This window comes from Hyperolius riggenbachi, chromosome 3 (assembly GCF_040937935.1).
Source record: "Hyperolius riggenbachi isolate aHypRig1 chromosome 3, aHypRig1.pri, whole genome shotgun sequence".
Classification (NCBI taxonomy): Eukaryota; Metazoa; Chordata; class Amphibia; order Anura; family Hyperoliidae; genus Hyperolius; species Hyperolius riggenbachi.
Window position 1 is genome coordinate 327,921,253 of NC_090648.1, and position 72,089 is coordinate 327,993,341.

The 72,089-nt window shown below is 43.0% G+C and overlaps 1 protein-coding gene across 1 annotated transcript; it reads right to left on the reverse strand.

The window, feature by feature from the left end:
• Positions 1 to 8,420: 8,420 nt before the first annotated feature.
• NTS (neurotensin) lies at positions 8,421 to 59,383 on the reverse strand. Its single transcript, XM_068272781.1, has 4 exons — positions 59,144 to 59,383; positions 55,668 to 55,729; positions 20,450 to 20,674; positions 8,421 to 8,701 (listed from the first exon to the last, which is right to left on the reverse strand). Exons 1-4 carry the CDS (start codon positions 59,214 to 59,216, stop codon positions 8,552 to 8,554), a joined length of 510 nt encoding a protein of 169 aa, XP_068128882.1. The 5' UTR covers positions 59,217 to 59,383; the 3' UTR covers positions 8,421 to 8,551.
• Between the last annotated feature and the right edge of the window lie 12,706 nt (positions 59,384 to 72,089).

A 72,089-nucleotide genomic window follows, 5' to 3' on the forward strand; every position in this document is an offset into this window, starting at 1 on the left:
TTTGGGCCATCTCTATTTCTGATAAGCCAAGGCAGAGTCTTTGGAGGCACCATCCTCTGATCACAGAGCTCTGAGGGCATGCCTGTGGCCCCCAGGTGCCCCACCCTTGCCTGGCCATATGCAGAATGGAACAAGTTTCACTCCCTTGTCAGAATCGCAGCAGCAGATACCTCTTTGGCCCTGTCTTTTGCACAGTGTCTCTTCTCTAAGACTCCCTCTAGTGGCATCTCTCATTATATTATTATTATTATTATTATTATTATTATTATTATTATTTATTTATATAGCGCCAACATCTTCTGTAGCGCTGTACATAGTACAAACAAATAATGGGGAGCAAATATACATAAGAAATATAAGACACTGTACCGTCATGACATTGAATAGAGTAAACACAGATACATACATAGTTGATATGTGGTTGGTACATGTACATATGTTAAAATAACAGCAGTATGAGAAACACTAGGAGGAGGTCCCTGCCCTTGCAGGCTTACAATCTAGAGGGTAGTGGGGAGGAAACAAAAGGGAAGGAAACACAAGGATTAGTGGGTGAGCCAGTGTGCCTTCAGTGCTGCCTATAGCAAATTATAGGCTTGTCTGAACAGGTGTGTTTTCAGAGTACGTTTGAAAGTTTTCAGACTTGAGGCATGACGAACCGGCTGAGGGAGAGAGTTCCAAAGGAGAGGCACAGCCCGTGAGAAGTCTTGGATGCGAGAGTGAGATGAGGTGACTAGGCTGGAGGACAAAAGGGTCTCCTGTGAGGAACAGAGGCTCCAGGCGGGGAGGTATCTGGAGATTAAAGAGGAAATGTATGGAGGCGATAGCTTGTATAGAGCTTTGTATGCAAGTGTGAGAAGTTTAAACTGGATCCTTTGGGCAACTGGTAGCCAATGGAGGGATTGGCAGAGAGGGGCTGCCTCAGAGGATCTAGAAGAGAGGTGGATGAGACGGGCCGCAGAGTTTAGTAGGGATTGGAGAGGTGCCAGTCTGCTTTTTGGTAGACCACAGAGTAGGGTGTTGCAGTAGTCCAGGCGGGAGATGATTAGGGCATGTACAAGCATTTTAGTTGCTTCTTGTGAAAGGAAGGGACGGATTCTGGAAATATTTTTGAGATGGAAGTAGCAGGAGGTAGTTAAAGTGTTAATATGTGGTTTAAAGGAGAGCTCAGAGTCCAGAGTTACCCCTAGGCAACGAGCTTTGGGGGTTGATGCTATTGGGGTGTTATCTACATTGATTGTGACAATGGGAGGTGGAACAGAGAGCGAAGGTGGAAATATCACAATCTCCGTTTTGCTCATATTGAGTTTAAGGAAGCGGGATGACATAAATGTAGATACAGCGGATAGACATTCGGGAACTTTTGATAGTAGTGTGGAGAGGTCTGGGGCAGAACAATAAATTTGGGTGTCATCAGCATAGAGGTGATATTGAAACCCAAAAGAGCTTATTATCTGTCCCAGGCCATGGGTGTAAATGGAAAAGAGGAGGGGTCCAAGGACGGACCCTTGTGGTACTCCCACAGACAGTGGGCATGGAGAGGAGTTGGTATTGGCATAGGAGACCATGAAAGAATGTCCAGACAGGTAGGAGTTGAGCCAGGAGTGTGCTAGGCCCTTGATTCCCAGTGTTGAGAGGGTCTGGAGAAGTAGGGTATGATCAACAGTGTCGAAGGCAGAGGACAGATCTAGGAGTATTAGTACCGAAAATCTGCCTTTGGCTTTAGCAGCTAGGAAGTCATTGGCAACCTTAGTAAGAACGGTTTCCGTAGAGTGTTGAGGGCGGAAGCCAGACTGGAAGGGGTCCAACAGGGAATTAGCAGAGAGAAAGTTAGACAACTCTGAGTAAATGTGGCGTTCCAGCAGTTTGGAGGCAAAGGGAAGGAGAGAGACTGGGCGGTAATTAGAAAGGGCCGTAGAGTCTAAAGAGGGTTTTTTGATTAGTGAGGTTATGATAGCTTGTTTAAATGAAGAAGGGAAAGTGCCAGTTGAGATGGAAAGGTTAAACAGTGTTGTTAAAGCAGGAATGAGGGGGGAGGAGACCTGGGGGATAAGATGAGAGGTAATAGGTGTGGCCATCTTTGTGGGTGGAGGTTGAGGACCACTGGGAGAGGTCATAGGATGAGGTGAGTGAGAGGAATTTTGTTGTAGTGGAACAGTTAGTGTCTATGGGGATGTTAAAGTCCCCAATGATGATGGAAGGAATGTCAGTGGATAGAAAGTGGAGAAGCCATGTTGAAAAGTGGTCAATGAAGGTGGAGGCTGGTCCAGGAGGCCGGTAGATGACAGCAACCTGGAAGTGGTGAGGGGAGTAGATGCAGACAGCATGAGCCTCAAAAGAAGAGAAAGCCAGAGAAGGTGCAGGTGCAAGCAGTGTAAAGGAGCAGTGTTCGGAAAGAAGAATTCCCACCCCACCCCCATGTTTGTTACCCGATCTAGGTGTGTGGCTAAACTTGAGGCCACCGTATGAAAGGGCAGCTGGAGACACAGTATCAGATGGGGTTAGCCATGTCTCAGTGAGCCCCAGGAAGGTGAAAGCATTAGTGATGAACAGATCATGGATGTGGGCTAGTTTATTGACTACAGAGCGTGCATTCCAGAGGGCCCCAAATATGGGAGGGGGAGAGCTGGGAAGGCAAGGAATGGTGATCAGGTTACATTGGTTAATGTGCGTGGAGGAGTGAGGACGGTCAGTGCGGGATGTGGTATTCACCAGAGTGCAGTGCGGTCTGGGAGAGGGTCCTGGATTGGGTGATATGTCCCCAGCAGCCAGTAGAAGTAGTAGGCAGAGATAAGAGAGGTGAGGATGTGATTTGTATGTGACAGAGGGCTGTTTAAGAGATGTGGAGGAAGGTATGTGTGATTTGAGAAATAAGAATAGTTCATGAGTAGAGAGAAGAGAAGATGGTAGGAGAGAGGGAGCAATGTAGATGTTATTGCTGGCAGTGGGAGGAGTGAGTGATGTAGGTATTTTAAGTAGTGGGGCTGACAGGATAATGGCTGTAAAGTGGATAGTAAACATTTTGCAATTTGGTGTGTGTAAAATTAGATAAAGGAAGTGTCAGAGTTAAAGAGTGCAGGGTAGTTTGTGTGAATTTATCAGGTGTATGTGGATGGTTGAAATGAGGATAGTTCAGGGATTGATAAACATGAGCTGATGGTGGAAGTCAGGGAAGCCAAAGAGAAGAGATCATGCCAGTGTTAGATCAGCAGATGAGCAGCCATGGAGAGTTTTGTGTTTGTTCTCATCTGTTCTCTTCTGGTTCAATTCTGGGCTAATTCGGTGTATCTTATACACCCTTAAAGATATGCCCTTTAAGATTATGCCCTGCTGACCAAAACGGTCTGCTGACCTTAGAGGTCTACTAATATAGGCCCTAACTGAGTTTGTAGTTAAAAGGCAGACTGCTATCAGGTGAGAATTGGCTGGCCAATTTGTCTCACAGGGGCAGGGCTAGTCAAGCATATGCAAAGGCTCTATTGAATAGCTAAGAAGTAGCAGGAAGTGGCTTACGTTAATTATGCATACCATTTGAGAAAAAGATTAGCAATGCAGGATTCAGAGCAGTTCAATCAGTCAGGAAATATTGCATAGAGTCAAATGCATACCATTTGAGAAAAAGATTAGCAATGCAGGATTCAGAGCAGTTCAATCAGTCAGGAAATATTGCATAGAGTCAAATGCATACCATTTGAGAAAAAGATTAGCAATGCAGGATTCAGTTACATGAGCCGAGGCAGTCATGGAGTGAAAATGCTGTGTGACAGGTTGAAGAGGCTACAGTGCTGACAGGTGATTAAAGCATGCTCCACTCCATTCTGCATAAGAGGGAAGGCTTCCCTTATATTGGAGGCACATTGGGATAATTATACTGGGAGGCTGCATAATACTGGGGGCATATTGGGCTATCTATACTGAAGAGCTGCCTAATACTGGGGGTAAATTGGGCTATCTATACTGAGGGGCTGCCTAATAATGGAGACACAACAGGCTACCTATATTGGGGGCTGCCTTATACTGGGGGCGCATCTGGCTTTCTATACTGGGAAGCTACCTAATACTGGAGGCACATAGGGCTATCTATATTGGGGGGACTGCTTAATACTGGGGGGGTTGCCTAATACTGGGGGACACAGCAAGTATCTATACTGAGAGGGCTGCCTATTACTGGGGGCATATCAGGCTATCTATACTGGGGACACACTTTTGGAGTCTTCACCCCTAGTGCTGGAGAACCCAGTCCTGGCCCTGCTAATATGCCCATTGCTGCTGCACGGCAGCTTCTGGTGGACTGTTTGAACAACAAACCAGTAGTTGGCTTCCTAGCTACAGGTTGGCTGTTGAAACTACTCATTAGAAACAATATATTGAAGGGTTTTGTGGGGGCTCAACTGTGGGGCAATAATACAGCTAATACTACTAGTACTGTAAACCAATACTGCCTTAGAAATGTATTTACAAATGAGGAAGACGAAGCATGGGAAAAGTTTTTCAAAATGGGAGGATTAAAAGCGACTTCCTTCAAGGTGTCCTCCATATGCTTTGATTTACTATTGAAACAGAGGCAGACAATAAGTTAGTAGAGTTAGTCATGCAAAGACAAATACGTTGGTATAGCTAGTCATGCAAAGACAAATAACTACATGCTAGATAAACCGTATTCCCTAATCAAGAGCTGCTGTCTGGAATGTACAGGAAGTACTCTTGTCAGACTGGTAAAGGGATCTTTCACCCCAATCACTGTATTCCATCACCATAACTAGAGATGATCTTAAAATTTTTACAGAGCTAATTTGGCCAGATCAATTATATTGACATTTCATTAAATTAACAAGAAAATTTAAAATAATGTTATCAATTTGCATCAAAGTCTGGGGCCATTCTGGTTAATTGAACAGTCCATGACATGAATATGGAACTGTCATTAAAATTGCCAGGATAGTTTGGGGTAAATATAAAAACATGTTCCAAAGGTTTTCTTGTTCACAAAAAAAAGTTTGCTATTCCACCAACTAGAGATGTCCCTAAGGGTTCGCCGGTGAACGGTTCCCTACGAACTTCGGGGGTTGGCGATCGCAGAGAACCGCAAACTTTACCGGAAGTTCGGTTCACCCCCATAATGCATCATGAGGGACAACTTTGACCCTCTACATAACAGTCAGCATGCACGTTGTTTGTAGCCAATCAGGCTACACTCCCTCCTGGAGGCCCACCCCTCCCTTGTAAAAGGCAGGCAATGTCAGGCTTTTCACTTACTGGTGTGCCTGCAGTGATTAGAGAAGGGAAAGCTGCTGTAGACTCTCATAGGGAAAGATTAGTTAGTCTCTTATAGGCTTTTTAGCTTGCTCCTTGCTGATTCTTATTGCTAAAAAAAGCACCCCTCAACAGCTCTTTTGAGAGCTAATCTTGTTCTTGTGATCTATTTTTTGTGTGTGTGTGTCCCACTGACACTTGTGTTGCATAGACAGCCTTGGAAATTCCTACTGTGTGTGCCACTTCCAGACCCAGCACATTCAGTGACTACCTGTGTATGTGCCAGGTGCACATTGTAATACCCATCACTGCATATACCTACCTACCTGTGGTTCACAGTGCACCCACCTACCTACGTGAGCTGAGCGCATGCAGTATTACTGGGCCTGTCCGGTACCTCTCTGTGTGTGGCAGGTGCACAATGTAATACCCACTGCATATACCTACCTGTTGTTCACAGTGCACCCACCCACCTACGTGAGCGCACGCAATGTGATATACCACTCCGTGCATATTGGTTAACTGCACCTGTGTGCCTGCACATTGTATTAGTCAAGTTAGTGCATACCTTTCACTTCATCCCCCCCTGATATGGACAAAACGGACAAAACAGGTAGAGGCAGAGGTAGAGGCAGACCCAGAGGAAGGCCACCCGGCAGGTCTGTGCGAGGTCATGTTGAAGTGATTTTGTGCGACCCTGGAACAAAGTACAGTGCTCAAAAGAAGGCACGTCCCATCAACTCCCAAGATTTTCAGGACGTGGTTGACTATTTAACACAGAACACCTCATCTTCCGCAGCCACCAGCGCTACTACAAGCACCACAGCCGCTGCATTTGACACTTTGCAGGAGTTAATTAGTGAGGAATTAAATGATTCACAGCCATTATTGTTACAACCAGATGAAGGCGCTAAGCAAGTTTCACCACCTCATATGTCTGAGTTAGGCGGCGACACTATGGACGTAACGTGTGAGGAGGAGGATGATGAAGTATCTGCTGTTGGTACAGTTTTGGAGGTGTCTGAGGCAAGCGAAGCTGGCCAGGATGATTATGATAATACGGATTAGGGATGATCGGAAAGAGCTAATTCCGTTCCGTCACTATAACATTTCCACGGAATTTTGCTAATTTCCATGGAATTCCGCATTCCAGGGGAAAAATTGAAGTAACCGCAAATGAAACCTTGTTTATGCTAAATGGTAGCCAATGGAACCTAGTCCACGAACCTAAAATTGGAGGTTCGGGCCATCTCTACCACCAACCAAGTGACAACAACTAACATGATTTAAATGCCATGCGGTAAAGCATTTTAGGCTAACTAGCATCCCTATGCTTTAACCACCACCCGACCCCACATCAGCTTGTGAAATTTTAAGGCAGCCACCTCGATCCCCTCTTCCTGAATGCTTTGAGACCACATGGCTTTGAGACCACACGGGATAACCTGACAAGGGACAGTTTCAAAACCTATTCTCTCCTCTCACTCCCTTGTAAAGCACTCTTGGCCCAACATTTATGTAGAAGACCCTCTTCCCCACCTCTGTATGACGCAACACGATAGTAGTGGTAATTGTATGAGGGTGTTAGGATCCCCAGTTCTGCCTGTCATTGCATTGATGGGCTGACTCTGCATTTGTTTCAGTCTGCACATTACTGCAATGGAATTGTATGCAAGTCTGTGAGGAGTCTCAGTTCTGCCTGTCATTGCAGTGATGGGCTGACTGTCCATTTGTTTTTGTCTGCACATTGCTGCAATGGAATTGCATGTGTGTGTGCAAGGATTCCCAGTTCTGTTTCTCACTGCAGTTATGGGCTGTCTTTGCATTTGGCTCAGTCCTGCTGCAGTGAGATTACATGGGAGTGTCTGAACACCTGCAAGGTGAGGGCCTTGTTAGCGGAGTACTTAAGATCCAGACTTCCCAGCAGCCTTTGCTGTCGCATTGTTTGTCCTCCCTGCTTGTGCAGCATCAGTTCTTGTTCCTGTCTTGCCTGAATCCTTGGAATTATAATCTGTGTGTTTGCTCTTGTCCTGTATGCTGTATTCTGGATGAATATCTACATACCTGCTGGTGGACTTGAACGTATTAATACTGCCTGGGTAAATACTCCTGCAAAGCTGCTTCATGAACATAATGTTGCATGCTTGTTCCTGAACTGTCTGGAATCTACTCTGAATGTTTTCATGTACATACCTTCACTGTAAATAAAACATCACTTTGCATCAAATCCTGGGTGTCTGCATCTTTGGGAGTTCATCTGCACGAAGCTAAGCCTCGCCAGACGGAATGCCTGCTGGTGAGCATGACAGAGGGGGCTTGAGATGTTTTTTCTCATCTCCAAAGGGAATGAGTATAGAGGTTAATTAATGCTCCTTAACCATTCCCACAAAGGGTTAGGAGTTAAAATGACGCACAACACCTCAAAGAAACCTTTAATGTATAAAATTATACAAGAAAACATTTTTTCTCCAAGGTCCTCAACCCATCTGGTCCTTTGTGAAGTCTTCATTTGGGATCTTCTATAATCAGCAGCAAGGAGCTGCTCTCAGTATGCATGTACGGGAGAAAATAAGTATGGTCATGCCAGTCTTCAGTGCAGCTAATGCTTTATATACATAAGCAGAAATAATGCTGCTAGATGTGATCCCTGTGAACATTAGGATGCAAACAATGTCACATAACGAGAGTCTGTGCTGGTGGGTGCAGAGGGGTATGCAGCCTATGACCGTTTCACAGGCTTCTGCTTCTTCTAGGGCTAAATGGTGCCAATTTCCCTCCTGGCATTTCTAGGGCTGAAAACTGACAACATTTTGACAGGTACTTTCGATCTCCCTGATAATTTTAAAGACAGCAAAACAGGTTGACTAAATTGGTAAATCAGTTAAGATGCTATGCACATTGAGCATTCTGTGAGATTTGATGTTAGTTCTATTACCTGTTATTGAATCAAATTTTGGCAAATTGACCATCTCTGATAGTAACACCTTTAGACCCACCCTGTATCCAGGTGACTAGTATGAAAAGTTATCATCCAGGAAAGATTTTGCTTCTTACTGTAGGGATTACCATCATGCAGATAAATGGTATTTATTTTAAATGTAAAAGTCCATATAATTCTTTATGTATATTAGAAAATCACATTTAAGAGCAACATGAATAAAAACACATTTACTGTATATTAAGGACAATCATGTTTCAATATATTTATGACACAAATATAGCTTTAATTGTAAGGAAAATAACCATAAATCACATTTACTTATAAATTTAACACATATCAATGAGCTATATCAATTTATTAGTAATAAGTGCCTCTTTTCAGTATGTAGGGTCTTCTCGCTTTGCTTATATGTGCCTGTCGTTTAAAAATATAAGGGCTTTTCCTCTTTACAATGTCTTCATTTTCACTGTTTGAGCTGCTGGAATCCAGTAAATCTTGCTGAAGTAGCTGAAAAAAATGAGGATTGAGTTAGTTTGTTGTTGTCTGTTTTTAGAACATAAAGAACTCATCTGCAACAGTTCTAGTGATGTGTTGTAATTTTTTTTTATATCACATATACATTGTCACCAAAGCCAAGAATATAGACAGCATTCATTTCAAGTCTTGAGAGTGCTATATGCTATTCAAAGCTGTTGCTTTTAAAGGACAACTCAAGTGAGAGGGATATGGAGGCTGCCATATTTATTTCCTTTCAAACAATACCCAGGGCTGATTGTAGACTTTTTGCTGCCTGAGGCAAACTTTTGAGGATGCAGCCCCGACAATAGGTAGTAACAATGCCCCAGTATAAGTAGCCTGGAGGGGGTAGCAGCCAGGAAGGGAAGCAGCGGGCACATTGGTGGGGGGGTCAGAACCCCCCCTCCCTCACCTGGGGCTCCCCTGACCGCACTCCCTCTCCAGCTTTTTGCCCAGTGTTTTAGAAGCCAAGTCAGAAGCAAGCGGGGAGGAAAGCAATTACTCACCTTCCTTCTTCTGCTCCAGCATTGCGTTCCACCTCTGCGTTACTTCCTGCAATGTCGCCCACTAAACTACAGTGGGCGGCAGGCCCGCCATCAGGGGGGGACATCCGTGACTCCCGTCACGGGCCCGGGGCCTGCAGGGGGGCCCCATCCCCGCCGCGGCGCTGCGGGTGCCGCCCGGCCGCCGCTCAACCCCTCTGGCCGCTGCTCCCTCCCTCCATCCCTATAGCCGCCGCCGCCGCCGCCTCCGCCGCGTCAGACCTCGATCAGGCGGCGACAATAGTGCGGGCGCTAGGACCCAGCGCCCGCACTGATATGCGGAAGTGACATCACTTCCGCATATAGAGCGGGTGCGTCCGGTGCCCGCTCTTACTGGTCGGGTCGCCGCTGATCTTGAGGTCTGACGCTGGGCTGCTGGCTGCAAGGTAGGGGAAGCGGCGGCGGCGGCGGGCGGCAGGGGGGGTTGCTCCCTGTCACTCACTCACTTGCTAAAGGGGCTCCCTGTCACTCACTCACTTGCTAAAGGGGCTCCCTGTCACTCACTCACTTGCTAAAGGGCCTCCCTGTCACTCACTCACTTGCTAAAGGGCCTCCCTGTCACTCACTCACTTGCTAAAGGGCCTCCCTGTCACTCACTCACTTGCTAAAGGGCCTCCCTGTCACTCACTCACTTGCTAAAGGGCCTCCCTGTCACTCACTCACTTGCTAAAGGGCCTCCCTGTCACTCACTCACTTGCTAAAGGTCCTCCCTGTCACTCACTCACTAGCTAAAGGGCCTCCCTGTCACTCACTCACTTGCTAAAGGGCCTCCCTGTCACTCACTCACTTGCTAAAGGGCCTCCCTGTCACTCACTCACTTGCTAAAGGGCCTCCCTGTCACTCACTCACTTGCTAAAGGGCCTCCCTGTCACTCACTCACTTGCTAAAGGGGCTCCCTGTCACTCACTCACTTGCTAAAGGGGCTCCCTGTCACTCACTCACTTGCTAAAGGGGCTCCCTGTCACTCACTCACTTGCTAAAGGGGCTCCCTGTCACTCACTCACTTGCTAAAGGGGCTCCCTGTCACTCACTCACTTGCTAAAGGGGCTCCCTGTCATCACTCACTTGCTAAAGGGCCTCCCTGTCACTCACTCACTTGCTAAAGGGCCTCCCTGTCACTCACTCACTTGCTAAAGGGGCTCCCTGTCACTCACTCACTTGCTAAAGGGGCTCCCTGTCACTCACTCACTTGCTAAAGGGGCTCCCTGTCATCACTCACTTGCTAAAGGGGCTCCCTGTCATCACTCACTTGCTAAAGGGGCTCCCTGGCACTCACTCACTACCTAAAGGGCCTCCCTGGCACTCACTCACTACCTAAAGGGCCTCCCTGGCACTCACTCACTACCTAAAGGGGCTCCCTGGCACTCACTCACTACCTAAAGGGGCTCCCTGGCACTCACTCACTACCTAAAGGGGCTCCCTGGCACTCACTCACTACCTAAAGGGGCTCCCTGGCACTCACTCACTACCTAAAGGGGCTCCCTGGCACTCACTCACTACCTAAAGGGGCTCCCTGGCACTCACTCACTACCTAAAGGGGCTCCCTGGCACTCACTCACTACCTAAAGGGGCTCCCTGGCACTCACTCACTACCTAAAGGGGCTCCCTGGCACTCACTCACTACCTAAAGGGGCTCCCTGGCACTCACTCACTACCTAAAGGGGCTCCCTGGCACTCACTCACTACCTAAAGGGGCTCCCTGGCACTCACTCACTACCTAAAGGGGCTCCCTGTCACTCACTCACTACCTAAAAGGGCTCCCTGTCACTCACTGCCTAAAGGGCTCCATGTCACTCACTACCTAACCTGGGGGTCCCTGTCAGAATCCAGGTGAGAGGTGTCTACCATAAGGGGTCATTCTGCCTATTTATGTGAAATGCTGTCTATTTATGTGCCTCATGACTGCTGAATTTGTCTTGCTGGGGGCCTAATGATTGAATTTTTACTTGTTGGGGGCCTCATGATTTGTTGGGAGCCTCAAGATTACTGAATTTGTCTTGTTGGAGGCCTCATGATTTGTTGGGGGCCTCATGATTGCTGAATTTGTCTTGTTGGGGGCCTCATGATTGCTGAATTTGTCTTGTTGGGGGCCTCATGGTTTGTTGGGGGCCTCATGATTGCTGAATTTGTCTTGTTGGGGGTCACATGATTGCTAACTGCGAGACTATGGGAAAAGCTGAATCATTACCATATGAGACAATAGCATTAAACCTACTTTTTTTTAGCTTTTTTAAACAGAAAAGAAAACTGGGAGGTTCTAAAAAAATGATGGAGCACTTCCTCCTTCCGGCTTGAAGGAGGAAGTGCTCGATATCGAGGCTTGCAACGCGTCCATTCGGACACTTGCACCTCGTTGAAACGCTGGGCGGAGAGTGGCGTTCTGGGTAATTAACCCCGCCGCATCTAGCCGCTCAGCTGTGGCAATTGGAGCTAACTTGAATCACGAGTATCCACCGTGGTTATTCGTGATTAATTTGTGGACAGCAAGCCTCCAACTAGCTCTGCCAACATGTAATGGCTACGCACATTTCTCAGTTTGGGGGGGGGGGGGGGCCCGGACTGATGATTTGTGAGGGGCCCCAAAATTTCTGATGGCGGCCCTGGTGGGCGGCATTGCAGGAAGTGACACGGTGGTGAAATGCAACGCTGAAGCGGAAGAAGAAAGGTGAGCTGGAGGAGGAGCGCGGTTGGGGGAGCCCCAGGTGAGGGAGGGGGGTATGACCCAACTCCCCACTGCTGTGCCCACTGCTCCCCCTTCCTGGCTGCTACCCCCTCCAGCTGGGCGCCCCCCCACCCGCGGCCAGGCGGGTCGCCAACCCCCCACTTCCTCCGCCTGAGGAACCTGCCTCACCCCGCCTCATGGGCAGCCCGGGGCTGACAATACCAGTTGCCTGGCTATCCTGCTGATCCTCTGCCTCTAATACTTTTAGCCATATACCCTGAACAAGCATTCAGCATATCACGTGTTTCTAACATTATTGTCAGATCTGACAAGATTAGCTGCATGCTTGTTTCTGGTGTTATTCAGACACTACTGCAGCCAAATAGTTCAGCAGAGCTGTCAGACTACTGGTATTGTTTAAAAGGAAATAAATATTGCAGCATCCATTTTCTTCTCACTACAGTTGTCCTTTAAGTCAGTGTTCACCAACCCTGTCCTCAAGGCCCACCAACAGTGCATGTTTTGTGGAAATCCACAGAGGTTGTTAATCAGCTCTGCTGAGATGCTAATTACCCCACCTGTGATTGTGTGTGGTTTTCTGCAAAACATGTACTGTTGGTGGGCAGCGATGGGCTTCCGAGTAGAAAGCCATTCGAATTCAAAATTGAATTAATATGAGGCTTAATTAACGCAGGTCACGTGCGAGTGGATTGAGATGCATAGAAGCCATTGGACTACTGGGTAAGCAACCCCCTGTTTCCCGTGCTCACGCCTGCATTAATTAAGCCCCATTTTAATTTTGAATTTGAATGGCTTTCTACTCGGAAGCCCATCGCTGTTGGAGGGCCTTGAGGACAGGGTTGGGGAACTGTGCTTTAAGTCTTATGCTTTCTAGGAAAGGGAGCACCCAATTGGCAAGCTTGGCCAAAACCTAGCCCTAGTATCCATAGGGCCTACAAACAAAAAATCAATGTAAGGTCAACACAACCATATAGAAGATAGCTCTATTAATAAATCAAAAACAAAAGGATAAAATAAGAGCAGAGAAAGATAGACTGCTATTTTAGGGGATGTTCACCTTTATCAAGGCACTTAGCAGCTTGACAAAGGGGAATATTCCCCGAAACAGCAGTCTGTCACTGCTCGTTGCTTTTTCATTATGTTTAAAAGAGCTATCTTTTATGCAGTGGTGCCAAGCGGACCAACCAGTGGCTGCTTGTTAGGGCCCTTTTCCACCAGCGCATTTGCGCTGGCTGAATCGCAAAAACACAAACCGCTAGTGATTTTACAATCGCTACGGTTTGCTTTTTAACATAGGAATCGCGGTAGGTCATTTCCACTACCGCGATTCGATTTTGCCGGGAACGCGAACGCGCGGTGGAGCGATATTTGCCGTGATTTTGCTATGCTGTGCATAGCATAGCAAAATCGCGGCCGCGAACGTCGGGGAATCACCGGTAATTGCGATTCAGCAATCGCTAGCGTTCAGCGTGAACGCTAGCGATTGCTAGTGGAAAAGGGCCCTTAGGGTTAGTGATCACTTTATCATTTACATCAAAATACTAATTACATCTGGAATTTTTTTTTAAGACTACTGGTTGCACTGCAGGTTAAACAAGATTTGAAATGTACAATCAGTTTGATTTATGCAGTTCACATACTCCAAAACATCACACTTAATTGGGGCTGATTTTTTTGTATTATAATAATAATAATAATAATATGGTGAATGTGTGTAGACAACATTTTTTGATCCTTGGATTTTTGTTAGTTAGTGTCCTTCATAGAACTTTTTTTTCAGACAGTCGCAGCAGACTGGGTTTAATTTGTATCCCTTAAAGAGAACCTGAGGTGGGTTTGAAGAATGCTATTAGGTCACAGAGGCTGATTCGGCATACAATCACCAGCCTCTGTGTCTGTACTGTGTCCTCCCCAGGCCCCCTCTGCGCTCTGCTGTCCCCATAAAAAAAACGCTATGCTAGCGACATGCACTTTGTCGCTAGCTGGCTGTTTACCTTAATGCTGCCAGTCAACGTCGCTCCCCCGCCTCCTCCATACTGCCACTCCCCACCTGCATCCATTCCCTCAAATCAGCTTACGGAGGTGGGGAGGGAAGGGACGCATGTGGGGAGCTGCGCAATAGAGGAGGCGGGGGAGCGCAGGGGCGCTTTTAGGCATAGGCAATACAGGGCATTGCCTGGAGTGCCATCGGTCCTGTGCGTGCCATGTTGCTGGATTAAGCACCGCCCCTGAATGGAGCCCCACCCCTAACTAAGCCCTGCCCCTGTGTGTGTTCTATTATTTGCTTCTGCTGCATTTGCTTAGCATAAGCTGCAGGCAGCGGACACTGTGTCCCTCTGTGCCTTGTGCATCTTTTTTCCCCCTTTGTGCCTCCTTCTGTCCCTTTTGTGCCTCCTTCTGTCCCTTTTGTGCCTCCTTCTGTCTCCTTGTGCCATGTCTGACCCACTGTTTGTCCTTCTCTCTCCCTTTATGCCTCCTTCTGTCCCCCTTTGTGCCTCTTTCTGTCCCCCTTTGTGCTCATGAAAGTGAAGCCCTGTCTATATGTATTTTCAGGTGAAACGCTGCCCACATTACATATATTTTCTGATGAAACGCTGCCCGCATTGTGTATTTTCTGGTGAAATGCAGCCGCATTTACATGTATTTTCCTGGTGAAACGCTGTCGCAATTAATGTAATTTCTGGTGAAACGCTACGCATTACGATTATTTTCTGGTAAAACGCTGCTGCGTTACGATTTTTTTCTGGTGAAACGCTGCCACATTACAATTATTTTCTGGTGAAACGCTGCCACATTACAATTCTTTTCTGGTGAAACTCTTCTGCATTTTGATTATTTTCTGGTGAAACGCTGCTGCAGTGATTGCAGTGAAACGCTGCTGTGTTACGGTTATTTTCATGGAGATGGGGGGGTGCCACAGGTTTACTTGCCTGGAGTGACAAAATGGCTAAAGGCACTCCCGGGGGAGTGGTAGTGACTGGCAGCATTAAGGTAAACAGCCAGCCAGCGACAAGGTGCATGTCGCTACCATGGCAGGATTTTTTATGGGGGACATCAGAGGGCAGGGGGGGCCTGGGGGGACACAGTACCGACACAGAGGCTGGTGATAGTATGCAGAACCAGCATCTGTGTCCTAATAGCATTCTTCAAACCTTCAGGTTCTCTTTAAAGTGTTGGGATACTCAACCTAAATTGAGCTTGGGTCTATAATGTTATGTGCTTGCTTTTCTGATTTTATGTTCTGAGCTCAGTGGCATGAGGATAATTAGTGTAGATCAGTTTATAGTAATGGAAAGTGTCATAGAGCACATTTATCATCCAAGGATCAGCTCACACTGTAGCTAGTTTACTATCACTAAAAGCAGTCTAACAGCTTATGCTATACATAAAGTGGTTAAGATGCCTGTATCTTCAATAGTAAATAATAAATAATGCAAGTGTATTGCATTATTTATGATAAGGATTTCATCCTAAGGATTTTAAATATTCTTAAACCTAAGAATGCAGTATAAGAATGTTTGAAACATATGGATGAGTGTATAATTTATTTACACCCAGCACCATGACAATTAAATTGCAGTGATTTTTTACTCTTGGACATATTTAGGTTGATGATGTGATTTGTGATTGTGAACTAAGAGAATAACTGATGTGGAGTGACAAGGTTGAATCATAAAATATGAGCTATTTTGGATGGGTTTTGGTGGGAAACCTTTGTTCTTACTTCTATTCCTTAGTTGCTTGGCTGCTTGCCTGTAAATGGTGTCTCCCGTGCATAAAGCTAACTAAGGAATGTCACAGCTTTAGCTGCTGTAAGAATCGAGATTATCTAACCAGGAATGAAACTTTGACGCCATCATATCTGACTGTCACCATAAATATTTTAAGCATAGGTTAGTAGTGTCTTTTGAATGTTCTGTTTCTGAAATACATTTGAAGGGTGTTGGCATGCAGCAGGCATTCTTACCAGGCTATGTTTAAGAAAGTTTTAAGAACTTTACGAAGTTCCACTGCACCTCCTCCTGGTAATATTCATATGTTTTTTTCTGCTAATGTTATGGTGGCCATTAATGGTACAATTTTTAGTGAAGAGTTCTTTGAGTGATCTGTTTAATGCGACTAAAAATAAAATGTCCTAATAAATTGATTATTTCACTATCAACTGACTGACCAATCTGCACTTCCTATCCATCACAACTGATTGTGAAAGAGATTTTTCCGATCAACAAAATTGCCATCCAACGATCACTTAAAATCATTCACAATCGATTGCAAACAGCAACATAGTGTTTTATCTTTCAATCCGATCCCAAATACCTGATCGCTCAAACGATTCTTTGCTAAAAAATGTAGTAACGGCCACTTTTAGGAAGTCTCTAACATTAAAACATTAAGTCTCTACACGTGACAAAACAAGGCCCTATTATTCTTTATGGGGCTCTATTAAACTTGCAACTCTGCAGCAAAAGGAAGCACCTCATGAGTCTATGCAGTTTTCCAAAGACTAACCTGACAAAAATGTAAAGAGGAACGCCAGTGAAAATAATGTAATAAAAAAAAGTGCTTCATTTTTGCAATAATTGTGTATAAATGATTTAGTCAGTGTTTGCCCATTGTAAAATCTTTTAAATCCCTGATTTACATTCGGACATTTATCACATGGTGACATTTTTACTGCTGGCAGGTGATGTAGCTGCTGTTTGCTGTTTTGGCAGTTGGAAACAGCCATTTTCCACAATGCAACAAGATCCACAGACAGGAAACTGCCAGGAGTACCATGGTCCTCAGAGTTTCTTGTGGGAGGGGTTTCACCACAATGTCAGCCATACAGAGCTCCCTGATGATCTGTTTGTGAAAAAGAATAGATTTTTCATGCAAAAGGGGGTATCAGCTACTGATTGGGATAAAGTTTAATTCTTGGTTGGAGTTTCTCTTTAAAGAGACTCTGTAACAAAAATTGCATCCTGTTTTTTATCATCCTACAAGTTCCAAAAGCTATTCTAATGTGTTCTAGCTTACTGCAGCACTTTCTACTATCACAGTCTCTGTAATAAATCAATGTATCTTTCCCCTGTCAGACTTGTCGGCCTGTGTCTGGAAGGCTGCCAAGTTCTTCAGTGTTGTGGTTCTGCTATGAACTCCCCCTTTCAGGCCCTCTATGCACACTGCCTGTGTATTATTTAGATTAGGGCAGCTTCTCTCTTCTCTCTTATCTTTTACAAGCTGGATAAATCGTCCTCTGAGCTGGCTGGGCTTTCACATACTGAGAAATTACAGACAAGGGCAAAGCTGTTTGCAGGAAGAAACGAGCAGCCTGAAACTTCAGTGCATGAGAACTGCAGGGGGAAAGAAACACACAAATGATCTCTTGAGATTCAAAAGGAAGGCTGTATACAGCCTGCTTGTGTATGGATGTATTTTCTATGTGTGGACATACTGTACATCAACCTACTTCCTGTTTTGGTGGCCATTTTGTTTGTTTATAAACAAACTTTTTAAAACTGTTTTTAACCACTTTTAATGTGGCGAGGAGCGGCGAAATTGTGTCAGAGGGTAATAGGAGATGTCCCCTAACACACTGGTATGTTTACTTTTGTGCGATTTTAACAATACAGATTCTCTTTAAGAACATGCACCTTCATACATAGATGTTGACTGTAAAGAGCGGGGTTTCACAGTCACAGCAGGCCATGCAGTTGGTGGAGAGTACACGAAGGCAAGTTCTATTTGAGGGGCCTTACCCTAGGGGTGGATTATGGAGGCACCCAAATGGGAAACAGTAGAAAATAGAAATAAAAAGGATAAGTGTGGCTATTCTGTTATCTCACAATGGTTTAGGTTTGATAATTAACCTTCTGCCGCCCACGTCATGCCAACGGGCATGGCCACGGCGGCAGCCCCAGGACCGCCTAACGCCGATTGGCGTAAAGTCCTGGGGCTGTAATTTGCAAGAGATCGCGCGCGCGCTGCGTGCGCATCTCATGCTTGGAGGGGGGAGCTCCGCCCCGCCTTCAGTCTCTGAGCGGCTATTGCCGCTCGGGAGACTCTATTTACACTGTGCAGCGCTGCACTTGGGACAGCCGTCTGGCACGGCTGTCCCCCTGAGGGACAAGAGAGCGATCGGCTGTCATAGGCAGAAGCCTATGACAGCCGATCGCCGTAATTGGCTGGCTGTGGGGAGGGAGTGAGGGGACATATTTAAAGAGACACTTTTTATTAAAAAAAAAATCACTGACAATAATATTTATTTTAAAAAATATAAACATGGGGGGAGCGATCAGACCCCACCAACAGAGAGCTCTGTTGGTGGGGAGAAAAGGGAGGGGGATCACTTGTGTGCTGTGTTGTGTGGCCCTGCAGCTTAGCCTTAAAGCTGCAGTGGCCAATTTTACTAAAAATGGCCTGGTCACTAGGGGGGTTTAGCCCTGCAGTCCTCAAGTGGTTAATAAACTAGAGTCTTTAATTGCCCTTCTTGAGGTTTTACCCACTTCTTCAGACTGAGCCTCTGCAAGTATAAGCAGTAAGCACCTCTATAATTTGGACTTCTTGAGTTTGAGCTTTTTGTGAGGAAAGTGCTTCACTTACCTTTCTTACCATGTTACACTGTTTCCATTTTGGGTATCTCCATCGCATACTCTGCAAGTTACTCTTACATTAGTACTGGAATTTTATTTCCCCTTATACAAGTTTCCCCTCCTTGTCATCACATTCAGCTTGGAGTGCAACCGATAGAAAAACAGAGATCCTAATGAGCAATGGGTTTTCCCATCAAGTAAGTTATTAGGTTGCAGTTTAGCAACCACCCAGTGTGAGTAATACTTTCCTTAGTGTACTCTCCAGATAAGTATTTATATCACACTAAAAGGACTCCTGCTTCCCCTGTGTGTTCTTTTTCTCTCTCTGAGATAGCTCTAGTCTAGTCACTACCTTATTATGATTTATGAGGAACTCTACCTAAATCTAATAGGCACCAACTGATACTGCCTGAAGGGCACAAAGACTACCTAATAAAGCTATCTGAGGGACACAAACCACTACCTAATAATACTATCTTAGTCAGTGGTGTAGCAATAGGGGATGCAGAGGTAGCAACTGCACCAGGGCCCCTAGACTAGAAGGGCCCACTAGGAGCCCACCTTCCACCACTTTATTGGCTTTTTAAGTTTTTATTGGTTCTATGCAGATTATGATCACCTCTAGATGTGCTTTGTTTAGTTGTTACCATTAATAGACTTTTCCTTCCCAGCCTACACCTCTCTGACACTGCAGCTGTCCTTGACAGGTTTTAATGCTACATATCAATTGCTATGTAAAGAGCGCTTGAGGGGGCCCAAAATAAGACTTGCCATGGGGCCCAGAACTCCTACGTTATGCCACTGATCTTGGTGTCACAAATAGCTACCTAATATTGCTATATTAGGGGCAAACACAGCTACTTAAAACCACGATCTGAGGGGGTACAACTGGCTAACTAATAATGCTATCTGGGAAGCACAACAAAGCTATATAATACTGCTACGTGAAGAGCACACACCACTGCCTAATTCTTCTATCTGAGAGTAACAAATGACTATTTAATATTGCTATCTTGAGGGCACACACAGCTACTTAACACTGCTATTTGAGGGGGCACAGCTGGCTACCTAACATGGGTACAGTAAAAAATGGCGCCTGTGAAAAAATGGTGCAGGGTGATGCCGATAATGGCATCTTGCTACTAAAGATATTTAACATTTCAGAAATGTCCTAAAACATCTTTAGCAATAAGATGTCATTAGCGGCATTTGTGATACATTACCTGGTCCCGGCGATCCCATCTTCTCTCTACTTCCTGTTACGTTTGAAAGAGTCCTGCAGCCAGCCAATCACCATGCGGGGACTAAAGCCGCATGGTGATTGACTGGCTGCCGGACTCATTCATACTAAGTAGGAAGTGGAGAGAAGACGCGATCAGGGACCAGGTAATGTATACTGTGGTAATGTACATATACCCTCTGCCTGTGTCTGCCTCTCACACTAAACCCTCCCGCTGCCTTACACTCTCCCCCTCCGAGTCCCCCACTGCCTTACATTAGCCCCCCCCCCTGAATTTTTTAACACTTATAACGCAATTTAGCGTTATAAGTGTAAGTCACTCTGCGTGTGCCATTTTTTAACACTTATAACGCTAAATAGCGTTATATAGTGTAAGTCAATGCGGCGCCAATTGTATACCCTAGGCGCTGTGCGCATTTTTATCTGTCACAACCTAACATTGCTGCTACAAACGGCTATTGGGTTATTTTTGTTGTGTAACTAATGTAAATTACTGAGCTCCTGTATGTTTTTAATTTAAGGATTGTGCTGGGATGTGAGGAGTATGTGTGTGGGGGAAGCTTTGTCATGAGAAACTGAGGAGCAAATGTGAGGGGGAGGCCCAGGTAAATATTCCATAGAGCAGAGGCCATTTGCTGGGCCACTGGCTTGATAGCAACAATAAAGTACAATTGTAAAGATGTATGTAATTTGTCATACCTCCCAATGCTGGAAGACTCTGCTTTGGCAAATTTTCTGAAGCTGGAATGTGGTCAGCATTGCTTCCAAATTAAATCCATCCATAGCTGTGGGATATTGTTTTCTGATCATGAGATCCTCATCTCCATTGTCTCCTGTTTCTTCAGCTTGTGTATTTAAATTATTTATTAAGTTGCATACATTAAGCAGGGTCATTTTCCAGTATGGAAGTCTTGCTTTATTCACCTAAGATTAAACGTATAAATACAGTGTTACAACAATAATTACATGTAACAGTAAATAGATTTCTACATTTCTCTGTACAAATGAAGGTCTCAGAATCTATATGTGGACACTACAGATGAATGCTTAGATGTGAAAATTGGCATCAGGTGTTAAGGACATAAAGGTTGGTATACTTTGTAGATCAGTAGAAAATGTACATTTGTAATTTTTTTTGTTCTTAAAACAGAAGCTATTTGCAAGTATTCAGTTTCATTTGAGCAGGGAAGATATCCTGTAAAGTATCACTACTGAATATGCAAATTATTCCTTCATGTCGATGAAAGCTAGACACGCATTCAGAACCACTGACAGACAACATCCATTCAGCTGTTTCAGAAATATTGTTCCTCAACAGTGCAAGGCTTGTATTGATAAGACTCTTTGAGGTGGCACTTAGTTCATGATAAGCCAGAGCTACTAGGATAAAAAACCAATACAATATAACTAACATATAAAAATTTGAATTTTGCATTGCATCAACATTATCACACTTACATGGCAAGCATATAACATATGTGAAGGACAAACCATTACTATGAAATAGATCTAAAGGCAAGTATAAAAAGTCTCTATTGGACCCATTACCATGTTCCAGAAACAATGATTACCATAAATAGATTTTATATAGAGACAGAAAAAAATACCTGATTTTGAATTTATTTTAGCTCAGACTGTGCATGCATAATTTCTTGGCATCATATCTGAGAAGCAGAGCTGCACGCTGCACTAAATATTCTAAAGAAAAAAAATCCAGGTATACTCTTTCATAGTTAGGCAATAACTGTGTACATTGTGTAAAAAATCATGATTGGTATGTGTAGAGATGGCTCAAACGGTTCGCACGTGAACTTATTCGCGCGAACTTTGGTGGTTCGCATTCGCGGTGAACCACAAACTATATGCGAGCTCGACCCGCCCCCTATACTACAACATTAGGGTCAACTTTGACCCTCTACATCACAGTCAGCAGACACAGGGTATCCAATCAGGCTACACTCCCTCCTGGAAACCTTTCTCCCTTATAAAATGCAGGGTGCGTCAGCCTTTTCACTCACTCGTGTGGCTGCAGTAATTAAAGAAAGAAGAGAACCTGCTGACATAGGGAAAGCTTAGTTAGGCTCTTGTGTTAGGCTTGTTAGCTTGCTCCTTGCTAAAAAGCACTCCTCAACGGCTCTTTTGAGAGCTAATGTTGTTCTTGTGATCTATTTTTATTTTTATTTTTTGTGTATGTCCCACAGACACTTGTGTTGCATATACAGCCCTGTCAGTGAGTCGCAGCTGCTGGACCATGGCCCCTTGGTAATTCCTACTGTGCCACTGCCAGGCCCAGCACATTCAGTGACTGCCTGCGTGTGTCACAGCTGCACATTTGTAATACCAATCCCTGCATACCTTTTCAGTAGTGCACCTACCTACGTGACCGCAAGCAGTGTTATATTATATACCAGTCACTCGCTGCACCTGTTCATGGTACCTGTGTGTGTGACAGCTGCACATTTGAAATACCAATCACTGCATTCCTACCTGTTCAGTGCACCTACCTACATGACCGCACGCAGTGTTATATACCACCAGTCACTGCACCTGTTCACGGTACCTGTGTGTGTGACAGCTGCACATTTGTAATACCAATCACTGCATAACTACCTGTTCAGTGCACCTACCTACGTGAGCACACGCAGTGTTATATACCACCAGTCACTGCACCTGTTCACGGTACCTGTGTGTATGACAGCTGCACATTTGTAATACAAATACCTGCATACCTACCTGTTCAGTGCACCTACCTACGTGAGCGCATGCAGTGTTATATACCATCAGTCATTGCACCTGTTCACGGTACCTGTGTGTGTGTGGCAGCTGCACATTGTATTGATACCAGTCACTGCATACCTGTTCAGTGTACTATGTGAACGCACTCAGTGTTATATTATATACCAGTCACTGCATTACTGTTCATGGTACCTGTATGTGTGACAGCTGCACATTTGTAATACTAGTCATTGCATAATTGTTCACAGTACCTGTGTGACCGCACACTGTTTAATATACCAATCCGTGCATACCTGTTAACTGCACCTGTGTGACAGCTGCACATTGTATTGTAGTACTAGTCACTGCATACCTTTCACTGCACCTGTGTGACTGCACATTGTATTAGTCAAGTCAGTGCATACCTTTCACTTCATCCCCCCCGATATGGACAAAACAACAGGCAGATGCAGAGGCAGACCCAGAGGCAGGCCACCCGGCAGGTCTGTTCGAGTTTGCGCTGACGTGAGTTCATGCGGCCCTAGACCAAAGTACAGTGCTCAGAAGAAGGCACGTCCTATCAACTCCCAATATTGTCAGGACGTGGTTGACTATTTAACACAGAACACCTCATCTTCCGCAGCCACCAGCGCTAGTACAAGCACAACAACCGCTGCATTTGACACTTGTGACTTCGCAGGAGTGTTTTGGTGGGGAATAATTCACAGCTATTATTGTTACAACAAGATGAAGGCGCTAAGCAAATTACACCACCTCATATGTCTGAGTTAGGCGACACTATGGACATAAGGTGTGAGGAGGAAGATGATGAAGTACCTGCTGTTGGTGCAGTTTTGGAGGCATCTGATGCAAGTGAAGCTGAGGAGAATGATTATGATGATGATGATTATGATGATACGGATGTCAAGTGGGTTCCCCAATTGACGTTGGGGGGCTTTGCTATTAACATTGGTACAAAATGACCATGCAGAATTAACAATGGCTTAAACAAATCCAATTGAATTTCCAAATTGTAATTACGTATAGTAATGGTTAAGGGCCCTGCCCCTGACACAGGAGACCTGGGTTCGAACCTTGGCTCTGCCTGTTCAGTTAGCCAGCAGCTATTCAGTAGGAGACCTTAGGCAAGTCTTCCTAACACTGCTACTGCCTATAGAGCGTGTCCTAGTGGCTGCAGCTCTGGCACTTTGAGTCCACCAGGAGAAAGCGTGATATAAATGTTCTTTGTTTTTTTGTCTTTGTTTGTATAGCCGTAATTGTGAAAATGTAAATTCAATTTGGCATAATCATGGTTAGCACATTAGGATAATTACTAGAGGCCAGATAGATTGTATGCAACCCCTCAATATGCGATCAACTAAGCAGCAAGGGTTCCAAAAGGACTCCTTAGCATCATGTTCTGGTGCATGGACAAGTGGGTGTTACTATCTAATCCAATATTTATGAGAAGGTTTTCATTTATCATTTAACCAGGTCATTGAAAATACAAAGAAAAATAAATAAAGCTTCACCTAGACACATTTTTGTGTTCTAGAAGATGTTTATCAACCCTGTAGACTGATTTCTTCAGTTCTTACAAGTGATTTTTATTCCTATGTGTTTTGTAAGCACAGATAATCTATAAACCGCAGCCAAATATCCTAGCTAAATTATATATATTTTTTGCAGATGTTATTGTTTGAGTGCCTATCTAAAGGTGCTGAAGACTAGATGGATGCTAGTAAAGCACTGGAGAGACCCACCAATTAAAGTAGGCTTGGTGTTCTTGCCTGGCACCCAAACATGCACTGTTGTTTTGGTACAAAGGCTGTTGTGTTACCTACTGTGCTACATCTGGCCACATGCAGCAAAGGATGACTTAGCTATTGGCACGCTTCACATCCCATTGCACTGTTCAAGTTGAAGAAGCCATTCTTGTTTTTGGACAACCACAAGCTCTGGTGTTCACTGGTTACTAAGATGTTGCTAGACAGCTAAGTATACCTATATCAGGTTAATTTATCCAGTTCAATAGAAATCATATTTTTGACAATTTCTTAGTTTAGCTGAAATGAACATTTACAATGAACGGAATTTACAGTTTTCCCCGATAATGTCTGGCAAGTGAATATGTACAAAAATAGTAAATATTCTATTGCATCATCTCATGCTTTATATTATAGTGAGTAAACAGATACAGAAAATTTGTATAGGATGCAAAGAAAAACTTTAACTGCAGGCAGTACATTAACCAGCATTCTTTAAAAGCCATACTTTATGATGTGAAATAACCAGATATTTAATTGTAATACTAGGAAAGAGAAATGTTATGTTTATCTTTGGAAGGTGTTTGAAAGCCTTATGGTGGCCATACATGGTACAATTTTTTTTATACAATCTTACCATTTCTATGTAGTATAAGGGTAAATTAAGTGAATATACTGAAAGGATAATTTAGGCAGTTCCCTTATATTACATAGAAATGGTAAGATTGGATGAAAAAATTGTACCATGTATGGCCACCATTAGTCTCATAATATCTGCCCCCTTGTTGAGAGATGTCAACGTAATTTCCTGTCCAAGATACAGCTTGATAGCTTCCTACTTTAATTAATATTCTTCCTTGGGAGCAGTCTTGCCCATGTGTAGGTGGTGTTGTCGCTGACCTTTACCAGGATAGGAAGTCTTTGCTTTGAGTAGCTTTATTCATAAAATTTTGAGTAAGGCTCAGTTCACAGTGGTGCACTGTGGTGCAATGTAAGGGCTGCTTTGTAACGCAGCTTGCCGCATTGCAATGCACCACCTATGTGACGGTCACAGTGTGGCGAGTGCGATATAGCAGCATATGGAATTGTACTACACTGCAAGCAGTGCATTACCGCAAAAGTGATATTTCGCTCTTGTTTATTAAATACAAATGAGTTCATATCTATACATCACAACATTATTCCTTTGTCCTAATTTGCTTTTAACGACTGTATTTCAACATTATTGCAGAGTTTATGGTAAGCATACAAGTATAGTACTAGCTAGCTGTTTTTAACATTGACTCTCAAGCAACCAGAAATTACACTTATCCAAAACCAGCCAATCCCCGATGGTGCTGGATAATGGGGGTTTTACTGGACCTTGGTTGTATCTGGAAAGACAGCCACATGCATGGCTCAGTCTTTCTGCCAGCACAGTAAATATTCAGTGGGTTCGGTTTTTGATTAGTGAAGGTGATATCTTAACCAGAGAAAAAATGCTTGTTGTTTTGTGCAACTAATTACACATGCAGAAAGAGGAGAATTACCTGGGTGGCAACCAGTAATATACAGAAAGCTCTAAAGTGGGATGATCCCAGTAAAAAAAATCAATTTGAGTGTCCACTTCAGGTCCTGGAAAGGTCATATTTTGAATGTCTAACACTATAACTTGAAGTCTACTTCACTATACTTATGGGGAATTGGGGAAGAAATGTATAGCGCATTAATTATAATTTATATAGTTGTAGTTAATCACAACACCTGTTACACATACAAGGCATATGTGCTTACATTTGCTCTCCTTATACCACAGGGTGGGAATGATTCGTCCACCACGAGAAGATCAACATTGATTTGACATTCAGGTTTTAATCCAGTGTTAAAACCAAATATCACACTAATATACACCTCTTTCCCATGAATCAAATCATCTTGGATGTTCACAGCAACATTCCAAAGTTAATTCAGGAACATATTTACTTTATAAACTGTTCAACATACATAATTCTGTTCAAAACTGATGACCTGTGAACAACAATTCATTGCACAGTGACCACTCCAATAAGACAACAGATAGCAGATGGATTACAATGCATTCAAATTTGAGTTATTAGACATGCCCCTTCTGCTTGTAAGCAGACCTGATGAGAAATAAGGTGGTTAAAATGTTTTCTGTTTCTTTCATCCCATACCCACCAAAGATGGAACATAGATGTCCATGACTGACCAGCTCACACACTCATGTGTATTGTGTAGTCCATAGGATTACCCAGTTTCCAAGTGAGCTTGTATAATGACAACCACCATAAACTATTGCTCATCGATAGTTTGATCTTTAGTATATATAACCCCTATTGTTTAATGTTCAAGACCAGAAGGCATTTACCTTTATGTTCTATCTTAAAGAGAATTTTGGCTCATTACTGTCACCCACATTTTAACAATTTTTATTATTATATTATTCATCATAAAAAACCCTCCTCCATGGATGGCAACTCATACATCTTCATAATCTCTCAACATAGAAGCTCCCTCCTTTGTCCCCATATATCCACCAGCATAGATCATATCCATCATTTATCATTCCTCCTCAATGAAATACAAGAACCAGCATTGCATTTCTTATTCAGTCCACCTGGATTGACATTACAGGATTCAATGTAGACGACCTTCATTTACAATAAATCCCTTGTTGTATCAACTCCACCAACACATACATCATACACATGGCATGTGATCAGTGACTTTTACCCTAATTATTTAATTTCACATATTAATAAATTGGGATGGCAATGCCTGTTCCATTACTTGTTGTAATGGATGGTTTATGAGATTCCAGTTAGTCCTTTTGATGTTGTTTTCCTATAATACCAATAGCCACACGAGTCTCTTATAACAAATCCTATTTACTTAGAATTGCCTGTGAAGGACTCCCATACATGATTCATGGATGAGAAAGTATACTGCCTTTTACTAAATTATTACATAGATGACATCTGTTTAGGGGTACATTAACATTTTTATTAGCACAAACAGAAAAGATGTAATCTGCAAAATCTGCTTTGTCATTCCAGTACTTTGGATGTGAAGGGGAGAAGTGAAACAGAGCAGTAGCTGGAGAGGGTTGTGGGATCAAGAACATTTCTAAGTATTGGTGTAAGAACAACATTTTTAAGGGATAATGGGAAATGGCAGTAGAAAATAATAGTTTAAAAAGAGGTACTAGTGCAAGGATGAAGAATAAGGAGAGGTATGGAGAAAGGGAAGATAATCTGTTTTCTTGGATGACAGTTATGTGTTAGAAGAAGTGGGTAGTTGAGCATAACCAAACACTAGAAAAAATATGCAATCTAGTTGCCATGCATACATGGAAAACTAGGGTATGTGTCTAAGTGCTCTTTTACGCAAACATCTGACTGCAGCTCTCTTTACTGCTTATCAGCATTTCCTGTTAAAATTATCCAATAAGAAATGTCTTATTTTGTTTAACTATTCTGATGTCTTAAGTGTTCACTAGATTTAGGACAAATGTGATGTGAAAATAATATTTTTGCTGGTTTCCATCCTTACTGTTTCTCTATCTGTGATGCCAAAAGTGACATCACTTTTTCTTTCAACCCAGCTCAGTGTTACTTTTCCCTCTCTACTGCCAAAGCCTACTTTTCCTTCCACAGCAAACATCACCTAGACAACAGGGTTACATCACTCTGTAGACTCTTCAAAGGGAGTGGGGATTCAATTACCTTCTGGTCATAGTGTCCTTATGTTATCCAAAACTAGTAGCATTTTGTTATTTCCATGCTGAGATAAGCTTTTTGCTGTAGCTAAAAATGAAAATATCCCCACAATCCCACTGGCACTGCAGAGTTCCTGCAGTTAGGAAAAGGCACACAGACCAGGTTAAATGAAAAATACAATTGGGGACAATGTATGGGTCATTTCTTTGAAGGGGTTACATATAATTTTGGGGCACTAACTTTTTTGGCAATGCTTTTATTTTTAAAAGTTAAAATGCTTGGTATTGTGCATAGCAGACACAGCATTTTTGTTGAAAGTCATGCTGAAAAGAGAAACAGTAGACCACTCATCTGGCTAAAACGTTGCATGTGAGTAGTACTAGAAGATGGTCATTAAAACACACATGTGATATGACATTATTTCAGTCTTTTTAGTTTTTTGCAGAAGCAACAAATAAGGGACAGACATGACCATTCTTGTGTATGGGTGTGTGAGCAATCTCATTCATTGCCTTTAAAATACTTTCATCATACAATATTTAATTTATCATCTTTTATTTTAAACTGGATGTGGTAAACTCCAATAAGTGCAATTAACTTATCAGGTTGAATCTCCTTGACATAAATATTGTCCTGTATATGGCTATTTAATTTTACCCATTAGTCCATTCATTAACTAGATTTGTGTCTTATTAAGGGCATAAAGACTCACTAGAGTGCATTTTATATTATTCAAAAGGCACTTAAGGATAATTTATCAGCTATTAATTCCATTTCTAGGCATGAAAGCTAGTATGTCTTGGATAGTGACTAACACTAGTCTTTCCTTTTTATAATTGACCATATAAAAATAGAGAAAAGTGTTACATTTTAAAATGCCATAAGCTCTGTATGTGTATCTCCTGGATGTATATGTCTTCCTCACTCAGAAGTGTCTCTTTCTACATTGTTTCTCATTACTAAGAGCTATTTAATCCTGTAATGGTTGGTGAGATAATGTGCATCATCACCATAAGATATATTCACTAACCGTTGGTAAATCAGCCATGTGCAGCACTTGCGTAGCATATGGTACTCTAGCAAGAATGTATTATCTAGGCAATACAACGTGCTATACCTAACTGCTAGAAGTACTGCTAAAATCATCGTGCACTCTCTGGGCATGGCAATTTTACCATAGGTTAGTGAATATGCCCCTTAATAAGACAGATAAGAGTGTTACTTTTATATATTACCTTTCCAGATGAAACTGGGTGTTGATTATAGCTGTTCCATAGTAAAGCCTCATACAGTTTTTAGACTAAGGAAAGTGATCCGGCACTGCCTATGTCCACTAAAAAAGCTTTAATTTTTCAGGCTTGTTTATTCCAGATATTAGCATGCATCAGCGAAGTGGATGGGATATTGGTTGGCACTGAAATAAAATAGTCCAAATAATGATAATATACAGGCATAGAATGGAAAAATTTAGAAAAATTGTGTTTGTCCCTTTTGTTACACAGTGGCCTTTCCTTATCCCACCCTTTTCCCTCCCTTTTTTATTTAATTTTCTTCCCTATTTACCTCCTTTCCCCCCTTACTTCTATTATACTCCATCTATACATTTCTCTATGATTGTATCTTTTTGCATTTGTGTATAACATCTTTTTATATTTGAGATTTTTTTTTATCTCTTTGTACATAGAGTTCTTGAATTAGTTTGCCTCAGCAGTATGTACAAAGTGGTTATGGTGTAATACATTATGCCTGTTTTGCTAGACAATTCTCCTATATTGCTTCAGCACCATCTAGAGGCTGTTTTAGATTTACGCGTATGTGCATTCTTTATACGCATGGCCTATATAACCAGCGTGGAGCACAGTGACTTCCTGGTTAGTGAGACACGTCAGATAAGACCTTTGCTACCAGAAGACATTGCGTGCAGCCGATGAGTTGTGCGTACGGTAGGAGGGGAGTTATCTCCATTATTTAATTGCGGAAAGAAGATACACCAGTGTGCACGGAGCCTCTGAAGACGCTCATCGAGCAAAACGGACATTATGCGTAGTGCTGCTCTTACATCGCACAACAGCCGCATTTGAGGATTGGATATGATCTAAACTTGTTGCTTGCAAGTTGATATGCATATTATGCTGATACATGCTAATATCTGGAACGAAGAAGCCTAAAAATGAAATCTTTTTAGTGGACATGTATGAAGTGCCAGATCAATTTCCTTCTTCTACATGATATTCTATTGTTGTGTCTTTGAACTCCTGTGCATGCCGTTTGTCTACATGCATACCCAGTCTGAGTTTGAAAACATTCATCCATAGAATCATTGGCACAAGCAGCCGTAGTGCCTATCGCTGTTTATTTTTCTTGCATAAATACTTTCTAGACCAACCTAGCACTTTCTAGACCAACCTAGAGGTGTCCTTCAAGGATTTCCCAGGTTGCATAATGATCTGGCATGCCAGATTTTTAAAACAAACCTGTGAGTTTTTTAATTAAAAAGTTTGTTAGTCTCTGAATCCTCCAGAGGTTTCCCACATCTTCTGCACACTTAGACCCCCTGGAACTTTGCAGCCCCATTTCCGCACATGAATGGGCATTAGCACAGAGCTGCCCAGGCTTCAGCGGAAAAAGACGAGTCCAATTCTGCTACTGCGCAGAGGTCACAGCGCTGAAACGGCCCAGTGGAGGAGGACAGGGGAAGCCTCTGGATAAACTTGGGCTTCCCTCTATTGAGGTGACTACCAATCTGGGGCACTTTTTTCACTGCAGGTGACAATTAAGTGACAATTGGCAGCCAAGCTCCTTAATTATTCTCCTTTCACCTCCTTCCTGAAAGTCTGAGACCCATTTCCATTAAAAAAAATATCAAATGCATAAAAAAACGTAGGATACAACTAATATGCAAATTTAGGGACATTCACAATAAACCTTTGTGTTTTTTTTATTATCATAGCTTTTTAGTGCTTTGTAAGCACTTGTACACGGAACTCCCAATACGGAGTTCCTATTGAAACTCAACCGTAAAGATCTGCACAATGTTTCGGACTGTGCACCAAGTACCTCTTGATTAAGGGTGCATGGCCTGAAATGTGCTGGTCTTTTTGCTGTATAACCACATTTACACTAAATAAATCATACATGTGAAGTTTGGATACCATCCTGAATGAGTCGGATCATGACTGATTGGAGGCTTGATGGACCTCTAACCTTATTGGATCTCCCCAAGATAAAGACATATTCCAATACAGCCGTGCTAACAATCCAAATATCCTTCTTTCCATAAACAGGAGGTATAGGATTTCCTTGCAGAGACAGACTGCACATAGCACAGTACTGCATCAAATTAAAACACCATGTGACCACTCCAGGACCGATGTGTTAAGCCCCCACCAGGAACACTTTTGAGGGTGTTTTTTGGGGTACCATGCCCCCGTAGTGGGTTACACTTATCGTGTTACCTGTTGATCTACAAGCACATCAGCCCTCCAATCACCTGGGCATGACCTCATTAAAACCCCAAATCCTTTAAAAGATACAAAGAGGGACCTGCATAGTGTAAAACCATAAAAGTTTAATTTCTAAAACCTTGGAGTCTCGGAGTCAGTCAGTTTGATCCGACCGTGGCAGTGGCTGGCACATTCAGATAAGCGCTTTACTCTTTTTTTTATCTGGTACGCAGATTGTATGCAGGTTTTAGAAATTAAACTTTTATGGATTACACTATGCAAGTCCCACTTTGTATCTTTTAAAGGATTTTTGGTTTTAAGGAAGTTGTGCCCAAGTGATTGGAGGGCTAATGTGCTTGTAGATCAAGAGGTAATATGGTGAGTGTAACCCACTACGGGGGCTTGGTACCCCAAAAACTAAGTGTTCCTGGTAGAGCCTTAACACATTGGTCCTGGAGTGGTCACAGGGTGTTTTAATTTGATGCAGTACTGCGCTATGGGAAGTCTGTCTCTGCAGGGAAATCCTATACCTCTTGTTTATGGAAAGAAGGATATTTGGATTGTGAGCACGGCTGTAACTGGATTGGAATTGGAATTGGAGAATATATGTATTCTTTAGGAGCCAGCGCATCCCCTATCTAAAAGGAACCGGTGAAATATCTATTAACTATCAATAACTGTAATGTGGAGCACAATCTTTTAACCTTTGGGTATTGGAAGATAAAGGCATACACTCCTGAGGCCTGCAGAATACATTTGCACATAGTATATCCATCATATTCTTATGTCTCACTGCAAACCCAACGATATATGTGCCACTTTTGCTACAAAAAAGATATATATCGCGCTCCGGAATGTTTGGGTGCCATCGTAGGTGCCTATACTAATTGCGGCTGTAATGGAAATTTTGCTATCCAAGGCACCCTACAAAATACTTTAATAATATTAAAATACTTACATACTCTGCTTAAAGATTCTTCAGCAGTTGGCTGCAGATGTAATGGTTAAGGGCTCTGCCTCTGACACAGGAGACCAGGGTTCGAATCTCGGCTCTGCCTGTTCAGTAAGCCAGCACTAATTCAGTAGGAGACCTTTGGCAAGTCTCCCTTACACTGCTACTGCCAATAGAGCGCGCCCTAGTGGCTGCTGCTCTGCTCTGGCGCTTTGAGTCCGCAAGGAGAAAAGCACAATATAAATGTTATTTGTCTTTGTTGTCTTCAGTGATTCATCCCTATTTATCTGGAATCTTATTCCAACACAAAAAAGTGCAAGTCTCTGCTTCCTGAATCTAAAACCACAGCCATTTTTAAAATAAGTTTTAGATTTTTGTGTTGTATCAGTGCAGATGTCTAGCAGACCACACAAATGTATGTACAGTGGGTTGCAAAAGTATTCTGCCCCCTTGAAGTTTTCCACATTTTGTCACATTACTGCCACAAACATGCATTAATTTTATTGGAATTCCACGTGAAAGACCAATACAAAGTGGTGTACACGTGAGAAGTGGATCGAAAATCATACATCATTCCAAACATTTTTTTACAAATAAATAACTGCAAAATGGGGTGTGCGTAATTATTCGGCCCCCTGAGTCACTACTTTGTAGAACCACCTTTTGCTGTTATTACAGCTGCCAGTCTTTTTAGGGTATGTCTCTACCAGTTTTGCACATCTAGAGACTGAAATCCTTGCCCATTCTTCTTTGCAAAACAGCTCCAGCTCAGTCAGATTAGATGGACAGCGTTTGCGAACAGCAGTTTTCAGATCTTGTCACAGATTCTTGATTGGATTTAGATCTGGACTTTGACTGGGCCATTCTAACACATAGATATGTTTTGTTTTAAACCATTCCATTGTTGCCCTTCCTTTATGTTTAGGGTCATTGTCCTGCTGGAAGGTGAACCTCCGCCCCAGTCCCAAGTCTTTTGCAGTCTCCAAGAGGCTTTCTTCTAAGTTTGCCCTGTATTTGGCTCCATCCATCTTCCCATCAACTCTGATCAGCTTCTCTGTCCCTGCTGAAGAGATGCACCCCTGAGCATGATGCTGCCACCACCATATTTGACAGTGGGAATGGTGTGTTCAGAGTGATGTGCAGTGTTAGTTTTCTGCCACACATAGCGTTTTGCATTTTGGCCAAAAAGTTCCATTTTGGTCTCATCTGACCAGAGCACCTTCTTCCACATGGTTGCTGTGTCCCCCACATGGCTTGTGGCAAACTGCAAACGGGACCTCTTATGCTTTCTGTTAACAATGCCTTTCTTCTTGCCACTCTTCCATAAAAGCCAACTTTGTACAGTGCATGACTAATAGTTGTCCTATGGACAGAGTCTCCCAGCTGAGCTGTAGATCTCTGCAGCTTGTCCAGAGTCACCATGGGCCTCTTGACTGCATTTCTGATCAGCGCTCTCCTTGTTAGGCCTGTGAGTTTAGGTGGACGGCCTTGTCTTGGTAGGTTTACAATTGTGCCATACTCCTTCCATTTCTGAATGATCGCTTGAACAGTGCTCCGTGGGATGTTCAAGGCTTTGGAAATCTTTTTGTAGCCTAAGTCTGCTTTAAATTTCTCAATACCTTTATCCCTGACCTGTCTGGTGTGTTCTTTGGACTTCATGGTGTTATTGCTCCCAATACTCTCTTAGACAACCTCTGAGGCTGTCACAGAGCAGCTGTATTTGTCCTGACATTAGATTACACACAGGTGCACTCTATTTAGTCATTAGCACTCATCAGGCAATGTATATAGGCAATTGACTGCACTGAGATCAAAGGGGGCCGAATAATTATGCACACACCACTTTGCAGTTATTAATTTGTAAAAAATGTTTGGAATGATGTATGATTTTCGTTCCACTTTTCATGTGTACACCGCTTTGTGTTGGTCTTTCATGTGGAATTCCAATAAAATTGATTCATGTTTGTGGCAGTAATATGACACAATGTGGAAAACTGCAAGGGGGCCGAATACTTTTGCAACCCACTGTATATATGTGTCCTGCAATGGAGAACACTGTTCTCATTTGAAGGGACCCTGAGCTGTAATTAAAAACAAAATTTGGACTTACCTGGTGTGTCCTCCACCCCCCCCCCCCCCCCTAGCCCATAAGATCCTCCGGCATCCTCTTCTTCATTCTCCCGGTCCTGCTGGCTGCTCCAGTAATTGATGACTTTGGGTGAAGTCGCACATGTGCACCGTGCCGTGTGATCACGGCGGTCGCCGTAAACCTCCTTCGCATGTATGGTTCTCTAATAACTGAACAGTGCATGTGCAGGAGGCTTATGGGGACCGGCGTGATGACACAATGGGTGTGTGGTGGGTGCGCACTTGCGACTTCACCCGAAGTCGTCAATTACCAGGGCAGCCAGCAGGACCAGGTGAAGGAAGAAGAGGATGCCAGAGGACCTCACGGGCTACGAGGGGCTGGAGGAAGCCCCAGGTAAGTTCAAATTCTGTTTTTAATTACAGCTCAAGGTCCCTTTAAGGGCATATAAGGGTGAAAGATAATACTTTTGCAATTTCCACTTTTAGTGGACACAGTAATACGCTGAAACTGCATTTAAAACATTCAGCTCTATAATAACAACTACTGTCACTAGGGTCTGTGATGATCAAAGAAAACAGGATCAAGTGTGAATATGCAAAGCAGATATTGAAAAGCCCATTTACAACTATTCACAATGAATCAAAGAAATTATTACTATCATTATGTATTTATATAGTTTTAACATATTCTACAGTGCTTTGCAGAGTCCGTAGTCATGTCACTTACTGTTCCTCAAAGGAGCTAACAATGTAACCCTTGTCATAGTCACAATGGTGGATTAACCTCTTGAGGACCACAGTCTTACACCTCCCTAATGCCCAGGCCATTTTTTACAATTCAGCACACTGCAGTTTTAACAGTTTACTGCTGGGCCATACAACTTAGCAGCCAGATGAATCATAGCTCCTTTTCTGCCCATCAACAGATCTTTCTGTCCATGGGATCTGATTGCTGCTTTTTTTTTTAATCCATTTAAAACATATTTTTTTTATTTCCCTCCCTACCTCCAAGATCCACTACTATGATCATCTTTCATAGGCATCAGCCGATGAGAGGGATCCGATTGTGAGACACTCCAGGGGACAGCCAAGTGACAGGGCTGTCCCCAGTAGAGATAGCCCGAATGGTACGCCGGCAAACGGGAACCGGCAAACTTCCGGGTTCGCGATCGCGGAGAACTGCGAACTTTACCGGAAGTCCGATTTGCGCCCATAGTGCATCATGAGGGTCAACTTTGATCCTCTACATCACAGTCAGCAGGCACATTGTAGCCAATCAGGCTACACTCCCTCCTGGAGCCCCCCCCCCCTCCTATAAAAGGCAGGCAGCATCAGGCTTTTCACTCACTGGTGTGCCTGCAGTAATTAGAGAAGGGAGAGCTCCTTCTGCTGCTGCAGAGAGAACTATAGGGAAAGCTTAGTTAGGCTCTTGTAGGCTTGTTAGCTTACTCCTTGCTGATTCTTATTGCTAAAAAAGCACCCCTCAACAACTCTTTTGAGAGCTAATCTTGTTCTTTTGATCTTTTTTTTGTGTGTGTGTGGCCCACTTTGCATCATATACATTAAAAAAAGAAAGATTGTGACTGTGTTGAACTCCTAAAGGTTGAGGGGGGGAACTCAATGGTGGATGACCAAGGTAAGGCAGAGTTATTAAATGCTTTCTTTGTTTCTGTCTTCACAAGGGAAAAATCACTGTTGCAAATTACAGAGGCAGAAGAGTCTCAATCTTCCAACTGTAATATTAAATACTTTTTAAAGGGAACCTGTACTGAGTAAAATTATTTAAAATAAACACATGAGGTAACTTCAAATGAACATTACATACCTTGCTATTAGTTCCTCTCAGAAGCGCACCATTTTCTTCTGACAGTGATCGCTTCGAGTTCTGACAACATTTTGTCATAATTGAAATATATCAGTTGCTGTCAGTTATTTAACAGTTGCTGTCAGTTATAGCTGAGAGGACAACTCATGTGCCAAGTAATGTCTATGTTTTCCTATGGCTCAAGTGGGCGATATGACAGTTTAACAGTGTGCTGACCAGAAAGCTGTTATGGGGTAATGACCATTTTAAAAATGGAGGACAGAGAATTCCCTTGATCACAGTAGACAAACAGGACATGGGAAAGAAGAAAGAGATTGAGGAGTAGACTACACGGGAGTTAAGTATGACCTGTGTATTTTGACTTTTAATTTTCAGTTCAGGTTTTCTTTAACACAGGAAGAAGTGAAGGCAAGACTAAATAAATTAAAAATAGACAAGGCACCTGGCCCGGATGGCATGCATCCTCAAGCCCTATGGAAATTAAGTTCAGTTATAGATAAACCCCTTTATCTTATCTTTTGTGACTCTCTTTCAACTGGCAGAGTCCCAGTGGATTGGCGTACAGCCCACATTTTCCCATTATTTAAGAAGGGCAAAAAAAAAACAGATCCAGGATATTATAGACCTGTAAGCTTAACATCAGTTGTATGCAAACTATTTAAGAGGTTACTAAGAGATACTATACATGACTTCATAGTAGAAAATAATCTTATTTCTCAGCATCAACATGGGTTTACTAAAGACAGGTCCTGTTTGACTAACATGTTCAGCTTTTATGAGGTAGTGAATGCTAATGTGGATATTGGTAATGCTGTAGATGTGATATACTTGGACTTTGCAAAGGCCTTCGACACTGTTCCACACAAAAGTCTGGTGCAAAAGTTGAAGATGCAAAGACTGATGAAGAGTCTGTGTGCATGGATAGGGAACTGGCTAATGGACAGAAAACAAAGAGTTGTGGTCAATGGGTCGTACTCAAAATGGGAGACTGTTAGCAGTGGGGTCCCACAGGGGTCTGTACTGGGTCCAGTGCTCTTCAATTTATTTATTAATGACCTAGTAGATTCAGTAGTGAGCAATGTTGCTATTTTTGCAGATGATACAAAATTGTGCAGAATCATCAATTCTCAGGAAGATAGGGACAGATTGTAACAGGATCTGGATATGATGGCTATATGGGCACATACATGGCAGATGAAATTCAATGTTGACAAATGTAAAGTCATGCATTTTGGTCGTACCAATGGTCTAGCACCATACAAAATAAATGGGATACAGTTGGGGACATCAAACTTGGAGAAAGACTTAGGAGTACTCATCGACAACAAGTTAAATAATCGCACTCAATGCCAAGCCGCTGCAGCTAAAGCTAAAAAAAATTTGGGATGCATTCAAATGGAAATAAAAACTCAAGATGCTAGCATAATATTGCCCCTGTTTAACTCTCTAGTAAGGCCAAATCTGGAATATGGAATACAGTTCTCAGCACCACATTACAGGAAAGATATTGCAGTTTTAGAGCAGGCGCAGAGACGAGCAACACAATTGATACGTGGGATGGAAGGTCTTACTTACCAAGAAAGGTTAGATAAACTGGGTTTATTTAGTCTAGAGAAAAGACACCTTAGAGGGGATCTAAATAACATGTATAAATACATCAGAGAGTTGTTCACTGACAGTGCACCCACCTACCTACGTGAGCACACGCAGTGTCACTGTGCCTGTCTGGTACCTGTGTGTGCGTGTGACAGGTGCACATTGTAATACCCATCACTGCATATACCTACCTGTTGTTCACTGACAGTGCACCCACTGACCTACGTGAGCGCACGCAGTGTCACTGTGCCTGTCCGGTACCTGTCTGTGTGTGACAGGTGCACATTTGTAATACCCACCACTGCATATACCTACCTGTCGTTCAGTGCACCCACCTACCCACGTGAGCGCACGCAGTGTCACTGTGCCTGTCCAGTACCTGTGTGTGTGTGTGACAGGTGCACATTGTAATACAGATCACTGCATATACCTACCTGTTGTTCACTTCAGTGCACCCACTTACCTACGTGAGCGCACGCAGTGTCACTGTGCCTGTCCGGTACCTGTGTGTGTGTGTGACAGGTGCACATTTGTAATACCCACCACTGCATATAGCTACCTGTTGTTCAGTGCACCCACCTACCTATGTGAGCGCATGCAGTGTCACTGTGCTTGTCCGGTACCTGTGTGTGTGTGACAGGTCCACATTGTAATACCCATCACTGCACATACCTACCTGTTCCCTTCAGTGCACCCACCTACCTACATGAGCGCACGCAGTGTCACTTTGCCTGTCCAGTACCTGTGTGTGTGTGTGACAGGTGCACATTTGTAATACCAGTCATTGCATAATTGTTATATATGATCAGCGCAGAGTCCAAAAAAAGTCCTGACAGGTGGCACCTTCATACTGTCCTTTACTGCTGACTCATACACGCATGCAACTTTCTCAGGGTTACCATTGCATGGGCCCCGTATAGTTGCCGTTTGTTTGTTTTTTATGATGTTCACTGATATCCATTCGTGAGAGGAATCATTGCTGAATTGGTGGATCCTGGACAGACTGTTGCTTACTGATGTCCTACCAAAGCGTTGATACAACCTTATAATGTGGGTTGTCACCAGCTGGTAAGCCTCTTTCCTTTTTTGGGTATCCATGATTGCAGAGCTGTGCCGTGAACCCAATATTTATTGTGGTGGAGATTTACCTGCTTTTATTCTTTGTTGAAGACTCTTCTTTTGTTTTTGGACTCTGCGCTGATCATATATAATGTACCTGTTTGTGAACTCTATAATATTGTTCTTCTCTCAGCAGCGGCCACTTCGTTTCCTTGGCGCTGATACACATATGCAAAATTGCATAATTGTTCACAGTACCTGAGTGACCGCACGCTGTGTAATATACCACTCTGGGCATACCTGTTAACCTGTGTGACAGCTGCACATTGTATTGTAATACCAGTCACTGCATACCTTTCACTGCACCTGTGTGACTACACATTGTATTAGTCAAGTCAGTGCATACCTTTCACCTCATCCCCCTGCCCCCCGATATGGACAAAACAGGTAGAGGCAGAGGCAGGGGCAGACCTAGAGGCAGGCCACCCAACATGTCTGTTCAAGGTCATGCTGACGTGATTTTGTGCGGCCCTGGCCCAAAGTACAGTGCTTAGAAGAAGGCACATCCCATCAACTCCCAAGATTGTCAGAACACCTCATCTTCCGCAGCCACCAGCACTACTAATAGCACCACATCCGCTGCATTCGACACTTCGCAGGAGTTATTTGGTGGGGAAATCACTGAGGCACAGCCATTCTTGTTACAACAAGATGAAGGCGCTAAGCAAGTTACACCACCTCATATGTCTGAGTTAGGTGACACTATGGACGTAACGTGCGAGGAGGAGGATGATGAAGTACCTGCTGTTGGTGCAGTTTACGAGGTGTCTGAGGCAAGCGAAGCTGGGGAGGAGGATTATGATGATACAGATACCATGTGGGATCCTAGTAAACAAGATGACCAAGGGGACAGCTCAGAAGGCAGTCAGAGAGGAGTAGGAGGAGATGAGTTGCTGAAAGAAGCAGGGGGAGTTCATTTTCAGAAACAGCTGGTGGCAGTGTCCGGTGCCATGTATTGCCACCTAAGGACAGCCAGCCAACAGGCCCTTCAATGTCAGCTGCTGAGGCCACTATAGTGCCCACACCCCAGGGAGAATCAGCGGTTTGGAATTTTTTTTGTGTGTCTGCCGTAGATCAGAGCAATGCCAACTGGTCTCTCTGCCTCCAAAAAGTGAGCCATGGAAAGGCCAACACCCACATAGGGACAACTGCCTTATGAAGGCACATGCTGAAAAGGCACAAACTGCAATGGGAAGACAACCTGAGGAAAAGCAGCACACAAAAGAAAAGCCACCCTCCTTCTTCTCTTCCTGCTTCAGGTGCATCATCTTCAGCCGCTTTCTCCCTTGTACCTTCACAATCACAGCCACCCTCCTCCACTCTGCCTCTCACCTTGAGCGGTTCCTGCTCCTCTGCCCACAGCAGCAGCCAGGTGACCATGAGGGAAATGTTTTAGCGGAAGAAGTCAATGTCTGCCAGTCACCCCTTTGCCCAGCGTCTGACAGCTGGCTTGGTGGAACTTTTACCTGCCAGCTGTTACCATTCCAACTGGTGGACTCTCAGGCCTTCCAAAAATTTGTGACCATTGGGACACCGCAGTGGAAGATACCAGGCTGCAATTATTTTTCCAAAACGGTGAAACCCAAACTGTACCAGGAAGTTGAGAGGCACGTGGTGTCATCTCTGGCACACAGCGTTGGGTCAAGGGTCCATCTGACCACGGATGCAGGGTCTGCCAAGCACAGTCAGGTCAGGTACATTACTTACACAGCCCATTGGGTCAACCTGGTGACCGATAGCAAGCAGGAAGTACGTGGCTGTGCAGTGGAACTTGTGACACCTCCACGGCTTGCAGGCAGGCCTGCTGCCACCTCCTCTCCTCCTGCTACATCCTCTTTACTGTCATCGTCCTCCTCCAACTCTACTGGTGCTGCGATCTCCTCTCCAGCTACACAGCCCCAGCTCCCCAGGGCCTATGCTGCATGCCAGGTACGACGGTGTCACGCCATATTAGACATGTCTTGCCTCAAAGCAGAGAGTCACACTGGAGCAGCTCTCCTGGCTGCTTTTAACAAACAGGTGGATCAGTGGCTGACCCCGCACCAACTGGACAACGGCAACGTGGTGTGTGACAACGACAGCAATCTAATTTCAGCTTTGAATTTGGGAAAGTTGACACATGTTCCCTGCATGGCACATGTGCTGAATCTCATCATTCAGAGATTTGTGTCTAAGTACCCAGGCTTACAGGATGTCCTGAAGCAGGCCAGGAAGTTGTGTGGGCATTTCAGGCGGTCTTACACGGCCATGGCACGCTTTGCGGACATTCAGCGGAGAAACTACTTGCCAGTGAGATGCTTGATTTGTGATAGCCCGACTCGCTGGAATTCGACCCTGGTCATGTTTGACAACCTGCTACAACAGGAGAAAGCAGTCACCCAGTATCTCTACAACTACAGTACAAGGACACAGTCTGGGGAGATGGGGATGCTATGGCCCAAGAACTGGACACTCATGCGAAATGCCTGCAGGCTCATGCGGCCGTTTGAGGAGGTGACAAACATGGTGAGTCACAGTGAAGGTGCCATCAGAGACTTGATCCCCTATGCTTTTTTCCTGGAGCGTGCCATGCGTAGAGTGGTGTATTAAACTGTGGAGGAGCGTGAACAGGAACAGGAGGAAGAGTTGTGGGATCAATTCTCATCAGAACCAGATGTTTCCTCAACACCTGCGGCAGCACAGTGGGGGGAGGAGAAGGAGGAGGAAGAGTCGTGTGGGGAAGAGGAGTCAGACTCAGATGATGAGGAAGGGTTTTTTTTGGAGGAGGTGGCAGAAGAACAACCGCAGCAGGCATCACAGGGGGCTTGTGCTGCTCAGTTAAGATGAAAGCAGTATGCGCCAAGCACATGCCTAGATTGCCTTGTGGATGACCCTGCTCTGGTAGTCTAAGGGCAGTTTTTAGGTGGAACCTATTAACTTATTGTATTGTTTTGGGGAAATACAGTATTTATTAAAAACAGCACCAACTTATCACAATTTATTTATACTTTTATTACAAATTAGATATTATAAAATATAATAATGACAACATTAATTTTGTAGATATGAATTGTTCGGCTTGTACTGGGTTTCAGGCCTGATTCACAGAGCATTTCCAATCCAGAGCAGGAGAATTGGGTGCAGCCGGAACCACCATAGATTGTAATAGGACTTACGGCTATAGCACCGAACAGTGAGCAACTTCAGCGCCGTCAGAAGACGGAGCTTAAGTTACTGTACTTACAAAAACACTATAATTTGGCCTCCAGCAATTGCTGGAAGCTGAATTATTTCATTCCCCCACTATCCACGTGGACCTAGATTGGGAATAGTATTTAACGTCGCCGGGAACTTGTGCAGGAGCAGGATAAGCCATACCGGCTGTATCCTGCACCCAAGTCTCCTGGCGGTGAGTCCTCTCGTATGCCTCATTCACACCTAATAATGAAAAGCACTTTTCCAGAGCGGTTTTGTAGTTCACTCCCTGACGTCAGTCAGGAAGTGAACTTTTTGACCTGGAGAAGAATAAATACAATGTATTTATTCTAAAAAATGCGACCGTAATTGCAGCATAAAGCGGTTTTATGAGCGTTTAACTCTCTTCCTATACCTTCCACTACAGCAAAAATGCTGCAAAAATGGTAGAAGCACCGCTTTGGTGAACGCACAGTGCACAAACCATGCTGATATGAACCTTTTCATAGAGATTCATTGCACAAATGTTTTGTGGGTGATTTTAAAAATCACCTGCGCTTGAAAAAAGGCCGAAAATGCTCCTTGGGCTTGATTCACTAAAGCGTGATCTGCTAACAAAGCAGTTATCACGTGATCTGCCGCGCGAAGGTTTGCGTGCGTAAAGGATTACGATCGAGTGTAAACGAAGGTTTGTGCACGATCAGTCACATGTGATCATGCGCAAACTTTCGCTTATCACGCGGAGTAACCCTTTATGATCGCAGTTATCATGCTTTAGTGAATCAAGCCCCTAGTGTGAACGAGCCCTCAAAGTAATCTGAATGCCAATGAAGAAAGAAATATTCAATTTGATACAGAATTGACTTTAATTTTCCAATGACAAAATGTAAACATTTTTCTGCACAGAAAATGTGCTGAAACCTAAACAAGCACAATGAAACATAATAGTAAACACTATTTACAAAGCTGCCATTAGTTCTGAAACTATTGTTTTGTCCAACCCGATCATGTGCTGTTGTTATCCCCCTGGACACTTTAAATTTGAACAGTAATTAAAAATAATGATCCTTCAAGGATATATTCTAAAGCAAAGCTTTCCATTCCCTCTTCTCCTGAGTCTAACACATTTACTGGCAATTTACATTGAATAACATTTCATTGTCTGCTTTCCGCTGGGACATCACAAACGGTATACTTTGCTGCTGTCAAGGGATTTGACATTCATAGTAAGAGTAAATGTAACATGTTATTGAAATGCTAATGATGAATTACCACATCTAATTCATTGTATTGTTTCCAAAACAAATCTAGGTATAATACTTAAATTATGGAAATGTCCAGGAAAAATATGGAAATTGCTTGCATTTAAAAAAAAATCTTGCTGGCATTGCATAAGTGGTGAAAAATATCCACATCTCACACAATAAAATAAATAAAGCATGAGTCAAATGAACATTGCAACGTTATTTTACTCATTTATAGTGATTTTTAATAAAAATGGAAACAAATAATAATAGTAATAATAATAAACAAAACATAGAAAATATATTTTTCATTTTTTCTGCTTTTACAGCTTTTGAGTAGGAAGGTCTTGGAGCAAACGAGAATGTTGCTCTACTGCTGAAGTAAAGCATTCTCTAAAGTTACCTACACATGGTAGATTCCCCTGTTACAAAATGATGATCCATGATCATTTTGGCTGATAGTCTACCACTTATGCAGGCTCTCTTTTTCACCCAATAGGATTACTATACGTCTTTTAAGGCAACCAAAGTTTTAAAATGGTAAGTCATTTAATAGATGTTAGATTCAACACAACATCAAATCTAGCAGGTAGATCTCTAAGCATAACTTATTTTTTCTTTGTGCTATTTGATATTTACTTAAAATGCATCAAAGTCGTTTTGTGATAGTACATTGAATACATTTCCTGCATTAAAAAAACAGTAGTTAAAAAAATAGTTTACAGTGTCCAAGTGGAAAGCCTCAATTCTCACAATTGTATCCTAATAGCTGATCAGCAAAGCAAGAAAAAGTAACAACAACAACAATAACATTTCTATAGCGCTTTTCTCCCAAAGGACACAAAGTGATTAGGCTCTCTCAGATTCAGTAATTGGTAGTAGGATGAAGTAACACAACAAAAATTATATTTCTGCAAATGCCAAAGCCAAACTGAACAGGTGGGTTTTCAGTCTGAATTTAAACATGTCCAGAGATGGAGCTGTCCTGATCTGCTGAGGTAAGGAGTTCCATAATGTGGGAGCAGCATGACAGAAGGCTCTGGGACCAAAAGTTTCCAGGTGGACTCTGGGTAATATCATGTATTTATTTAAAGTACAGTAAGATCCCCAATATCCGGCACAGTTGTGGATTGCCTGATGCCGAATATGTGTGCATGCCAGTTGCTTGACAAGTCAAGTAACCGGCCTTAAAAAACACTAACCACCACTCGTGCAGAGTGGTGTGCAGCAGAAGTGATTTACAAAACCTCCAGGTGTCATCTTCAATACTTCCTGCCACTCCCAGATGCTTTGCTGCGTCCTCAGTTTACAACTCGTGAAGGGTACACGCCGGGAGCCATACGTGGACATAGTACAGCAGCTGGGAGCTGCAGGAAGTGTAGAAAATGGTACCAGGGGCTTTGTAAGCTGCTTCTACTGGGCACAGCAAAACAGTAAAGTTGTGTCTACATTCTTAACCTTAGCTTCTTAACCTACATTCTTAAGTCATGTCGGAGACTTCAATTTCTGTAGTTTCTCATTAAATGTGATCTATCTTTGTTACATACATTTATATTGCAGTTCCAGAGAGTGATGGATGCTTGAATTCTGGATAGCAGGAGTTTTACTACAGGTGCATTCCTGTACTTTGGCCTCACATCCAAGGGTTTTGTTGTATGTATGGCAGGTCTTACGTTATTTTTTTAATCTTAGTGTAGATTATTGTCTATATTTCTGATTTTGCAATTAATCTTTGGTGAAGTAGTTAATGATTAATGTGTGCCAGTTCTACTGTATTGTTATGGTGTGCTCATAATTGTTTCAATGTTTTTACAATTTCAATCAATCACCATTGGTTGTACTTATCCAGGTGACATACATAACGTTCAATAAAAATGTGTTTTCCTACCTTTTATTACACACATAGTTACCATATTTGCTTTTGTGCACAAGTAATACTGTCTGTTTCCAACTTACAAGTTCCCGAAGTACAGTTTATCTGTGCTGTAAACTGCCACTGCATTTTTTTGCCTAGCTGCTGTATTCATATATCAAAATCTATCTAGTGATCACTTCTTAGCTCTCTCTGCTTCTACTATGTGTGCAGTTCAGTTCCAGCACTGCTGCTAATGTTTACTACTTGTAGCTGACAAAAGAATGTAGACAAAGTATAATGTAATTACCTCTTAGGATTTGGCAACAAACTTTCCACTGAAGAGAAAATTGCTGTGTTTAACTGTTTGAATGTTCTGCTACCAATTTTTGTGTGATAATAGGTTTTATGCTGTAAATAATATTTTTTATTTATAGTCTTTTTTATTATGCATTTCAACACTGGCACAGTTTTTTCAATGCTTCACTTGGTACATTGAACAAGTGATATCACTAAATGTGCTCACAAACTGATACCTCTATCACAGTCCTTTTTTGTTTGTTTGTTTTTTTCTTGTGGGGGAAAGCAAATTAACCTGCTAGTATGTTTTGGAATGTTGGAGGAAAAACATATACCCAAACATACAAACTCCATGCAGCGAAGGTACTGGCCAGAAAACAAACCTGGGAGTCTTGTGTTGCTCAAATGTGCTTCTCTTTGGTACAAGGATTTTTTAGGCCAATAGGTCAAAATATTCTATGGCTGGTAGGTTCCAAAACTGGACACCATTTATGGAAATAAAGGGAGTCCAGCACTAAAGGTGGACATTCCAAAGTGCACCCCCCTCACAATTTGTATGCTCCCCAGTATAGGTAGCAAATGTGTCTCCAGTATCAAGAAGACCCCTGTTCAATTTAGATAGCCAGACGTGCCCCACGTATTAAGTAGGTCCCCCAATATAGGTTACCAGATGTGCCCGTATTATTCGGTAGGTCCCTTAGTATAGGTAGCCAGATGTGCCCCCAGTATTAGGTACATTGCCCCCCAATATAGGTAGCCAGATGTCTCCCCAATATTAAGCAGACCCAATAGCCAAATGTATATCTAGTATCAGGTAGCCACCTCCCCAGGTAAGATAGCCAGATGCACCCCCAGTATTTGGCAGCCTCTCTCCCCAGGTAGGGTATCCAGATGTGGCCCCCTTCCCAAATTATATAGCCAGATGTGCCAACAGTATTAGGTAACATCCCTACAGTAAAGGTAGCCAGGTGTGCCCTCTAGTATTAGGTAGTTCCCCTTAGTATAGATAGCTAGATGTTCTGCCCAGTGTTAGTAGCCCCCCAGTATAATTAGAAAGATGTGCCCCCCATTTTAGGTAGCCCCCCTCCCCTGTATTGGTAGCAAGATATGCCCCCCAGTGTTAAGTGGCCTCCCCCCAGTCTAGGTAGCTAGATGTGCCGCCCCAGTGTTAGGTAGCCTCCCCCCCCCATAGCATAGACAGCCAGTATTAGGTGCCCTCCCCAATATGCAGAGCGTTTTATAGTGTGCAGTTGCAGCTCATCTGTCAACACTGAAAACAGTCACAACATTTTCTGTCTGACTCTTCCAGTGGTACACGTAATGAGAGATGCCCCTAAAGGCAGTGTCGGACTGGGAGGTGGAAAAACTGAGGAAATACACTTGCTGGTCAAGCAGCAGTAATCAGGTGTTGCTGCTCACAGTAAAGACTTGCTGCAGGTTTCTATTGGGAGTGATAACACAGGGTAACTGCTGCTTGGCCAGCAGGTGGATTTCCTCAGCTTTTCCACCTCCCAGTCCGACACTGCCTAAAGGGCAGTAAAAGAGACACTTAACTGTGCAACATGGTAAAGATCCAGAGGGCACTGACAGTTTAGTTGTACGTTGTACATGGAAATAATCATTCATCACTAAAAAAAAATCACTGGGGCGTTGGAAAAATCATCTGAAAAGTCACATAGCGGGTACGGGCATTTTGAACCCCTATAGAGAGTCTGTTTTTTATTTATGCAAAACAACAAAAGCAAGCTGAAATAATGTTTGTCTTTATTTTAAGACCATAGGCTTTTTCTTCTTTTAGAGCTGTGATCGCTGTGATTGGCTCGCAGTGATCAGAGGGTCAGCAGCCAATACAGACAGCTGTGCGAGTGGCGGGCACCAATGACAGAGTGACAAGATCAGAAAGCACGGCGGGAGTGAGCAATGGGAATAGGTGAGATCTACATCCTGTCAGAGACTGACAGTCACACACAAGATGTAGATGTCACCTATGTTGGTCTAATGAGGTTTCACAAAAGTGGAATGTTCTTTATCGCAGGTTAACCAGATTTAATTATGATATGTTTTAGTTAGCCAGTCCACAATTTTCATGACAAGAATAAGATGGAGTCCCCTGGATCTTTTAGATGGGCCCCTGTCAATGCCAGCACTTTACTAGCACTTTCAGTGTGAATGTGCCCTTACATTCCATTCATTTTTACGTGGAGTTTTAACCAAACAGCCATACTATCTAGACCCTATATCCATAATTGATTTGCTTAGTGTTTCAACTCCATGTCATTAATAGAAGAAAAATGCAGACCATCAATTAACACTTCACACAGGTAAGTAAAGTAGAAAACAGACTAGCCAACGCTGAGCCCTACACATAGTAAATCTATAAGGCTAAATGCAGATGCATTAGTGTATTTGCAGTTAATATAGGCACAATAGATAGACACATTGCAGCTTAACTAAACTGCAGGTTCTCAGGCTCAGGGGACCCCTTTTCAGGAAATTACAGAACAAGATCATAAATCAAAGAACAGGGAACCATCCCCTTTGAAAAAATCTCACTCTCAGTTATGTCAAGCTGTATTTTGCTTTGTTTTCAAGGGACTATTGTTCCATTGATAACATGAAGAATAAATGCACAGCCGGAGGTTATCTTCTGTGAACATTTTATAGGAATATGTACAGTTGTTCCGGAAATGTGTGCAATTGAAATCTGATAAAAATGATGGTAAATGTAGAGTAGAGCTCCAAAACCTCCCTATAGGTCAATAATGGTGAGTTATACCTCCCTGTCTGCAAATCTCCATTAACCCAAGTAGGCAATTTAAGATGTATAAAACTGTATATCATTTAATCAGTTACATTGCTTATAATCTTTAACTTCAGCACTGACCGAGTGTTTCACCACCACACCAGTAACTGAAGACATGCTAACCAGAAAAAAATAGACCTTAATTACAGGGTCTATTAGGGCACACAAAGACCAACAGCTGGTTGCTCTCCAGCCAAACATATCCAAGTTGGTTCCAGATAATAAGTTTCAAATAAAACAGAATAAAACACCTTTACGTGTATCCATCTGCATCAGTCATTTAATAAGTTGAAATTGAATCAACACGTAAAACTCACATAAGGGTCTTTGTGCCAGGGACCCAGGTAGATGTACAGCGTATCAAATTACAGGACACCATCCAACCAACAGTCATCCACGCCCGATCCGTTTCAATGTTAAGTTACCTCAGGGGCTACAGTCAGTGGCACTCCAAAAACCATTTTCAGCACATATCAATCAAAAGGGTTTTTGTTGTTGATGCAGAAATCTGCTTCAAGTATCAGCCATGTATTAGTTTGTGCCCAGAGTACCTTATTTCAACATTGCCATTGGACATTTCTTAGCAAGCCAGGGGAGGGAGGGTGTCATCTTCCTTAAGAAAATATATGCAGGTTTTAAAGTAGCATAATGCCTTATCTCAAAGCAAAGGCAGAAGGTCCTTGGAGAAGTCTTCCTAAAACATTAGACTCATTGGGAAGCACAGGCAGAAAGTCCATGGAGAAGCTGTTTTTTTTTTTTTTTAAATGATGCAGTCCTGATCTGAGAATAGCGATAGAAAGCCTTCATAGGAGACTTCCTCAAATAAAATATCAGTAAACTTTCTACAAAACTAAGCAGTCCAAATTGAGAGGTACTGAATGTCCTTAAAAGGATCTACTAAAAATGTAGACAAAAAGCTTTCGTAAAATAGGCCATCCTCATTTTCATAGTAAGGGCTAAAGAAGTTCCAGACAAAAAATATAGTCAGGTTTCAGAGCAGAGGCAGATGAACACAAAAATGTTGAGCTTTAAAACTCCTGTTTAATGTTTATGAAAAAAAAAATAACTTGGACCAGAGAAGAAGGAAAGGAGGAGAGTATGACGGATTGGAATTACATCTGTTCTGACTTCAACTTTTTTTCCGAGTAGGCCCAGCACTCAGCAGGGTGGCGGCACTTTATAAACGTGTGTGGTGCACAATTTGTTAATATGTTTGCCTTGTCTCATGCACAGAGCACAGAAAAAATGATAGTGGTTTGATCAACAACGATCAATGATCAATCAAAAAAGCAGATGTTGCTTTTTACCATCTGATTCACTCTCCTAGAATGTTGCTGTTATGCACCTTCCTCTTCTCCCTCCCCAGGGCTGTGCTGGTCACTGGTTTCATTCAAAGTTGGATCACACACACCCCATTGTTATATAAGTAATATCCAGGTGTTTAACATTTATGTCCCATTCCAAGTGCTGCTGATATCTCTTACAGTTGACCATGATATGATCTGAGGTAGAGGTTTTAAAGAACACCTGAACAGCAGAGTTTATGTTCTTTTCAAATATCATAATTCCTCCTCCTTGATTTTGCTGCTCTGTAATATTCCTCCTGGACTTCACACTCGTTACCACATGATGTGATATACACCTCATCATCAGTTATCATCTTCTCCTTGTAACTCTACAGGATGACACAGTAAACACTGGGAGATGACACTTCTCTGTATGGTATGTTTCAAGCATTGCCCTCTGGATTTTCATGCCCATTACCATCCTATACTGACTGACATATTCCTTTTCTTTTAGTATGCTGGACCTAACTATTGAATGTGCTACAAAAATAGAATGACTGCCAAGCATTTTTTTTTACAGAATTAACACTGGTGTTTTTCAGAACAGCACTGTTGTTAACACTGTTGTTCTTAGAGCCAGGCACTAAATAATTCACAGTTCTTTATAACTTGACTATATGAATATAAACATATTAAAAATGCAAAGATTAGTAGTTTTTGTTTGTTTGACAGCAGTATCACTAACTTGGAAGTGAGACACTAACCAATTAGATACCTCTCTGTATAACTTGATGCATTGCTTTATTAATTTAAAGGAACACTTAATGACTTTTACTCGACAATAAAAGTTACAGTATATTGCAAAGACAGAACAATAGGCTCCAATACAATACACAAGGGGCAATGTTCAGGGATTTAAATCAATGGGCTACATGGTCAAAAGTTACTGTGGATATGTTGTTCTTTTGCAAACCAGTTAAATACACACACACACACACACACACACACACACACACACACACACACACACACACACACCTAACTAATGTATGTAATGTATCTTTTTTAAGGCCCCTTTTACACTGGCATTGCAAGTGTGTGTTGTGTTACCCTTTTTTTACCACAAGGTAACGCAATGGCAAATTCAATGCAAGGCAGTGGGGCCTAACACACTTGTCGTGTCGCGTTGCGCCAAAGTGCAAGATCCTGACTCGGCCATGCAAGTGCAACAGCATGTTACCAATGGACTTCCATGGCGGCAGAAGTAATGTAAGTCAAGGGGTGATGCATATATTTTAAAAAGGTTGGCAGAGGCATTGGGGCATGCATGTGCAGAATGACAGGAATGTAATGGGGATCCCCGGAAATCCCAGAGATGTACTTCCTGTCCAGCGAGGAGTACGTCACTGGGGGAGGGGCAGCGAGGGGTGTGCACAGGGGCAGTGCCATGCATAGGACTCTGTCGGCGTACTCTGCCGCAGGGTCACATGTTTGTGATTTTGTGCATTGTGGGGGATTGCGGGGGGGGGGGAGGGGGTGTCGCACCGAATGCACACCTCAAGTGTAAAACCGGCCTTAAGAATCACCGTTCACATTTCTCACTTACATTTGTAAACTTCCAGCAGCAACTTCATGCATATGCTTCACATGTGACTTTAGAGACTTTAAAACTCAAGTTGGTATGGTTTGGTTTCCTTTCATATCAGCATTTTAACACTGCAAAGCTTTACATGTTTTCAGTTTTTCAAAGGCACCAATTTATGAGTTGTGCAACAGATGGACTGAAATGCAAGACATGCTATCACATTGTCTGCTATGTGAAAAATAGATTTTGAGCGATAAATTAGTGAGAAATTAGTTGAGTTAAACACTGACAACAACAAAAATCACTCCCCTATACAGAATTTAACATCACAAAGAGTAGGTTCACAATTAATATTAGCATATTTTGTGTAAGGCGAGCTTGGCTGCACCCTGCATAATATTTAATCACACATAGTGCTTTTTCGATCTGGTGAAGCCATTCAAATTGTGATAATGACTAAAGATTGAATATGCTCATAATAAAAGCCTGAGAAACATTAAGATACACAAGCTTCAACTACACCAATATGATGTTAAGGTGCATACATACACAAGTTCTGTAGGCTATGGACATATTCTAAAGGACATGGAGACATGGAGAAGGGCAGAGGGATGAACCATTGTGCATTGTGAGAGAACAATGGAATCAGTTGGCATACTGACCAGATGAAGCAGCAGTCCAGATCTCTTGCTGGTGCTTCAGGGGATCTGAGGTCACTTTACACAACCTAGATTCTCATCAGAGGCATGCCCAAATGTCTGCCTTGACCATGAATCTAGTGTGTGTGTAAGGTTTTAAAGTGAGAGAGGTCCTTATTAACCACTTGAGGACCCACCCTTTACCCCCCCTTAAGGACCAGCGCTGTTATTTGTGATCTGTGCTGGGTGGGCTCTACAGCCTCCAGCACAGATCAGGGTGCATCCAGAGCGATCAGATCGCCCCCCTTTTTCCCCCACTATGGGGATGATGTGCTGGGGGGGTCTGATCGCTCCTGCCTGCCGGTGTTGCGTTAGGGGGGGCACCTCAAAGCCCCCCTCCGCGGCGAAATCCCCCCTCCCTCTCCTACCTGGCCCCCCTGGTGTTCTGGGCTGCACAGGACGCTATCCGTCCTGTGCAGCCAGTGACAGGACGTCCCCTGTCACATGGCGGCGATCCCCGGCCGCTGATTGGGCGGGGATCGCCGATCTGCCTTACGGCGCTGCTGCGCAGCAGCGCCGTACAATGTAAACAAAGCGGATTATTTTCGCTTGTGTTTACATTTAGCCTGCGAGCCGCCATCGGCGGCCCGCAGGCTATTCACGGAGCCCCCCGCCGTGAATTGACAGGAAGCAGCCGCTCGCACGAGCGGCTGCTTCCTGATTAATCAGCCTGCAGCTGGCGACGCAATACTGCGTCGCTGGTCCTGCAGCTGCAACTTTGCCGACGCGCGGTATGAGTGCGCGGTCGGCAAGTGGTTAAATTCACTTTTTCTCCTAGGAGATAATTTTTCACCTTCGCTTAACTTTTTACCAGTCTGCAATTGAAAAAGTACCAAAAAGTAGGTTGCAAAGTACTTTCAAAACTATTCACAGTATTTTCTTGCTTGCTGGTGGCTTAAAGGGTATTTCATTGATAAGTTGTGAAAATATCACCTAGGAGAAAACTTAGGAGAAAAAGCGAATGGAATAGGGTCCAGAGTGTCACTTAATGGAAATAGCTTATTTCAAGCATTTATTTTTAACAGCACATGCACATTCTGTTAAAAAAAAATTGAACTTGCTATAATCAAAAGTGTCCTAAGCTTTAACACTCTATTTACCATCAGGATGGTATTCCCCAAGGCATTTGAGGCCACAAGCCTGGAGTTCCCCAACTCTGAGCAATGTAATTGACAAAGGGTTGCAAAACTCAGTGTTACAACACAACTGCAGTAATAACATGCTTAACCAATTAAGGACCGACACAGTACAAATCTACGTCGGGCGGGTGGCGCTGCGGTTCTGACCAGACGTAAACTCTACGTCCCATTCACCGGGCGCCCCCGCCCGTTTTCGCTGCTCTCGCCACTCTGTCCCCACCGCAATGTGCTGCCCTGCTGCCTCTATGACGGCAGAGCACTGTGAGCTGGGCAGGAGCCATTTTCATTGGCTCCTGGCCCTGTCATTACTGTAAGCCAATCCCATTGGCTTACATTGAGTGACAGGGTCAGGAGCCAATGAAAGCGGCTCCTGACCAGCGCACAGCGCTCCGCCGTCATAGAGACAGCAGAGAGAGCAGCCTGCGGCGGGGACAGAGAGGCGTGATCGGCGGGAGCGACGGATTATTACGGCGATACATCGGTATGCAGCATTTTAGCGTACCAGCAGCCTCTGTTCCTTAAGGGGGCAGAGGCTGCTGGTACCGAAGTGGTTAAAGAATCTGCACAGTATGCGAATGAATATTTTTCTAGGGTTTTCAACCAAATGTAGAGTACTTATAGAAAGTACAGGTATGTGTACATTGCCTTTTGTTGTTATGTTATGGAATAGCAGCTGAAAAAAAGGCACTTCACCTGCAATTGAATGGTGCTTTATTTCCATTTCAATAGCATTTGATCTCAACCTCCTAAGCACTCACTGAGTTCAAAATAATTAGAAAGAACAGCAAGCATAGGAGAATATAAGAGGTTATGTAAAAAAAAAACCAAAAAAAAAAAAACAAAGCAAACACATATCATGGGGATTTACAACACAGATTGTTACTTCTCCACAACATAACATTCACAATTCAGACAGTGCTTAAGGTCCCTCCAAAGTGCATGAAAAAGCAAACCAAATGCAAAATTAAACACCCACAACGCAAATCTTATAGGTGCTGGAAAGGAAGTGTGCTAAAATATTTCTTCAACTATGGGCAACTATGACACAACTGATCTTTGCAGATGCCAAAAAACCCCCCAAAAAAACTGATTTTCTTCCAATAATCAATCCGCTTTGCTTTGCTCTGAATTATGCCTCATGGTAAATTATCTTTCCTATGAACTGCACCTGTCCAAACTTTTCTGGGAACACATTTTGAATATTTGAAAGCAAGTAATGTGATAGACAGAGCTGGATGTAATAAATTATCTGCTTTCATTGCTCGGTGCTCTACTCTTAAACTATTTGTGCACAGAGGGTTAGATTCACAGAAATGGATTGTAATGTCCTATAACTGCAGCATCGATTGCACGAACCATCATCTGATCCAACAGTTTTTAATTATTCTGATAGATTTTCCCTCTTAAGCAAAGCTTAAGCCCCAACATAGGCTATAATACCAAGCTAACAAGTAAGATTAGGAATCTGTGGTCTTATCAAATAGTGATGGTAGGTAAATCTAATTAAACCAAATATAGAGTGTTGTCATAAATGAAGCATTTTTGCACTTCACTGGAAAAGGTTCTTTTTCTGATTTGTAATCACTTATTCATAGACTAGTCCTTAATCAAGGTGATTATACTAACAATAACTATCCAATAGTACCCCTTCTATATAAAAATGTAAGGCTTAGGTACTTCAAAAGATATTCAAGAGTGTCATCAAGTAGTTAGAAATGATGTAATATAAGTTAGGAGAATATTAGAGCTAATTTGCATTAATATCATTCATATAGCACTTTGTCAGCCTGAATAGATGAATTCTGGATGGGTAATATGATGGTATGTCTTTTGTAATGTAGAGTTAGTAAGAATCTAGACATTTAACAGCAATCATGCCTACCTACACTTTAAGAGACACATTATAACATTAGTTTGAGAGCTTATTGTGTCACTGTGATTGACAGGTAGGATGTCTGATTTCACAAAGGTCTGTTTAAGTACTAAATGTTCTAGGTACATGCAAGAACATAACTCCCAAGATATCCTCCTTAATGCATAAAGAGTGTAGCTTTGCGTTTTGCGAATAAGAATGATTGCCAAGTGATGTCTCTTAAGTTATTCTTAGGAAATAACAAATAGGTCAAAGAATGATGTTTAATTTTATAGGAATGCCACTTCCATGTATTTCTGTACTGCTAATGATGGCCATGATAGCATCCAGTTTTACCCTTAGAATGACCCACTTTTAATTTTTTAGGAAATTCCAAACGGGCCAAGGAATGTATTGTGAGTTTAATGCACAGGTGTCAAACTCCAGGTTTGGAGGGCCAGATCCATGCCAGCGTTTAGGATGGACTGAGAAAGAGAGGAATGTGTTCTACCTGATGGACCACACCATTCCTGATTCAGACCCATCAATTAATTTGAGCTGTGTCAAAAATGTGTGAGGATCTCGGCCCTCGAAGGACCGGTTTGACATTCCTGGTTTAATGGAATACTAATTTGTCTTTCAAGCAACAACCCTGGTTTGGGTGGGGAGGGGGCACTATTGATTTTAACTATTTTTTTAATCTAGCAAATCACAAAACCAAAGACGTTCAGAAATTGCTTGAAAATGTAAAGAATACACACCTTTGATGAATACATATTGCTAAGTACATCTGCTTCTAATGCCTTCATGTCTTCTCCTGAATCTATGTCGTAAAAACATAAAATTCACTAAGTTATACGTGTAATATAAATATTACAATATTAAAATCTATAAAAAGAAAGCTACCTAGAGCATAAGTGAAGCAATCTCTTATAGCCAACCAATAAGAATTTTTCTTTATATTCAGCAGGTGAAATAGGATAAGTTGCTCTGGGTAACTGCTCCACTGACCACTCCCACTCCAGCATTATTTCTACGCCAGCCATAACATTTTTTTTTCAGAATATGTTAAAAAGATATACAGTAAGACCTTTATTTTGTTGTGTATGTTTACGTCCAAGCATCACTCACTCAAGACGCAAAAAGGATGAGTTTTGAATTGTTCCAGTCTTCAAACCCTATTAATCTTTAATCAGCTGACATGCAAACTGACTTTTACGAATGATGGAAAATTATCTTTGCCCAACCCCATTTAGGTTTGTTTTTCATTGTTGTGAAATGGTGGCTTAGAAATGTTCAGCGCTTTTATAAAGTGGAAAATGTCACATTACTAGAATGATTTGCACAACAGAGACCTCACAGATATTCTTCAAAGCTGATACACTCATCCAATTTTGATTGTCCAATGATTGGCCAATTTTACCACTGCCATGTATTATGATAGCTTACGTACACAATCTGACTGTTCATAGTATTCAAAGTCTATTTGGCCTCATACCACATGGGAGTGGTAAGATTGGGCAATGTACAAGGCTTTAAGTTTAAATGTATATTACTTGACCCATACTTGAATCAGAATCCACCTGCACTTGCTAAGTGCGTTATTTATTGAGGACCTTTATAATTGATTTGGAACAGCACTCTTGAATCAACACATATTGTATGACTCCTTGCAAAGTTGTTCTTCAGTGTAATTGTTACAGTGTCCCCAGGTACTGCAACTTGCAACCAGAGATGAACATTTTGCTCACATTAGGTTAGTGTTCCATAAATATAAAGCATCTGTTACAGCGCTTAAGTGGTAGTTGTTGTAATCTTGCTTAATGTACTAATGTCTATTTTATGGCATGCTTATCAGCCATGCAATAATTGATGTGGAAGATACCAAAGGCACACATGTTTCGAGAAACCAATTTACTCGGTAATTTGAGAAATACTGTATTTACACTTCAGGCAAATGTAAATACATGAAGGACAGCTTCCTATAGCAAACACTAAAAATCTGATTGTGGGTGATCTGGATGCAGTAAACTGAAATCTGAGTTGTTGCTATGGGTTACACTCTTTTCTTTGTCTTTTTAGGAAGCCTTGCAGTGTAGAGTGAAATGGATTAAGCTCTCTAGATAGAGGCAAAATAACCTGCAGCTGTATAAAAACTGCAGCAAGCAGAGTAACTACCAAAATGAACCAAGTGGATTCTTATTCAATTTAGAAGCTGAAGCCATGTGCTGCTTTGAACTCCACTGTTGATCCATTTTTCTTGAATGAGACATATGGTTTTCTTGAATGATCCGTTTGAGCCTAAAATTACCGGAGATAATCTAAAGTGACTCTTCTGTGAATCTAAATTATGTGTTCATTTAAAGCTGCCACTGCCAGTGTTATGGAATCTATAGGCACAGCTTAACTGAGTGTTGCTGTAATTATGTTTATTCTGAGTGTGACAGCCAGTAAATTGCGATCAGTAAACTGCTAGCTGTCAGCTTGTGCAAGTTGTGTACATACTAGATGTTTATTATTATGCTAAGTGCATGTGACTAGCATGTGTGTCTATCTATCTATCTATCTATCTATCTATCTATTCATCCATGTATCCATTTAGGCTGCATAGTTAATAATGTGCATTGAATACCTTTAATCATTTTATTAATTTGGTTGTTTCATGTGTAAACAGGATGATGTGATTTAAATATGCCTTAAGGTACTGCCGTTCTCTCTGCAAATCACTGTTTTAGGAATTGTCACTATAAAAATGCTAATTAGCAGTCATCAGTGTTACAACTTACCCTAGATGCCATTTTTAGTGTTCACACATGCAAACAGATGCACAATTAGTGAATAGAGGATAAGGTCACAGTTAATTGTATTACCCTCCTGAGCCACAAGATATCACAGTGCTGGTAGCAATCAGGCAAAACCAAAATAATGATAAGTCTATGACTTTTCTTTAGAAAAAAAAATGAGCTGTCAAAGAACGTTTTTGCAATCTGTATACTTTAAGAATTCATCAATTTTGGATGGGAAAACCATAAGACAAAACGATTTTGCTGACTTTCCAGTTTGTAATGTTAAATATCGGAAAGCTAGGTTGAACCCCATCCGTATTTATCTTTCCGTTATTCTAATTGTGAGATCCTGTACTGCAGATTTCTTTCTCTGTTTCACTTTCCTTGAAGTCTCACTCCTCTTGCTGCATTGCCCATAATATGATTAAATGAATTAAAAAGCTGGTGAGAGATTATACTGGGTAGCTGCTTGCAAACTCTAAAATATTAAATTCTGAAGGACATGCCGTTTAACACTTTGTTTTCGTGCAAATATAAGTGTTCCCTGGAATTTTAAAAGACGCAAGAAATGTCCCTCAATATCTCCTAGCACTTAGTTATATGAATTGATTCTTCTATCTACTATGAGATATATTTACTTAATTTCATTAGGCGGTAGCCACAGTTTTAGTGCTCATCATACTTCGCTCATCTGCAGCAGACCCAGGAGAGATTGTAATATTTGATTTTCAATATTGAGTTTGGATTGCTGAATTTTCTTCACATAGGTCAAATTTAAGTTTTACTGGATATTCTGCACATCTGAACTTCTGTCTAGGTGAATAAATATGATCCTATGTACAAGATTTTTCAGTGGATATTCTTTGCAATATTGAATGTTTGATGTAAGCACTGATTGAAGTTTTTCCTCTTCATTGCACATTTCCTCTTGTAAATTACCCCCTACGCATTAGAACAATGTCAGAAGAAGATAAACCAGTTCACAATGTAGCATAAACTCATCTTGTGAAACATTCCCTCTACAAAGGTTCTGCATGTCAGAAGTACTTTGTATAGTTACCACACATGAAAAGAATTATAGTAGTTTTAATTATGTCTCTTCTAACTAAACTTAGTTTTATTCTTAAGCTATGCAAGGGATCTATAAGTTCATAAAATCACAAAACCATTATTAGCTCCAAACCTCACATCTCTTCCTAACTGTGTCTGTCAGTTCCTAACCAGCTGTGACTGCTCAGTGATCTTATTGCAAGCTGTTTTATGATTCTATTTTTGTTGCTTTCTCTGATAAGCAGCAGCAGGCTTTAAGTTACCAGTCTATGTAAGAACACATGCTCCAGCAAAACAAGCTTACTGACTGTACAGCCTAAGCACAAACAAATATCTATAACACACAAGACAAATCAGTTATGTTCACAGAAAGCATTCAGGACAGATAGGCTGTACACTACCTGAGCACATCCCACAGCAGCTGAAAGCAAGGAGCATCAGACACACCATCTGAATTCTCAGTCCAAGCATCATAATTATTTAAGGAACTTTAGTCCATTCAAAAAGAGGAATGTAAGGGAGACTAGTGAATCTTCTGTTCCCTCAGAGCTGACTTCAGCGCTCTGTGCCTCTGTACCATAATGAGAGTGCAGGATCTTCCCCAAGTATATAAGCAGGGAGATGATGTCACTGGTCTACAGGAGAGCAGTTAGAAGATATCCCAGCCCTCCTGTATCAGAATTTGCTGTTCCATATAGCACCCCCTTATTGCGAACAACATGACGCACATTGGTAATGGTGATTTCTTTTGCTGGACGTAACACAATGACGTCCTGGGATTCTAATCTAGGGCATAAGCAGTTAAAATAGATCTCCTGTCATTTTTCATTAGTCATGTTGCAGCACTGACAATTAACGCCTTACAATTTTTTTTTTCATAATAATTTGCTTGATGTCTAATTCATTGAAAACATACAAATAGTAGTGTGCTGTATGAATATCTAAATAGTAGTATGTACACAGATGCAAAGCATTTGCAGTGACAAGAACTTACTATGTAAGGTGTGTTGTCTCATGTCTCTTTTCTATTTGTAACTACCTTTGTAAAAAAAAAATACACAACAGTAAGCCCCCCAGGTGCTGCCTAGCCCTAAGACCACCCCTGGTGGTCCCTAACCTCCTTGTGGTGCCTAACTCTAATACACCCCCCTGGTGGTGCCTAACCCTAATCCCCCTGGTGGCGCCTAACCCTAAATCCCCCCCTAAAGCTAATTCCACAAAGTCGCTATATGTAGCTACAAAGTTAATATTGGTGCCCAGAGTTTCCTGATTAACAGAAAGAAGGGGATATTTCTGAGGACAGGCTTATGGAAAAAATGGCTTAGGGATAACTAACTGCCACTCACCAACTATAAACATACAAAACTTTATTTTCAATAGTAAATCAAAAAATGATCTCCCAAAAATACCAACCCAAACCTAATAAAATCCCCTAGACACGCTGTATCATGAGCCAAGGAGTGCTCCCAGCAACACCACAAACTGCAATATAGAGGCTGCCTGCCAGTCCTTTGCCAATAACAAGTGTGAAGCAAGCTAGGCTGTATAGTCCTTCAATGACTAGTGGCAGATTACACACTTTAAAGGGAAGGTTCAGGGAGGGGATTAAAAAAATAAAAATAAATTTCCACTTACCTGGGGCTTCCTCCAGCCCGTGGCAGGCAGGAGGTGCCCTCGCCGCCGCTCCGCAGGCTCCCGGTGGTCTCCGGTGCCCGACCCGACCTGGCCAGGCCGGCTGCCAGGTCGGGCTCTTCTGCGCTCCATTTCCTGGCACTTCTGCGTCCCACGCCGGCGCACTGACGTCGTCGGACGTCCGCCGGGCTGTACTGCGCAGGCGCAGTAGTTCTGCGCATGTGCTGTACAGCCCGGCGGACGTCCGATGACGTCAGCGCGCCGGCGTGGGACGCAGAAGTGCCAGGAAATGGAGCGCAGAAGAGCCCGACCTGGCAGCCGGCCTGGCCAGGTCGGGTCGGGCACCGGAGACCACCGGGAGCCTGCGGAGCGGCGGCGAGGGCACCTCCTGCCTGCCACGGGCTGGAGGAAGCCCCAGGTAAGTGGAAATTTATTTTTATTTTTTTAATCCCCTCCCTGAACCTTCCCTTTAAAGCACAGAGTGTAACACAGTCTCTTGTCTTCCAGCATTATCGCTCAATGGCAACTCCACGTGCACTCCAGAATATTCAACTGAACTTTTGCTTAAAACAGTGTCCATAGTCTATTCAGGGCAAATCAGCAGATCCACTTCAACCACATACTGTGCTTGTTAAGTGACACCGGCTTACCGCTCTGTTGACAAACAAAGTTGCATCACTGCTCTGTTGATAAACAAAGTTGATAAACAAAGTTGATAAACAAAGTTGCATCACCGCTGGCTCTCCGTTCATTCACTTCAGTGTCAGCACTTTGCATAATTGGTTACTCACGCTGCTTCCTCCCACCATGGCGTCCTGCGGTGTTACAGGTCCTGCAGTACAACGATGCTGTGGTACAATGATGCTGATGCTGTAACCACGTGTACCGACGAAGTCCACGTCAGTGGACGTAATGCATATACAGGCGTGGCCTGATGCGCTGGAAATGGAGGAGTGGGTAACAGCACCCACATGCGGGCAAGGTTCGGCTGATTGTGGTGTGTAGAGAGGGCACAGCGAGCACTTACAGGTACCTGTAACACTGGACGGTGCAGTGGGAAGAAGCAACGTTAGTATCCAATTATGCAAAGTGCTGACACTGAAGTGAACGCAGGACACTGAGCGGAGAGCCAGCGTGATACAACTTTGTTTGTCAACAGAGCGGTAAGCCGGTGTCACTTAACAAGCACAGTGTGTGGCTGAAGGGGATCTGCTGATTTGCCCTGAATAGACCATGGACACTGTTTTAAGCAAAAGTTCAGCTGAATATTCTGGAGTGCACGTGGAGTTGCCATTGAGCGATAATGCTGGAATACAAGAGACTGTATTACACTCTGCTTTAAAGTGTTGGAACCTGCCACTAGTCGTTGAAGGACTATACAGCCTAGCATGCTTCACACTTGTTATTGGCAAAGGACTGGAAGCCTCTATATTGCAGTGTGTGGTGTTAGAGTGAGTGTGGTTGTTGTCAGGAGCACTCCTTGGATGATCCAGTGTGTCTAGGGATTTTATTCGGTTTGGGTTTTTTTTTTTATTCACTATTAAAACAAAAGTTTTGTATGTTTATAGTTGGTGAGTGGCAGTTTGCTCTTTTTTGGTAAAGTGTGGAATTTTGTTTGCATCCCAGCCTTGCTCCCGAATAGGGGGTTTACTATAGCAATAAGGACCTGTGCAGCGGATATACTTACATTTTTGCGTTAGGGATAACTAAATTGTAGCATTGCATAGGGGGTACTCCGCATCCACTATGCAATGCCGCAATTTAGTCATCCGCAAACCTGTCTGCAGAAATTGCACCCTCTAATCAGTTGCCTCCGGATGCCAAAATGTACCTTCAATGCCGCATATTGTGGTAATACTAAAAGCCGCAATTTGCAGCAAAGAAGGCAAAATTCAGCTTCATAAGTCACCCACTAGCAGCCACTACCATGTCCCCAAATTTCCCTATCATGCTGTAAAATGTGGCTTTTATTATAGCGGCGCTGTTTTTACTGAAAATGTTCCTGTGCCCTTTTTTCTTGCAGTACAGTTGGCATTTCTAATAGTCCCTGCAAGACAAAATGTACAGCTCATCTACGAGACACGTATATTAAATATCTATGTCACGTTTCTATTGAACAGTTGTAATTAATAGTGTTATGAACAGCTGTATGTACATTTCTCTATGAACCAATATGCTAGCAAGTTTATTTTCCTTATAATTCCTTCCAATGAGGCCCATAGCACTTGTGTGAAATGGTTATATAAGCACATTATATCTTTGTTTATAATAGACTAGCTTATGAACCGCCATTGCCAGGGTATGTATTTGGTTGTTGTAGGCTCCCTTCAATTTTCCTAATCTTGACACACAGTCACTCAATGACCAAGTTGAGTTTTGGGGTCCTTGGCATCAATAAATTAAATTTTAGCATTGAAATAAAGAAAATTTGATTGGCTGTTTGTGGCTCCACCTTCTTTTCAGAATTTGAACCCCAGTCACTCAATTTACCGACTGTACTAGGTCTGAGGCCTCCGCCATTAACAGTGTAAGAATCACAGCAATTTAAATATTTGCCTTGAAAATCAATAGTCGAATTTTGATTGGCTGTTGTTGGCTCCACCCACTTTCCTGAATAATAATCCCAGTCACCCAGTGACCAACTGAAGATGAAAGCTTGAGAACCCTGCCATTAACAGTGTAAGAGTGGCTGCAGTTCACATTTTCCCTGTGAAAAATTGTATTTGGCTCTGCCCAGGGCCGGATTACTGACCAGGGAACAAAAGCAGTCGCTTGGAGCCCCCATTCAGAGTCAAAGGGGCCCCATCAGCACATAAACCGGCCCTCGCCATCCTGTCAGCAGTGGCTGGATGGTATAATGGTTAAAGGGACTCTGAACAGTGCAGTAACTATGGAAAGATGCATATCATTTTAAAGCTCTCTTTCTCCTCTTTCCAATGATATATAACCCGCCGCCCTATGCCTTTTAGTTTTCGCTATTTTCGCGACCGCAGCAATTTCGATCGCGAAAATAGCAAAAACTAAAAGGCGTAGGGTGGCAGTTTATCTATCATTGGAAAGAGGAGAAAGAGAGCCTCAAAATGATATGCATCTTTCCATAGTTACATTGTATTACACAGGATGACTTTTCTCCAAAGTCGGCAGCTCGATTCAGCACAATGCAATGAAATATAAGGAACCCAGGGTGATATCATTACAAGCATCATGCTGGTAGGTGTAAGGATGTAATTAATTAGTTGTGGGTATGCTTCAAGTCATATCCACAGGCACTGCTCGGAGTCCCTTTAAGGGCTCTGCCTCTGACACAGGAGACCAGGGTTCGAATCTCGGCTCTGCCTGTTCAGTAAGCCAGCACCTATTCAGTAGGAGACCATAGGCAAGTCTCCCTAACACTGTTACTGCCTATAGGGCGAGTCCTAGTGGCTGCAGCTCTGGCGCTTTGAGTCTGCCAATGAGAAAAGCGTGATATAAATGTTATTTGTCTTGTCTTGTGAAATGATGCCGTGTGCTGCTGATTGTCTTCAGAGCCAGGCTCTCCTCCTAGGTCCCCCTCCTGCTACTGTGTGTTCTGCCACTGCCTACTCCTTCCTCCCTTCCCACAGAGAACCACAGCTGCAGCAAGAATGATAGCAGCAGATGGCAAACGCTCACTCACCTATCCATGATCCAAGCGATAGAGATTCCGTCATCTGAAACCCATCTGTCTCTTCTACAGTACAGGTGCTCGCTCTGAACTTCCTGATTCTCAGATCAGACAGGAAGTAGGAAGTAGTAATAGTAGTAGTAACAGAGCGGCAGCACTCTAGAGGAGACAGATGGGCTCGGGATGATGGGACCTCTATTGCTTGGATCGCAATAGGTGAATGTGAGTGATCTGGTGCTGTCATTCTCCCCCGCTGCGGCTGCCTCCTCTGCTGGACTATTGTATTCACTGGGATGGAGGCTGCATGGTGGCTGTCTAGTTTGGGAGGAAATCGGTTGTTCGGTGGTGGGGGTGGTTATGTAATTCTCTCTGGGGAACGGCTTCCAGTTTGGCGGTGTTCAGAGCTTTCTCCTATTGCCAGGTTAGAGATGCAGGGGGAAAGTGCTGCTGCTGTGATATCTGGCGCCCTCTTCACAGGGGTGCCCCAGCCCCTGAGTGCAAATGTCCCAGCCATTCATCTCTCACTCTGCATTTTTCCACTGCTATTCCCAGCATTGTGCACCCACAGAGGAAAGCGGGCTGCTGCCCATAGCAGTAGCTCGGCTGCCCCGGTGTGTGTGACATGTTGCTCCCACCCAGTCACCCAGAAACCAACTGCACCAAGTTTGAGAACCCTGCCAATAACAGAATGGCTGAAATTCACCAAACAAATCTGACTGGCTGTTAGTGGCTCCACCCCTTTAGTGAATTTAAATGCCAGTCACCCAATGACCGACTGAAGCAAATTTGAGGCCTCTGCCATTAACATTGTAAGAATGGCAGCAATTTAAATATTCCCCTTCAAAACCAATAGGTGAATTTTGATTAGCTGTTGTAGCAGGGGAGGACTGGGACCTTTCAGCCTGGGGGCAAAACACAAACTAGAGGCCCATTTCTATGGCAGCCCCAGCCCAAATGACGTCAGACACGCACCCCACGTGCTAAATGCTGGTAGTCACGTGGGGCGCCCATTTGGAAATACAGCAAGGACACTTCCAGGGCAGTGTGACAGGTAAAGTATAACTGCACAGGCACCAGGGGTCACGTAATACATTTGGAGGGATGACAGTGAGGGGTTTCCGTTGTGTCCGTCGTCCGTGATTATCCACCAAATCAACAGGATATTATAAAAACATGCACACCATGTTCAAAATGCAAAAAGGGAATTGTATTAGAAAATTTAGACTGACAATATACAATCAAAAACGTGATAGGATACAATGAAACATTATATACAAATACACATAAGAATCCAGCAATTCTTGTAGGAGCAGCATGTAAACATTAGTATACGTGCAGTCAATGCACACAAATGGACAAATAGTAAATAGCAGACTGCTGCAGCTACTAACAGAGAGATGCTGGTTAATGCTGACATCAAAGTCAGTGTAAATCGGAAAGACACACACACACACACACACACACACACACACACACACACACACACACACACACACACACACACACACACACACACACACACACACACACACACACACACACACACACACTGTTCCTTCAGAAGAGGGACAGTTGGGAGCTATAATGGTGTGAAAGCAGACAGAGGTTTTTTTTTTTCTATGGACCCTGCAGGCAAGCCTCTGCTCTGCATCTTGCTGTGTACATTTGCCAGCTTACCCATCCTCTAATTGCTCCGTAATTGCACCTTTATTTCTCTTAGCCAGCCTAATGTTTCACATTGCCTTATACAAAAACCTGAATGCTGCAGGCATTGTACCAGCCCTAAATCATTAAATGAGGCAGCCTGGGGGGAAATCTCCCCCTTTCCCCCCTGGCCAGTCCTCCCCTGTGTTGTAGGCTCCACCCACTTTCCTGCATATTAATCCCAGTCACCAAGTGAGCAGATGTGCCAAGTTTGACAACCCTGCCACTAATAGTGTAAGAATGGCTACAGTTTATATCTTGCCATTTAAAATGAATGACTGTAATTTGATTGGCTGCATCAATCATAGCTAGAGATGGCCCGAACCTCCGATTTTCGCGAACCTCCCGCGAAAGTTCGGTTCATGTGAACTTACGCGAACTGCAATAGACTTCAATAGGGAGGCGAACTTTGAAAACTAGAAAAATGTATGCTGGCCACAAAAGTGATGGAAAAGATGTTTCAAGGGGTCTAACACCTGAGTTTTTGCATGGATGAGTGGGATAGACGCCAAAAGTCCCGGGGAAAAATCTGGATTGGACGCAAAGCAGCATTTTAAGGGCAGAAATCACATTGAAAGCTAAATTGCAGGCCTAAAGTGCTTTAAAACATCTTGCATGTGTATACATCAATCAGGGAGTGTAATTAGAGTACTGATTCACACTGACATTCCAAACTCACTGTGTAACGCACCTCAAACAGCTGTTTGCGTAGTGAGGGCCATGCTGGACTGGTGCGCACCATGGCCAGAGTGCAGGCCATGGCGGTTTTCAAGCCCATATGGTCACCGGGCTGTGGTAGTTCAATGATAGAACAACAGTGACTGTCCAGCTGATTAAATTTGGTCTGTCCACAATGAAGCAATGACCTTATTATCTTTGGTGTGTCACCCCCCCGAGACACTCATATAGCCGGCGCTCATTGCTTCATTGTGATACACAAGCCCCTTCACCGCGGCAAGGTAATGATCACGAAGGGGAATGGGCACATGTACATGCCTTTTGTTTTGTTGTTGCCGCTGCAGTGCAGCCAGAAAAATTAGGCAGGCATGTACACGCAACAGAAAAATTATTATAGCGGCCACTGATAGCAGCGGCCTAAAAAATTCAGGTATCCGCCTGGAGTCCTAGACCCTGTTGGTGGTGGCGAAGAAGGCAGTGAAACAGCCTGCGGGCAGAGGTGCTGTGTGGGAAGTGACTTAGTCTTGGGGCAGGCAGCCAGTCACACAGCGTGCAGGCAGAAATGCTGTGTGTTGGGACTGACTTAGTCTTAGTAGCCCTCCGGGATCGATGCCTCATTCATTTTTATAAAGGTGAGGTACTGAACACTTTTGTGACTTAGTCGACTTCTCTTCTCAGTGACAATGCCTCCAGCTGCGCTGAAGGTCCTTTCTGACAGGACGCTTGAGGCAGGGCCAGACAGAAGTTGGATGGCAAATTGGGACAGTAATTAATTGTATTGCAAAGAGGAGACCCAGACAGGATACAGAGAGCTATAATCTAAGAGTCTGAACGACTCAGTATAACTTGAATCAGAAGACAGCTATATTAAAATTCTGCATGCACCATGTCAGCAAAAATAGTAGGTATAGGACAAAAGGTGAACTGACTCTTGGGTGCATGCAAAAATTATTATTTATTAATTCAGTTTAATCAATTAAATAGAACATTTGAAAAACCACATACACAAAAATATCAATATACATAGGACAATAAATAACTGTCGAACACTTATTAGATAAAAAGCAGACGTAAATATCCCAGGTAGCTCGATGGGAGGCTGCAGTCCTCCAATCCTAATCCATATTAATGTTCCTATAAACCTAGCAGAATGGTGAGACTATTAGTGAAAAATGTGCTGCTGCACTATTGATAGAGGCAAGTTCAAAATGATCATAGAAATTGCCTATATAAATCCAGAAAATCCAATGATATACAAAGGACCAAGAGCTCTAGGCCTAAGTCTGGGCTATTAATAAGCAGCCTTATGATCTGAAATGATGTAAATTGATGCCAAAACCTCCGCTTAAATGCACTGTAAGGATCGCTGTAGATAAAATAGTCCTGGACCCAATCGCAGTCCTGAAGAAAGCATCCACAAATCCGTGGAAACTGTGTCACTTGCTTGGTTATAAATCACAGATAAAGATGGAACACAGCGGTGGAGCACAAAGCAGAAGCAGAAGCAATGCCATCAAGCACAGTGCAGGTAGTTCATATGCAACTCAGTAGAATAGCCATGTCAACAGCATATATCAACAGTTCTTTGAGCAGCAAAGCGAAGGTGGCTGGGTTAGCATGAGTAATTTGTCAGGATATACCTCAGAGGAGATGGAGGGAGCTTCAGGGGGATCTGGACCATCTTCTTTTTCAGTTTCCTCTTCTTCTTTTTTGGCCAACAACATACTGAATCCAGGCAAGACCTAGGCCATGGGTTTGAGGGTTTGGCCTTTCCCGCCCATGAGGACACTCTCCATTCTATGCAGGTGATCAATTTTTCTAGAGTAAAGTTACAACCTGGTTTTGAAACCCTACTTAGGAAGGGTCTTGGCTTCTGTCCAAGTCGTACTCTCGATCGTTTTGAATTTACTAAGGATTTACATATTTTCTGCCGTAACTTGGGCCTGAAAAGCCTGCCTGGTAGGAAGCGAGTGCCCCCTTGGGGGAAGTAATCAAGGATTGGAAAGAATGGACGAACAAAGATTATCGTACCCTGATGACCCTTATAGATTTAGGAGATGAAGGTGGGTGGATTGCGGCCGATGAGGATTCAGCCGCAAATAAGCCTGCAAATAGACAGAGCGCAGTTTTTAAAAAAAAGATCTATGCCATTTCCTCCTTTTTCCCTTTGTCCGGGGGTGCAAACATTCATAAATTTGGTTGAGAAAGATATACGTCTACTTTGGCTGGAGCCCGGCTTAACACCCAATTTGAATTCACAGGAAATTGAAGCCTTGCGTCATTTCCAGCTAGTTGAGAACCTGATAGTTAAACCCTCGGACAAAGGGGGAAATATTGTCATCATGACAATAGAACAATATAGCTATATGTGTCATAAAATTTTGGGTCAGAAAGAGTGTTATCGAAGGGTCTCTTCGTCCAGGGTGGTGGAAAACCAGGGGGCACTTTTTAAATTAAATGAGGATGCTGTACAGACAGGGGTTATTAGTCCACAAACAGCAAGTTTTTTGAAGGTGGATAATCCTGTCACTCCCACATTCTATGCCTTACCTAAGGTCCATAAGAATATACAAAAACCCCCTGGACGCCCGATTGTTTTGGGTTGTGGTGCGCTCACGGAGAAAATAAGCATGTATGTCGACCATTTTTTACAACCGCATGTCCATCGCCTTCCATCATACGTTAAGGATACGTCGCATCTCCTGACTATTTTGAAGGGCTTGCAGTTGCCCCCTGGTTCTCTATTGGTCACCTTGGACGTGGAGGCCCTTTACTCTAGCATTCCCCAACAGAAGGGGATAGAGGCGGTAGGTAGATTCCTTTCAGAGTTGGGTGTGGAGGAATATGCTCACAATCGATTTATTTTGAAGATGTTATCTTTTATTTTGGAGAATAATGTATTTCTGTTTGACGGCTGCCACTACCTCCAGGTGCAGGGCGCGGCGATGGGCACTACTTGTGCTCCGTCGCTTGCGAACCTGTACCTGGGGGAGTGGGAGCGCGGTCTGTTCAGTAGCGATTCCTTGATAGTGTACCTGTGCCACATTGTATCGTGGCACAGGTACATAGATGATATTTTGGTGTTCTGGACAGGTGGGAGGGACCTGTTGGATGAATTTGTACAGAGACTTAATTTTAATGACCTTAATCTTAGGTTCACAGTGAATAGTGACCCCGTAACGTTACCTTTTCTTGACTTAAGGTTTAATGTTAGCACTGAAGGATATGTCACGACGCAGTTATACTGCAAGGAGACGGCAACAAAATCCTTTCTTAGAGCTGATAGCTCACATCCAAAACACACAATCCGCGGTATTCCTATCGGGCAGCAGAGCCGGGACAAGGTCCTCCAGCACCCAAGGCTGAGACACCAAAGTGCGCCCCTCCATCCCTGCCACCCCAACCATCACACACTGATTGCTATTAGACTAAGAGGCGCCACAGGGCCCACAACCTCTCCAACACCTTAATATCTAGTTATCTGGCTTGCAGTCACTGCTATGTATCCCCTTTTCTTATTTCTTTCTGCTTCAAACACAATTAGGAATGACAGCTGAATGAATTCTGCGCCCCCTTCTACACTGCGCCCTGAGGCTGGAGCCTCTCCAGCCTATGCCTCGGCCCGGCCCTGTCGGGCAGTATCTTACAATTCGTCGAAATTGCTCCAAAGATGCAGATTTTGAAAAAGAGGCTAAAATTTTACGCCAAATTTTTTTAGAAAGGGGATATAAAGATAGGTGGCTCAAAAAAGCATATCGGCGGGCTCGTGAGTCAACCAGGGGAGATCTTTTGAGACCCCCTGGCGGACCAAAAATTCCTGATAAGAATGACGGTAATAAAACAAGCTTGATCACACGTTATTGTGAACAAGAGCATCAATTATATGAGATCTTGGGCCGTCATTGGAATGTGCTCCTCTGCGATCTTTCAGTCAATGACTATGTTCCCAATAGACCGGAAATTACATTTAGACGAGCGAGAACTCATTTTTGTCGTGGTGGGCGTGCAAACAGCACTGCATCACAGTGGGAACCTATAGTTGTGGTGGCTGTGTTTATTGTAGATACCTAGCAGTGGGACCTAAGGTGACACTACCCAATGGACGTACGTGGAAACTGTGTCATTTTGTAAATTGCAGCACCATTTGCGTGGTGTATCTACTCACTTGCAGATGTGGGTGCTTTTATGTAGGCAAAACTAGCCGTGCATTATTAATTATGGGTCAGTTTGGGTTGGCACACCTTTGAATGTGCGCCCATTCATATTACTTATATTTATAGGATCCGGTCATCCAGCCTCGTATTGTTATATTGCTATAGTGATGGGTTTCATTGGATATGATTTGTGTATATAAACACATGTATGCACAATTCTTGCTATATTCATACTTTTTATAGCTTGGGCTTTTTTGTTTATTCATTATAATTTTTTATCAATTTTTCATTACGATTTCTTTTTCCTTTTTATTTTGTATAAAACATATGACACTGAGCTGTGATCCGGTGCGCGCTCTCCCCCTTCCCCCCTTGCTGGCCGACAGAGGGACGCTGCATTTCCTAATTGCGCTCCACTGTGGGATGCGCGACGTAATCACGTTTGCCTCTATGCGCTTTGATGCGCTGGATGGCGTGTGACGTCGCGCGCCATGTACCAGCCGCCTTTGCGGCTGATGAGGCGGGTTACGAGGGCCGGGGAGGCGTGCCTGGAGGATTTAAATGTCCGCATTAGTTATATGCGGACAGAGACTAAGAAGGACGCTATCCTTGAAGAGGCCGTCATTGGTAACGGCGAAACATGTCGGTATATACGCGTCCACCCGTGGACATTATCCCAGGAGCCTTCCTGTAACCAAGGTATTTTCCATCTATCTGGATTTACTCATGCAGGATGGTAATTATGTACTGTTTGCTATGCAGCTCCATGATCTGCTTGGAACTATGCAGCTAAATTACTCATGCTAACCCAGCCACCTTCGCTTTGCTGCTCAAAGAACTGTTGATATATGCTGTTGACATGGCTATTCTACTGAGTTGCATATGAACTACCTGCACTGTGCTTGATGGCATTGCTTCTGCTTCTGCTTTGTGCTCCACCGCTGTGTTCCATCTTTATCTGTGATTTATAACCAAGCAAGTGACACGGATACTTTCCTTAGGACTGCGATTGGGTCCAGGACTATTTTATCTACAGCGATACTTACAGTGCATTTAAGCAGAGGTTTGGGCATCAATTTACATCATTTCAGATCATAAGGCTGCTTATTAATAGCCCAGACTTAGGCCTAGAGCTCTTGGTCCTTTGTATATCATTGGATTTTCTGGATTTATATAGGCACTTTCTATGATCATTTTGAACTTGCCTCTATCAATAGTGCAGCAGCACATTTTTCACTAATAGTCTCACCATTCTGCTAGGTTTATAGGAACATTAATATGCATTAGGATTGGAGGACTGCAGCCTCCCATCGAGCTACCTGGGATATTTATGTCCGCTTTTTATCTAATAAGTGTTTGTCAGTTATTTATTGTCCTATGTATATTGATATTTTTGTGTATGTGGTTTTTCAAATTTTCTATTTAATTGATTAAACTGAATTAATAAATAATAATTTTTGCATGCACCCAAGAGTCAGTTCACCTTTTGTCCTATACCTGCAAATTGGGACAGCTCTGGCCACAGGTCAAGCCTGC

What these genes read in the sequence shown, in the direction of transcription:
- NTS (XM_068272781.1), bottom strand. Translation starts at nt 59,216, where the DNA reads ATGATGCTTGGACTGAGAATTCAGATGGTGTGTCTGATGCTCCTTGCT. An exon ending in CTGCTGTGGGATGTGCTCAG is followed by an intron (nt 55,730 to 59,143) that starts GTAGTGTACAGC and finishes TTTACGACATAG; the next exon opens with ATTCAGGAGAAGACATGAAG. An exon ending in GAGTCTTCCAGCATTGGGAG is followed by an intron (nt 8,702 to 20,449) that starts GTATGACAAATT and finishes CATTTTTTTCAG; the next exon opens with CTACTTCAGCAAGATTTACT.